We start from the raw sequence: 67,370 nt of genomic DNA on the forward strand, positions 1-67,370 counted from the left end.
TTGTAGAGATGAGGTCTCGCTGCCCAGGCGGGTCTCAAACCCACGGGGTCAGGCAATCCATTCACCTCAGCTTCCCAAAGGCGCGGGATTACAGGCTGAGCCACCGAGCCCAACTGGGTGTCTTTTTTATAGAGTGATTTGTGTTCTTCTGGATATATTCCCAGTAGGGGGATTGTGGGGTCATATGGGAGGTTGACATTTAAAGCCTTTAGGAATTGCCACACTGCTTTCCACAGAGGTTGCACTAGTTTTCACTCCCACCAACAGTATAGAAGTATTCCCTTTTCTCCACACCCTCTCCAGCAGGTATTATTCTTTGAGTTGTTGATAATTGCCATTCTGACTGGAGTTAGGTAGTATCTCAGTGTATACCCTCAAATTTTGCCATTTATTTTCATAGTGCAAAAACTTTGCAAAATGAGCAGACAGTACCTGTCATTTCTCACTTCTGAAGTATTTTGTGTGGGTGACACATGGAATCCATTAAAATTGCATTATCAGTTAAGAAACATGCAAGAACGATTAGCTATCAATCTGGTGGAAAAGGGTGTATTGACAACAGAGAAACAGAACTCTCTACTTTTGGACATGATGACACATCTCTTCACCAACAACAATATGAAGCAGTGCCTCCCCAATAAAGTCCAGAAAGCTGTTCTTGACAAATAGATGAATGACCCTCACTGCTTGGACAAGTGCCTGCTGGCCCTCATGTATTGTGCTCATGCCTCGGATGTCCTGGAGAATGTGTTTGCTCCTCTTCTGGATGAGCAGTATGAGTTAGCCAACAAGAGAGTCCAGCAGCTCCTCAACATAGACCCTGAAGTGAAATCTCTGAAGGCCAACGCCAACAACGTTCTGTGGGTGATGGCAGCATTCACCAAGTAACTCTGCCCAGAATGAAGCAATTTCCTTTCTCTAATGGAAATTGGTAATTTTTCTTCTGACTTTTGGTTTTCTGCAATTTGTATTTTCCCACACTAGAATTGGCTTTTGTTTTACAAAATGGTGGGTGACGTTTTCTTTTTTGTAAGTATGCAGGATTCTGTTGGTTAGAGAGGTCTACTTCTTTCTGTTTTTAACAAGTTTTTCTGCCATGTTAGCATTAGATTCCTTGTTGCCGTTCTCATTGCTCCCTGTTTGGGTTTTCTGGTCTACTTTGGCTTTCAGAGTACCTCCAGTCTCCACACGTGCACAGCTTTTGGATGACCTCACTTTGAGTTTTCCCACATGTGCACGGACATCTAGTATTCTGCCCACAATTCAGACAGAGGTCACAAAAAGGCCTTCACCTCACCCTAGGAGATGTCGGCATCTACTAGGACATTTTATTCATAGACCTCAGTTGAGACGTATACTTAGCAAAATCATTTTTAAATTAAAATAGTACGGTAAATACTTAATATAAAATGCCCCTTGGATTTTGCTTCCTATGTAATTCTGTTGTATTATTATAGTTGTTATGATTTAAACTCTTAAATCATAAAAGTCCAGTTGTTTCACAAAGCCAGTTTGGGATGGGCTGCATTCCAGTTATGTTGTACATAGTTTGGATTATATATAAATTGCCCCTTCTGGTTACCCGTGCTCTGTATTAGTATATTGCAAGATTTAATTCACTATACACCCAATGCTCTACACCTGCTTCAGTCATTATCATTTGATAGCAAAACATCACCTCTCATTATTGAAGTAGAGAGAAGAGCTGTGTGTCCAGCTGGTCCTAGGATTTTTTGAGTTGTGCCATTCATGGTTCTCTTTACCTATGCATCTCTTTTTTGGATTTTTTTTTCGGGGAGTGTTAATATTTGTATAATTCCTACAGGGAAAGGTCTTGTAACAAGTACCAGTCTTGAATACAGTGTTTTTCTTTTTCTGTCCACAAGTAAATTAATATTTGCTCAGAAATGTAATTTATCTACTCACATTTCCTTGGGAGAAAAATATTTTTCAGTCCCAGCAGATATTGCATGTAAACTGGTAGCAAGTCATGACTACAACTCGGATGATTAAGAATTTTGTAACAGAAGGCTAAGCTGTGTTTTAAATTCTTATATACAATTATGATAATTAGCATTATAAGATTATAAACACTTGTCTTTTAAGGATTATTTTGACTATTTCTTTATCATGCTTATCATACCACCATTGGTTTCATAAGTAAATACTCTACATTGAACAAATTAATATGAATTAATCATAATTCGTATTAATAGTGGGGCTTTCAGGTGTGCAGAACTTTTTTTTGGTTAACATTCAGTGCAAAAATACTAGATGGTGTATAACTCTAGAGTTGAATTTGAAGGGATTCCCTAATATGTATACTATCTTTTTATCTGAAGTAATAAATAAACTATGATCTTGAAAGTACCTGTATCAGAGCAAGCATGTCATTTTTACTTGTGTGTTCTCATTGTGCTTTCCAATGAAGTTTCGCTAAGTTATAGCATGGTAATATTTTAATGCAGGAGGTGGTAACTTTTTTCTTTTTAAAGGGCCAGTTAGTAGCTATTTTAGGCTTTGTATGTTGGTGTTCATTGCAACTACTCAACTTTATTGAATGAGAGGTGACAGGCAATTCATATTCAGTGCTAGGCTGTCTCCCAATTAAAGTTTATTTACAAAAACAGGCAGTTAACCATGGCTGTATGCCAGCCTTTGTTGCTGTTGTTGTTGTTGGTTTAAATTGGAGTCTCACTCTGTCTCCCAGGTTGGAGTGCAGTGGCCAAGTGACATGCTCACGGCCACTGCAGCCTCAACCTTCTGGGCTCAGACGATCCTTCCACCTCAACCTTCCAAGTAGCTGGAACCACAGGCATGCACGACCATGCCTGGCTAATTTTTTGATTTATTATAGAGACGAGGTTTCACCATGTTGCTCAAGCCGCTCTCATATCCCTGAGCTCAGACAATCCTCTCACCTCTGTCTCCCAAAGTGTTGGGACTACAGGAATGAGCCACCATGCCTGACTCAGCCCCTTGTTTTAATGCATTGAAAAAGATCAATTGTCTAGCTATTGAAATATCCTCCAAAATTGGCACCACTGGTAATAATTGTAGAAATGTTTATTTAAATTTTTTCCTATGTAGTGGATACTAGAAACTGATACCAATGTACTAGAATTTCTTATCAGGTGAAAATGTACACTTTTTCCACCTGAAAAGAATTTAGAAGTTAAGGAATAGATGTTTTGGAGGTCTTCTTCACTCCACAGTAGCAGTAGTATTCCCAAGCAAGCGAATAAAGACCTTGCCAGAACTTCTGTCAGTGTTTGATTCAGAGCAAAGTGCACACTAAGCTCTACCTGGGTATCATCCAGCTTAAATACATGTTTCTATGTTCAGAGAAGAGGATAGGTGATGAAACTGGGGAATGGTAGTGGTGGTGGTGTTGTCTAGAACTCTTTGCCTGAAGAATGTGGCTGCTTAGTATTCTCTAAAGCAGACATTTTTTGACACTATAGAGATAATGATTCTCTGTGGTAGGAGCAGTATTTCCACAAGTTTATGCTACCTTAGTTAAAGCTTTCGGAACCAAGAATCAGGCAGTGCATGTGTATATGATGATAAAACTTATCTAAGTATCTAGTGTGCAAAGAATTAATAGTTGCCATTTCTTTTGTGGCTTTTTCATATGTTGTTTAATTAATGACCGTTTCTTAAAATAACCTGATTTGGTATAGTGCACAAACAGACGCTAACTAAGTGCATGCCCTGTGCATAGGTAAGTATTTTATGTCTCATTCTGACCTCTCCAACTTCAACTTACTATCTTCATGTAGTGCAGACAGGCTTGGAAAATGTGGTTTTCCCAGTCTCATTAGCTAGTAACTGTCTGAGCATTTAACCCAAAGTGATTGACTAGAGTGGTGGCATTCAGCAACAATGGATCCCTACTTATTTGGGCACTAGAAGAGGGTTTCATTTCCCTGACAGAACAGAATAGCAGGCATGCAAAACAATCTCATGGGAGTACAAAATGAAAAGATCAAAAGACACCCTTACTTGATTCTGAATCTTGCTCTAACTTAGTAAATTATCTATTGGGATGGAAAAGTTGACCAATTCTACTGACCGTGTCAAGTGGTCAAGAAAGACCCTGGCCTACTGAAATAAGATTGAGCAGTGGTCTCTGACTTCTTCCACCACTCAACACTTCCCGTTGTTTGGGAACAGAAAGGGACAATACTCTTTTTACGGCAAGTGAACCCTTGAATTTGGTCATCTCCCACAAGAAAGTGAAAGGCGCTAGCTGGTGTTTAGTAGAGTGGCAGTATAGGACCAATAAGTGGTGACACTTAGACAAGTGACAAGGGTCCATGAGGGCCAGTTGTGACTACTCTTGGCCCAACTGCCTGGAAAACACTAGCCATGAGTTTATGTAAGGTACTTATGAAGTTTGTTTAATTTCCAACACGACAGTTTCTCTATCTTTTGTTGACTTATTAAATATTGTCAGGTAACACTCCTCCTTGTCTTTAAGTTTACCAATTCTACTGACCGTGTCAAGTGGCCAAGAAAGACCCTGGCCTACTGAAATAAGATTGAGCAACGGTCTCTGACTTCTTCCACCACTCAACACTTCCCATTGTTTGGGAACAGAAAGGGACAATACTCTTTTTACGGCAAGTGAACCCTTGAATTTGGTCATTTCCCACAATAAAGTGAAAGGTGCTGAGGTTATTTCCAATTCATCACAGCCCACTGGGTCCCAGGATGAGATGACTGGCTCTGGTAGATTCTGCACAAATGTCATATGTTCTTTCATAGCACCAGTCAAATGGTGGGATTAATGTTCTTAACCCTGCAGGCTATCCTTCAAAAGGCTACAGATGGGAACATGCTTTAATTCAATTGACAGCCACATTATCTCAGCCCAGTGTGAGCATTTTATGATAGAACAGTGGTGTCCTGACTCTCCTGAGCATCATTATACAGTGATGTGCATTTTGCCTTTTGCACATAGGTTGTGGAGAGCTTTTAGGATAAGTACACATTACTTTTTGGAATGGCTTCATAGTATAGTTTAGTTAAATCTCCTGTTAGTGGATATTTGAATTATTTTCTTATTTTTCGTTGTTACACACAATATTATTATATACATTTTTATATGTGCTTTATATTTCTCAGACTTCTGTAGGAGGAATTAATAGAAATGGATTTGCTCAAATACTGTACCTTGAAAATGTGAAGAATAAAGCCAAATTACTTCTAAGATTTATGTAAACTTATACATTCACCAATAATGTGAATGTTGGTTTTCCTATACCATAGCCAAAACTATATAGGGTGTCATCAATCCTGGCCTATTTTAATTGTTGAAGGATTATCTCTATTGGTAATTTGTATTTTTTTCTGTGAGTAACCAGTTTATGTTCTTTATCCATTTTTCTAATAGGCATTGAATGTACCACTTACCCCTGTATCCATAATGCAATTGGTTTTCCTAGTCTTTGAAGCTGGTAAATGGTAAGTTTCTCCTTTACTTTCTTTAACATTCAGAAAAGTGTAAGGTGCAGTACCCAGGCATGCAAATGTTATGTTATTTGTTCTAAAAAGATATGCCTCATGGTTACAATTGAGATATGTGAGAGTGTGTGTGTGTGTGTTTGTGTGTGTGTACTATATTTAAGATTTTGTAGGGTATGATCAGATTAATAAATGAAAAAATCAAATGTACAGGTTATGAATGTATACATATATATATACAAGCATTTCATTAAACATTTTTATTATTAAAATACAAATGGAAAGTCACATAAACAAATGTATACAACAATGAATTATTTGAAGTCAGATAGGCTTATAGCCACCTCCCAGGTCAGGAGCTAGAGCCTTGCCTGCCACACAGAGGCTGTTCAAGACTTCCTCCCAGTAATCTTCCCAAGAGGAAGCGCATCTTGACCTAGTGTTCATCTTTAATATTTTATTCCTTTTACTCTTTTTTATTGATATATGTTTTAAGTCTCTTTTACTCTATACCTTCTTCCTCCATCTCTTTTGCTTCCCTTTCCAAAACATTTGTTGATGAACTTGGATTATCTATCAAGAGTTTGGGAAGTTTGGGTTGTGCTGATCGCATCCTCATGGGGAAATTTACCATATTTCTCTGGCGTCCATATTGTATTTCCCAAGGATTGGAAAATGGCTCTAGAGGCTTGATGGATTCTAGTTTGTTGATGTAGGCAAAACTGCTCATTAGGTGGTGGTGAATACTTCACCAGGGGGCTCCTCATGCCTCATTTTCTCTCCTTTGTGATGTTAGTACCTTGCTGTTCGATTCTTAGATTCTGTGCATTGGGGCTGTGGGTGGTGATATTTTAGTTCTTATTTTGTCTTTGCTACCTAGAATATTTTTATAAAGAGAAACTTGACCTTATCCACATTACCTTTTAGTATAGTTTGTAGACGAAAGGTAGGATAAATTCAGTCTATTTACCAATTTTCAAAACAGACTTGCTTCCCTGGCACCCTTCAAAGATGACTGATAAGTTATTTTAAAGTATAGTGAACTTATGGAAGCATCTTGTTTATTTTTAATAGACAAATAGTATATTTGTGAGATACAAAGTGATGCTTTAATCTATGTATACCTTATAAAAAGATCCACTTAAGCTAATTAACCTATTGATCACCTCAACGACTTGTTTTGTTGTGGTGAGAACCACAGATATCTATTTTTAAGGCAATTTTGGAATATGCAGTATATCCCAGTCTGGGCAATATAGTGAGGCCTCGTCTCCACAGAAAATTTTAAAAAGAGGCCAGGCATGGTAGCACACACCTATAGTGCCTGCTACTTGGATCTTTTTTTTTTCCTTTGAATCAGAGTCTCATTCTGTTCCTGTGACTGGAGTGCGGTGGCATCATCATAGCTCAGGTGATCCTTCTGTTTCAACCTCCTGAGTAACTTGGACTACAGGCACTTGCCACCATGACCAGCTAACTTTTAATCTTTTTTTTTAGTAGAGGAGAAGTCTCACTATGTTACCCAGACAGGTCTCAAACTCCTGGGCTCAAGGGATGCTCCAGTGCTGGCCTTCCAAGTACAGGGATGACAAGTGTGATGTACCAGGTCTGGCTTATACTTTTTTGTTTTGTTTTGTTTTGTTTTGCAGGAAAAGGTGCTACCCAAGAGATATGTATTAATGTTCTGTTGTATTTACATTTTAATAAAGCTAACCAAGGTGAATTACCACTGGGGCAGAAAGTACATCATTCTACATTTATAACCCATTGGTTTCTGCTAACACATTGGAAAAGCAATAGTACAGTATGTTAGGGATCATCTGAAAAGTTCCAAGCTACATCTTTCTTTGCTTCTAAGTACCAAATCCTCTTCCTACTCTCAGCCCTTGGCCTAATCATCAGAAGACATAAGAAAAACAAAGAAGAAATTCTAATCATACAAAAAGTGCCAAGAATTTCATTTTTGTAATTAAGCTGTGTTTGTATCCTAATCCTTTTTATTTCATACAGTGCCAACAGCTTTTAGAATTCCTTAGTTACACGTGATGGAACAGTAAGGTCCTGCAAAATTTTGAATACAGAGTGTTAAAAATTATGTTTATTTGCCATTAAGTACGTATTTTTGACCATACCTTACATGCATTTTGTACTATGGTGTTGCTTTTATGTGTTCACACAGTGCACATGAGTACATGTCTAGATTAAATTTAACAGCAAATATGGATGATATGCAGAAATGCAGTCATAACAGAGGTTTTAAGTATGTAGAAAACCCCTTCAAAATAGCCAGCATTATATACGTTACAATAAAGGACTGAATTCCAAATTCATTTAGTGATGGCGGATGAATCAAGCAAGAGTGCCTCCTACTGACTACAGTGATATGGTTCATGCTACTTAAAATGCTTACAAACAATAGATAAGCCATTAGGAATACATCACAGACTTGACTGCAAGAGCTTTTTCAAACATTAACCACTGATGATGCAATGATGACAGAATTCTGCGTTAACTGTCAACATTTCACACTTAGGAACAGCTAGAGAGAAAGGATCTCTCATGGGTACTTTACTTTTTTAAAGCAGGCGATTATTCCTCTGTGTTCCGCATCTTGATTCACTTCCTGCAGTATTCTCTTGCTCTTGAGAGAGAATTCATAAATGCAGGGAGGCCTTTGGCAGAAAACATCTGTAGTAAAGAAAGACAATTCTGATACTGGGGACATTTGAGAACGTTTCTGGCATCTTCCGGACTTTTTCATCATTGATAAATCCTCCCTGAAACAGGAGAAAGCCTCAAACCAGGAACACCCACCAGAGCTAGTACTGACCATCAAGTATCTGGGAAATAGTCAGAAAATCTGACAATCAGGATCCAATTAATTCGAGAGAGACTACATCCTGAGATGGTCAAACACCTTCCTGCAGCTGAGGTGGACAGGCAGAAAGGCAGGAAAATCCCATGCGGTGAAGGAGGCATGCCATGAACACGTGAACATGGAAATCACCTCCTTTCCTCTCCTCAGCTGAACAGCATCATCAGAATCATCAGGACCCACAAAATCCTCATCTCTTCCAGGAGCCAAAGGGCTAGGAGCTTCAGCCATTCGTCTCTGATGAGAGGTCTCATCTTAACTGGGTGGTCCCATTGTAAGATGAGGGTTTTGGAAATTGGACTCATGCTTGAAGTAAAAATCTGCTGCCCCCTCTTCGGTGATGGTGCTGGAAAGTGGGAGACGTCCCGTGCAGCTGCTTCAGTTCCCCATACTGTTCTTCATGCTGGAACTGAAGGGATCAGCTGCCCCAGGCCAGCCCGACCGCCCTCAGCGCCCTGAATGCCAAGGCCAGGGTGCAGCTGCAGCAGGGAGGGAACAAGGGCCGGCTAAGGGCGCACGCTAAACACTGGGTCGCCGAAGGCCGGGAAGGCCAGCCAGGGAGGAGACTGGTTCAGGTCTCTATGGCAGTTGCCGCTTGCGGAGACACTCTCCTCTGAATGGAAGAGCCGCTACCACTGAAGCTCTGATGTGGCCTCAAGAGAGGAGGCGGGACAAGCCGACGACGCCACGCCCCGACCGGCCTGTGCATCAATCTGCAGTTGGCAAAGCTTTGTTTATTCTCCGTTTCAGGACAATTAAAATATCTCCTTTTAATTCTTTCGTGTGTTTCGATTTTCTTCCTTGGGGACTCCTATGTGTATGTCTTCTGTATTTGTTAATTTCGCGAGAGTTCTTTTCTCTATTTCTTACTGATCAACAGTTCCTCCTTTCTATTGTCTCTCTCTCTTAAGGCATTATTGTGTTTATTTACTGGGCGTGATCTTTGTAGCTTACTCTTCTTTTCTGAAATTATTTTAAATTCTTTCCTCAGTTTGAACACCTAATTTTGAGGTACTGTTTGTGTTCTCATTGGTTTTGCGGACACATCTTTCTAGGATCCTATTGTTGTCTGTAGGGATGGTTTTTACTCCTCATGCATTTTTTCTTATAGTAACTTTGGAATTTAACCGAGATTATCTTCTGTTATTCATTTTTACACAAAATTAAACTTTCCTGTTCTATAATAAGAGAGACTTGGATCAGGGTAGCTTAGCTGCATTCTCTGGCCTCTCCCTCTCCTCTCTGGAGCACTGTGGAGAATTATAGTAGCTCACTAGGCTCCTGAGCTCTGATCTGCACCTTTCACCTGCTTTTATCTGAACTCTCCTTTTTTTTTTGAGTTGGAGTCTCACTCTGTTGCCCAGGCTGGAGTATAGTGTTGCACTCACGGCCATTGCAGCCTTGACCTGCTGGGCTCAGGCAATCCTTCTGCTTCAGTCTTCCAGGCAGCTAGAACTCCAGATGCGTGCCACCATGGCTAATTTCTTGATTTATTGGCGCGTCAAGGTCTCACCATGTTTCCCAAGCTGGTCTGGAACCACTAGGCTCAGGCATTCCCCTTGGCTCAGTCTCCCAAAGTGCTGGGATTACAGGCGTAAGCCACCACGTCTGGCCTGAACCTTCCTCTTGATTCCTGCTGTTCTTGTTCTTCTCAGTTAGGGCCCCATTTCCCATAGTTTCTCCACAGTGTGAGGTTTGAGAGTTCATAACCTGCATCAGCCTTTTCCTCCTTCATCACAGACACCACACACCTGCACCCTAAGAGAGGGTGCTAACTCTCTGGGTCTGGCTGCTGCTGTCCTCGGAGCTGTCCTGTGCTTATAGTGGGGTGATGGGGCCATCACAGGCCCTGTGGCTGCCTTCTGCATTGACAATGTTCCAAATTCTTTTTGGTTGGTGGCTTCTTCCCAACCATTTGCATATTTGGGAATTTGTGGGGGTGCCTTATCTAGTTTTGTAATGCATGTAAACCATGCTTTTTTCTTTCTTAATAGCTGCATGTATGCATTTTGTAGGTGCCGTTGAGGAAGACACAGGGAGAGTATGAAACTGCCAGAGCTCCTACTATTGATATTATCTAATATTTTATTTAATATTTCTTATAATTGCTGTGCAATATATTATAAAACTTGAATATAATATATTTTATAAATTGATTATCTTAATGAATTCCATGTTTACCATGAACTCTGTGAGAGACCAATTGTCATATCCACTGCTTTGTACCAGCATTGAGTCAGCTTCCTGAACTCAGTTTATTTTCTTTATTTCATCTTGTTAATTTTTCAGAGGAAATCTGTTGCTTGACACAAGATTGACTCCTTCAGGGTCTGCTACTGATGGCCTCATCAGCAATGTCCCTTTACGGGATGTGATTTCTCCACTCAACTTTCATGTCACACAAATCAGGGGAAAGCTCTATGATTGTCATCTGAGGGATGTGTACATTGTCTTGAAATCTGAGACTGGGCATTTAAAAGACAGCTTCATTAATTGATTCTATTGGGATGGAAGAAAATAATCTAGAAACTCACGTGTTTTATTTGTTCTTCCTCTCGTTTTTTTTTTCTTTTTTCCCCTTCTTTCCTCCTTCCCTTCACCACCTCAGGCCCCAGGTAAAGAGAGAATTGGGTCACCTAAACTTTAAACAGGTCAGGTGCAGTGACTCATGCCTATAATCCCAGCATTTGGGGAGGCTGAGGCAAGAGGATTGCCTGAGCCCAGGAGTTTGAGCCCAGGCAACTTAGCGAGACCTCATCTCTACAATAAATCAAGAAAAATTATCCAGGTGTGTTGGTGCATGCTTCTAATTCCAGCTACGTGGAAGGCTGAGGTGGAAGGACCACCTGAATCCAGTAGATCAAGGCTGCCGTGGCTGTGAGCACGCTACTGTACTCCATCCTGGGCAACAGAGTGTGAGACTCTGACTCAAAATAATGATAGCAAACAAACAAACAAAAAACCAGAAACTTTCTCTAGACAAGATTGATAGAATCTTTGATTTGAAGTTTTAGCCAAGTGAAAGGTTCTTTTAAGAAAGCCCCTTTGGACTTAGTCTCATATATATGTTCTTTGAAAGTGTTTCCAGTGAAACTGGACCTTATAAATTTTGTGCTGGGAAATTTAAAGAACCACCTTTTCAGTTCTTCTCAAGAAACTGTTGAAATTGTTGAGAGATCTGCTTACACATCTTACCTTTTCTTTCCTGTAAGTCATATCTGGGTTTCATTTCCTTTTGCTCAAAGCCAAAGTACCTTGTGGTCCCCTTCAGGGAAGCAGAGAGGGAGGAAAAATCAATAAGTCTCATCTTGACACACTCAACAGGCCAAAAGAGCTAGTTCCATAGACTGTAGGGCCTCTTTTTAGAAGGAAATCGCTGGAGCGAGTCAGGATGTGAAGTGCTAACAGCAGAAAAACCCATTTGTGGAGTGTTGCTCTCTCTTGTCAAAGCAGTGTCCTGGGTTTCTCCTAGAGCTACAATGGACTGGTTAAACATCTGGTGAATTGTGTGTCCCAACCCCTGAACAAGGACTGCTGCTATCAGGGGTGGGAGGCACGTGCATGCATGCAACTTACTTATGTAGCAAATCATCACAGTATCCCACAACTCTAAAATTAGATAAAAATAAATAAAATTTTAGATAGATTATAGTGGGAAAAATAAGATGAAACTGCAATTTCATTAGAAAAGGAGTGTGGTTTGCCCCCACCCTGGGAAGCTAGGACAGTTTAAGATGCCCTATAACCTATGAGAAGCATTTGTGAATCTAAATGCAACAGTGCCATGATAGAAATCTTTCTTGTGTCTTTTCTCCTAAGAGATTGAAGAAGATCCTCTGGTCAAATTTTTTGTGTCTCCCTCCTTTCAGATTGTACTCTTCTTGGTGTATAGCTCAAGAAAGAACTTTTTCTGAATGTTTGCTTTTCCAGGCAGCCCACGGCTTTGATTTTGTTTCTGGATGTTTTCAGTTTGCTCTAAATAGGAGGGTTCCAAGTCTAGTGTGTGCTGGCTGCCAGCTATTTCCTGCTTAGAACATCGGGTAACACAGTGAGTTCCAAATATTATAAAACACATTTGTGACTTAAAAACCCACAGCTTGTACCTCTGAAGCCTGGTAGTGCAAAAGTGGAGGTGCTGGCTGTTTCTGCTGAGAGTGTGTTCTCCTAGAGTTGGGTTTCTCAGTCTACAGAGACCTTCTCTTGACATTTAGAAAACATCATAATGTTGGCTATCTAATGACATTGTCATATGTTGAAATAATATTTAAACAGTTCAGCTTTTGCCTCAGAAAAGTGGAAAAGACCCTTTTGAAGGAGACAGAAGAACCAAAAGGGAGGGTAGTCATCCAAATTCTCGTGATAATTGGAGGAAAGAGAAGAGGAAGTCCTGAGTGGGTCAGTGCAAGATGGATGCCCAACAGACAGGGTGTCTCCTCACATATGACATGCATCTGATTTATTCAGCAGTTGATTGCACCAGTGTGAGCAGCCACATGTTTTACAAAACATTCAAAGGTCAGCTGATCTGGCAGCCCAGTTGGTTTGGGCAGCCTCCCAGACTCCACTTTGAGATCTTCAGCAATTCCAGGCCCTTTGAGACCCTCTGGAGTTCGGGTCAGGCCAGAAGGCATGCAATTGATATAGGTGGCGGAAGTCAGACCCTGGCCAGATGCACACGAATGTTAGTCTGTGTTGTGGGAAACATCTGCCTCATCGCCCTCAGGCAGAAAGTATGGCTGGCAATTAGTCATACTCTGTACTTACTGTCTACACTAGCTTGATTCTCCAACCCAGCACCTGTGCACATGTGCACACACATTCCCGTCTTTTTTCAGTGCAATTACTTGTGTCCACTGTAACCTCAAAGCACCTCTTTGCTTCAAGGGGCCAGCAGAGGTTCGGGCTCTAAGGCACATTTGTTCCACCTTTCTAGATCTTGAGATTTAGAATCTATTTCTGACTCTTTACCTTCCCCAGTGAACTTGACTTTTTCCAGACTTAGCCAAGGTTCTTTTTTTTTTTGAGTTGGAGTCTCACTCTGTCGCCCAGACTGGAGTGCAGTGGCCGCTCCCGGCCACCGCAGCCTCGACCTGCTGAGCTCCAGCGATCCTTCCGCCTCAGCCTTCCAAGTAGCCAGAATTACAGGCACGCGCTAGCATGCCTGGCTAAGCCAAGGTTCTTTTTGCCTCATTCTTACCACAGAATCGGTTTTGACCACTCTCCTTTGTGAGGTCACCTTTCAGAGCTTCCAAACTTCACAGTTGCAGAAGACAAGTTTAGCTAGTGGGACTGTGATTACCCAGCACATTTCTGATGGGGGAAGAAGGTAACATTAATTGGTATTTACTGTGTGCTGGTAGGAATCCAGCCAGCCAGCTCAATGATCCCATTTAATCCAGCCAACACGCCCATAGGTAGATGAGCCTCAGGCACAGTCTCTGATGTTATGTGTGTTTTGCCCAAGGGCCCTAGGGGCAGCTGAGACCTGAGCAAAGAAAATCTTTGCTCACACAGTTGATTTTAACATGAACTTTGATAAAGTTCTTTAGGTATCAAGAAATTCTCAAGCAGAAGAACCTCGTGTTGTTGGTTTTTCCCTCTACCAGCCAACAGATCAAAAGGAAATCTTTCCTATCTATCCAGATTAGCTTGAGTGCTGTCAATTTTTTTCCTTCCATTTTTTTTCTTTTTCTTTTCTTTTCTTTTTTTTTTTTTTGAGTCCAGGTCTCACTCTATCACCTAGACTGGAGTGAGGTGTCTTGATCCCAACTCACCACAGCCTTGAACTCCTGGGCTCAAGTGATCCTCTCACCTCAGTCTCCTGAGTAGCTGGGAATACAGATGAGTGCCACCATATCCAGCCAATTTTTTTGTAGAGACAGGGTCTCACTATATTGCCCAGGGTGCTCTCAAACTCCTTGCTTCAAGTGATCTGCCTGCCTTGGCCTCTCAAAGTGTTGGTATTATAGGCGTGAGCCACTGCACCTGCCTACTGTCCATTTCTCATTGATTTCTTTGACAACTGTTACTTCCTGTCATTTCCTTGATCATCTGTCATCTACTTTGGTGTTCTCATCAAATTGCCTTCTCTCACAGTGGGCTTTCCAGGAAGCAGATACCAAGTCAGAGTTAAAAGAGTGAAATGTTTGTTGGGATAACACCTGTGGAAGGAAGAGGCAGGACATAGGACTGGGAAGGAGGAGTGGTGTGCCGTGATACAGGCCTGACAAAGTGTCAGCCCAATGACAGCTCTGGAGTGAGAAGGTCAGGGTAGAGAAGGTCAGGCCTGGTTTTCCCATCTTCCCCAACCATTGGCCGTAAATCACTCCAGAAGTACTTGACCTTGACATGAAATCACTCCAGAAGAGCGTGGCCTTAACCCTGATGAAGCTCATAGCTGGAGGTCATGAGCAAACCACACCAGCCACCCGATGGACAGCAAGTTTTTACTTGAAGGAGGATCTGAGTGGTGCCTGTGTCATGGCATAGCGAAGGTATTTGCCAGCCCCTACCTTATTCTGACTTCTGTCAGCTCCTCTACCCTGATAACACTTTATCTTCCACAAGATTCTGCAGGAACTATGAAGACAGTCTTAAGCTACTTCTTGCTTACAGGTGTATGCAGACTACAGATAACCAAGAAGAACAGCTCCCTGTAAAGGAAGAGGTCTCCAGCACACGGTACTGCTTGAGAAGGGCTGGTCTGGAGTGGGGACATCGTGGGGGACACAGAAAGGGAGCCAAGGTGACTGATCACCAGGGTGCCCTTAAGATGAGAGGACAAGCTTGGAAGGAGGGCATGTACTGTGTCTGCCATTTGCTTGCCCTTGGCTGGACTGGCAGCCAAGTTGGTTTCTTAGTCCCCTAATTCTAGGTAATCTGAGCTAGTGTTGTCTCCATTTTTCTAGAATGCTTGGGAACTCACTCAAGCTTATAACTGAGAGATAGAATGGGGCAGTTTGCTGCTTCCCCCCACGCTCTGAGAAACCACTTCACCTCCTCCCTGCCATGTGAGCCTACCTGAAAATACTTCTTGTTTTCCCTAAGGTCTTCTTTCATGGGTGCAGGGCATATTTTGGGTGTTACCATATCACTAAAGTATAATCCTTTATGATGTGGATGTGGGGAGAGTCCTGGTTGAATATTTTGAAGTTGTAACCCTTTGTCTGTATCCAAACCTGTTCATCATGAGCAACATTAAGAGGAGTCTTTGTAAGCAGTGAATCTCAAGGTCATTGTCAGGTTTGTTTGGAATCAGACTGTGGAGAGTTAAATCCCAGTTCTACTCTTACCAGCTCTGTGACCTTGGGCAAGTTTATCTTTCTAAGGCTCAGTTTTCTCATCTCTGAATGACAGATCATAAATTCCACCTTGATAGAGTTGTTTTAGATTGAAATGAGGTGTTATATATGTGCAGTTAATGTAGTATACAGCATATATAGAGAAGGTCAAAAAATTTACACACATTTTTTAAAATTTCATTTTATTTTTTATATTGACATATAATAATTGTGCATATTTATGGGGTAGAGAGTGATGTTTCCATACATATACGATATAGTGTAATTAGAATACCCATAATTTCAAATATTTATCATTTCTTTGTATGAGAAACATTCAGTATCCCCTTTTTAGCTATTTGAAGCTATATAGTTTATTATAATTAACCATACACATCCTACAGTGGTATAGAACACTGGAGCTAATTCCTCCTTTCTAGCTGTAACGTTTTATCATTTAACAAATCTGTCAATATTCCTCTCCCCCCCATCCTTCCTGGTCTCTAGTATCATCTCTTCTACTTTTTACTTCTATGAGATCAACTTTTATTTTTTATAATCAATACTTTTTATTATGATATTGTGGGGTACAGTTAAGGGTTAGGTATACAAATATACTTCGTTCAGGCACCCTTGTTGATAAGAGGTGTCTCTCCGTCCCAGACAGATATTTACTACCATTAGTCACATCTCCCTTCCCCTCCCCCCCCATAGTTTCCCACCCAGTCATTTTCTTATGGTAATACGCTGGATGATCAAGGTCCACTATATGAGTGATAGCATGTGATACTCTGATCTTTGTTTCTGTGAGAGGTTACTCAGTATTATAGACTCTAGTTCCATCCAGGTTGCTGCGAAATTCATGATTTTGTTCTTTTTTATGGCTGCATAGTATTCCATCGTGTATATGTACCACATTTTTTTAAATCCAGTCCTCTTTTGATGGACAGCATGGTTGGATCCAGGTTCTTGCTATTGCAAACAATGCTGCGATAAACATTTGTGTGCAGGTATCTTTTTGATAGAGTGATTTGAGTTCTTCAGGGTATATTTCCAGTAGGGGGGTTGCAGGGTCATTTGGGAGGTTGATATTTAGAGCTTTTAGGAATCGCCACACTGCTTTCCACAGAGGTTGCACTAGTTTACACTCCCACCAACAGTATAGAAGAGTTCCCTTTTCGCCACACCCTCTTCAGCAACTGTTATTTTTTGAGTGATTGATAACTCCATTATGACTGAAGTTAGGTGGTATCTCAGTGTGGCTTTGATTTGCATCTCCCTGATGATTAGTGAGGTTGAGCATTTTTTCATGTATCTGTTGGCTACTAGGATATCTTCCTTTGTGAAGTGTCTGTTCATATCTTTTGCCCATTTTATAATGGGGTTGTTTGTTTTTTTCTTTTCAGCACGTTTAAGTTCCTTGTAAATCCAAGGTGTTAAACCTTTGTCAGATCTGGAGTTGGCAAATACTTTTTCCCAGTCTGTAGGCTGTCTCCCTGCTTTCTTGATGGTTTCTTTGGCTTTGCAGAAGCTTGTCAGTTTAATGAGGTCCCACTTGTCTGTCTTATCTCTTATGGCCTGTGGGTTTTGGGTTTTTCTCAGGAATTGGATGCCAGTTCCAATTTCCACGACAGTATGTCTATCATTTTCTGAGGTTCTTATGGTTTGAGGTTTTACATTTAGGTCTCTGATCCATTTGGAGCTAATTTTTCTGTATGGGGATAGATAGGGATCTTGTTTCAATCTCCTGCATGGGGTCAGCCAGTTTTCCCAGCACCATTTACTGAATAGGTTCTCCTCTCCCCAGTGGTAGGTGGTGGAGGCTTTCTCAAAGATAAGTTGGTTGAGAAATTGAGGTTTCACTTTTAAAATGTCAATTCTATTCCATTGATCTATATGCCTGTTCCTATTCCAATACCAAGTTGTTTTGATGATTGTAGCTTTATAGTAAAGTTTGAAGTCTGGTAATGTGATACTGCCTGCTTTGTTTTTTTTTGCTGAGGATTATTCTGGCTATTCTTGGTCATTTGTGTTTCCATATGAATTCCTGTGTTGTTTTTCCTATGTCTGAGAAGAATGTTGCTGGTAATTTAAGGGGTATTGCATTGAATCTGTAGATTGCCTTAGGTAAGATGAACATCTTCACAATGCTGATTCTTCCAATTCATAAGCATGGGATATTTTCCACTTGTTTGTACCATCTTTGATTTCTTTGAGCAGAGTTTTGTAGCTTTCATTGTAAAGGACTTTCACATCTCTGGTTAGGAAGATGACAAGGTATTTCATTTTTTTTGTGGCTATTGTGAATGGAATTGTGATTTTTATTTGGGTTTCTGTTTGTTTATTATTGGTATAAAGAAATGTGATTGTCTTTTGCACATTTATTTTATATCTTGAGACTTTGCCAACGGCCTTTATCGGTGTAAGGAGGTTTTTGACAGATTCTCTTGCATTTTCAAGGTACACAATCATGTCATCTGCAAAGAGAGATAACTTGTCTTCCCCTTTTCCTATTTGGATACCCCTGATTGCCTTCTTTTCTCTGATTGCTCTAGCCAGGAATTCCAATACTATATTGAACAGGAGGGGTGAGAGTGGCATTCTTGTCTTGTTCCAGTTTCCAGGGGAAATGGTTCCAATTTATGTCAATTTACAAATATGCTGGCTGTGGGTTTCTCATAGATGGTTTTACTATTTTGAGGTATGTTCCCCGTATGCCTAGATGTTCAAGGGTTTTTGTCAAGTAGGGGTGCTGGATTTTATCAAAAGCTTTTTCTGCATCTAATAATATAATCGTGTGGTTTTTGCTTTGAGATCTGTTTATGTATTTAATTACATTTATGGTTTACAAATGTTGAACTAGCCTTGCATCCTAGGGATGAAACCTACTTGGTCATGATTGCAGGGAGCCAGCCTCTGCAGAAATTTAGGGGGTCCCTTGGGAGATGTGTTGGTGTCGGCAATTATTCTGAAGAGATAAAGGGAAAGAAAAAAAGGGGGGAGAAAGAAAGAGACTGGACTCTGTCTAGTGCAGAAGCCGATTCTGAAGGATAGATATTAAAAGAAAGAAAGAGAAAGAAAGAAAATGGACAACTGTTCAATGGATTGAGCAGAAACCGTTTATTGGAAGGTACAGCAGGTATTTATCCCCAAATTTTACACAGTCTTACAAGTCTTTCACGTGAACACAAAGCCAGGTGGGTGAGGGGCATCCCCCACCCAACAGGTGTTTCCTCAGGCATGAGGAAGGACAATCCCAATGAAATCACAAGACATTTACATGAACACAAAGCCAGGTGGATGAGGGGCATCCCCTACCCACCAGGTGTTTCCTCAAGCATGAGGAAGGGCAATCCTAAAATTATCTCACTGCTCCTCATGCTTGTTTAATGTTCCTCAAAAGCAATACAACAATTTCTAACATCATAATATTCCAATGATCAATAACTTTTAAAACTTATGCATACACAACACCTAATGATTAACTTAAATCTTAATTCCTTTCTATTTTACACTAATTCTACCTACACTATAGAAACTCTTAATTATAACCCAACCCAGTTCCTAAGGAATGTGACCCACTCAAAAGATCACGCTCGGCCATTCTAGGAACAATTGATTATAATGTCTTAACAAAATGGCTTTCTAAAATCCTATATAGCTATTTTAATTTCTATAAAAGTTTCCAATTCCTAATCCTAACATATAAAGCTGATCATCAGCAATAAAGCTTCTAAAACTAAAACCCAAATATAAACTGTAAATTGTATTAAAGCCAAAACTGCAAATGTAGAAAATGGAAACAATGAAATTTCTAAAGTTAGCTGTATCCTTATTAAACTTCAAAATACCATATTTGATCATGTCTGAACTAACATAATTCACTGATGTAGTATAACCTATTCTACAATACTTTCTATGAATAAAATAAATTAAATTTCTATAATAAGTAGAAAAAACCCTTTACTAACTGTAGCTAAAAACCAGTTTAAAATAAAGCAGCCTAGTCCAAAGTACGTGCTGGGCCCTTAGGAATGTGGCTCAGCCCAAAGTTCGTGCTGGGCCTTTAGGAATGTGTCCCAGTCCAAAGTTCGTGCTGGGCCGTTTCTAGTAACTCTAGATAATTATCTATATTATTAAGGTTAAAACAGCACTTTATATGTGTATACTAATTCTACAAATATAATTTTAAATCTTAAAAGAAGCTTGTACCATATTAAAGGTTCCCATATGTGACCTGAGTTTGAATTATGTTAAGTTTAAAGTCAAAACTGCAGTCTGTGAGAAACAGGAACAATGGACTCCTAAAGTAAGCCATGCCTGTCGTACTCTCAGAACTTCATGCTTAGATCATCAAAGTCCCTGCTAGTGAGACGTGCCAAACAGCAAAGAAGGGAAGAGGGAATGGGCCATCAGCTCCTGAACTCATCCGAGTGGTCTCAGGGTCCGCAGCCTGCCTGGATCCCTAACGTTCAGGCAGGCCTCCATGGCTGGCTCCCAACGCATGATGGATGATTTTTGAGATGTGTTATTGAATCTGGTTTGCTAGGATCTTGTCAAGAATTTTAGCATCTATGTTCATCAAAGATATTGGCCCGTAGTTCTCTTTCTTTGTTGGGTCTTTACCTGGCTTGGGTATCAATGTGATGTTAGCTTCGTAAAAGGATTTGGAGATAGTTCCATCTTTCTCAATCTACTGAAATACCTTCAGTAGGATTGTAATCAGCTCCTCCTTAAATGTCTTGTAGAATTCTGCTAGAAAGCCATCTGGTCCAGGGCTCTTTTTTGTAGGTAGTTTTTTTTTATTATGTAATCAATTTCCTTGATTGTTATGGGTCTATTTAGGGTCTCAATTTCTTCTTGTTCCAACCTAGGCAGGTTGAGTGATGACAGAAACTCCTCCATTTCCTTGAGGTTGTCAAGTTTGTTTCCATACAAGTGTACATATTAGCTTCTAACGATCTTTTTATTTCTTCAGGGTCAGATGTGACTTCATCGTTTAGGTTTCTGATTGTGCTTATTTGGGTTTTTTCTCTCTTTTTCTTGGTCAGTCTAGCTAGGGGACCATCGATCTTGTTTATCCTTTGGAAGAACCAGCTCTTTGTTTCACTGATTTTTTTGTATTGTCTTTTTGTCTTCTATGTCCTGGATTTGGGCTTTTATTTTGGTGATCTGGATTCTTCTGCTGAAATTAGGGTTTTTGTGATCTTGCTTTTCTAGCTTTCTTAGATGGCTTGTTAGGCTGTTAATTTGTGATCCTTCCATTTTCTCATGTGCATTTGTAGGGATATAAATTCCCCTCTTACTACAGCTTTCATGGTGTCCCAGAGATTTTGGTAAGATGTTTCTTCATTTTCATTTGTTTCCAGGTATCATTTGATCTCTGTTTTGATTTCATCATTAACCCAGGAGTTGTTTAGCATCGTGCTGTTTAGTGTCCATGTCTTTGTGGGTTTTGGGGGGACCTTGTTGGTGTTAATGTTTATTTTTATTCCTCTGTGATATGGGAAGGTGCATGGTAGAATTTCGGTCCTTTTAAATTTGCATATGCTTTATTTATGGCCAATTATGTGGTCGATCTTAGAATACGTTCCATGTGGTGATGAGTAGAATGTGTATTCTGTGGTCTTTGGATGGAGTGTTCTGGGTATCAATTAAGTCCATTTGGTCAAGAGTCACATTGAGGTTCCAGATCTCATTGCTGATTTTTTGTCATGATGATCTGTCTAGGGTTGTGAGTGGGGTATTAAAGTCCACAGTTATGATGGTGTTAGGGTCAATATCTTTCTTTAGTTTTCCTGGAAGTTGCTTTATGAAAGTTGGCACACCTATGTTGGGTGCATATGTGTTTAGGATAGATATTTTTTGTTGATGGAGTGAACCTTTATCATTATGTAGTGGCCCTCTGTATCTTTTTTAATTTTTTGATAGCTTAAATGGTATTTTGTCTAAAATTAGGATCGCGACTCTTCCTTTATTTTGTGTTTCATTCACCTGAAAATTTGTGTCCCATCCTCTTACTTTGAGTCTGTGCATGTCCTTTCCAGCGAGATGGTTCTCTTGAAGGCAGAATATTGTTGCCTGATGATATTTTATCCACTTTGCCATTCTATGTCTTTTCAGTGGTACATTTAGTCCATTCACATCTGGCTAATTATTGAAATGTGAGAGTTCATCCCTATCATAGAGTTCTTAAGAGATGTTGTTGTTCTTCCACTTGGTTTTTTGTCTTTCTTTTGGTTTTGGGGTTGGTTCATGTGTATTTATTCTTTTTCCTGTACTATTGTGAAGAATGTTGTTCTTTTTTCCTTTTCTTCTGTGTTTAGTACTTTCTTAAGTGTTTCATGTAGAGGTGGTTTGGCTGCAGCGTAAGTTCTTAGGGATTGGATATCTGGGAAAGATTTTAATTCTCCCTCGCTGATGATGCTTAACTTGGCTGGGTAGATTATTCTTCGTTGAAATTGTTTATCTTTTAGGACTTTAAAGATAGGGCTCCAAGCCCTCCTAGCCTGCAGGGTTTCTGTAGATAAATCTGCTACTATTCTCATTGGTCTTCCATGGTAGGTGATCTGGCCTTTTTCTCTTGCTGCCTTTAAGATATTTTCTTTTATGTCTACTTTGTTTAGGTGAATTACTATGTGTCTAGGAGTTGGTCTTCTTATCTGTTGTCTTGCAGGGGTTCTCTGAATCTCTTGTGTTTGAATTTTTGCATAACAGATTAGATAAGGAAGGTTTTCTTGAATGATCTCCAGTGTGGTCTCTGTCTCTCTTTCTGCCTCAAGAAGGCCAATTACTGTTAGGTTCGGTCTCTTGAAGTAATCACTCATCTCTTGAAGGTTTTGTTCTCCGTTTTGAGCTTGTTTTCTGTGTTTTTAAGAGTTTGGGTTAGTTCTATATTTTGGTCCGCAAGCTCTGAAATTTTTTCTTCTGCTTGGGTAATTCTGCTTTCCATGCTTATCAGTTTGTTATTTATTTCATTCACAGTATTCCTTATTACTGTTATCTCAGATATCAGCTCCTTCCTAGTTTCTTCTTGTCTCTTCTCAATTCTTTTTCATCTCTCCATTAATGTCTTGATATCTAGGTTTGTAGTTTGGGACCAGTCATTCTTGGGGCTCTTCATTGTTTGCATTCCGAAGTCAGTTTTCTCAGTATCTGCCTTCCCAGGGGTCTGGGAGAGACCCATATTCTTCTTTTGGTTTTTCTTCATGTGTGTAGATTTTTCTCTCTCTCCCCCTTTCCCTCCCCTTCTTTAATTCTGTTTTTCTGGGAAGGTGGGGTTACTTTTGTTTCAGTTGTGCAATCTCCTGTTCTTCCTTTTGAGGGTCGTCTGGGTTTGTTCACTTTTGAGGTTGGAGTGTGGGCTGCAGGCTCTACTTATTGCAGTTCTGACGTTTAATTGAGGGGGAGGCTGTGATTCAGAATCTATATGCTGATTACAGCATCCACCCACAGGTGTATGAGCACTGGAACCTATTTGCCACTGCCTTACAATCTGTCTGTGCAGCGGTATGTAGGTTTGGTCCCTGGATCAAAAGGAGGAACAAAAGAGGAAAATAATGGAGGAAGGGGGGTTCGATAGGAAGTTAGAAATAGAGGAGAGTGAGAGGGAAAGCAGACATACATACCAACTAACAGGTGAAAAAGAGACACAAGGCCGAAGAGAAGTGAAAAAAACATGTGAGCAAAATTCCCTAAAGGATACTGGTAGCTACACAGAGACAGACCAATAAAATCATGAAACAGATAGTGTAAGCCAGAAAGTGAGCAAAACAAACAGTCAAAATGATAAAATCAAAAGTCAAAATAAGAGATCAGACTAGCTCTGGAATCTTTCCTGAGTGTCTAAAGTCTCTTCAGCTCTGATCTCCAGCCTCTCCCCTTTGTTTCCCTTGCAAACAGCTAGAATTACTGGCAGCTTGGGTTTTTTTTTTTGGTTTGGTTTTTTTTCATTTTTTGTTTGTTTTTTAGCCTGCTGCCTGGGAGGTTTGTGACGTTGCCTTTGTCTGATTCAGCAGGGGAGGGCCTTTGTCTCCTGTTTAGTGATGTTACCTTAGGAATTGAAGTGGAAGCTGCTGATAGGTGGGTTGGACAATGCAAATCTCTGCCTGGAGAATGGCCAAGGTGGCAGCTTCACTTTCGTGAATCTTTTCTCTCCACTCGTCTGAGTCCCTGTGTTATCCACTGTGATGGACTGTGCTGGAGTGGGAGGCACCGGGGATCAGCTGCACAGCTGGGCACTGGGTCCGGGGTGCTACCAGCAGGCTGGGGTGGAGGAGGGGGTTGGGAGTTCCCTCCTCTGGAGCTGAGAGCCTCCGATCAGGACCTCCTTAAGATATGCTGTTCCCTTACACAAGCATGGGATCACGTGCTGAGTGCCTCAGCCAGGGTGGGCCCAGAGCTCCAGAGCTCCACAGCTCCAAAGGGCAGGTGGTGTGTGGCGAGAGTGGTCCTGGGTCCCTCACAGGGTACTTCAGCCAGAAATGGGTCCGGTATCTCTGAGAGGCGGATGCCCAGAGCCTCCCTGGGTGACCAGCAGCTTGGTGCTGAGTGCTTGGTGAAACAATGTAGCCAGGGAGGGAGCCGGTACCGGGAGTCCCGCACAAGCAGGAGTCACATATAGTGGAGCAGCAGCAGCCAGGGACAGAGGAGTGAGGGAAGAAAAGTAAGAGTCTTTTGGGGAACTCATATTCGGAGAATCTCACAAATCCACCTATGCTATCATCATCTTACCGGAACTCCCCCTCACACACATTTTAAGAATTGAAAAAACGCAATAGATTATGGGACTTGTATTAAAATTAAAAGATGAAATACGAGAGTCACGTTTGACTTCTGCAATTGCAAGAAGTGCAGAGTGGTTACCATCAGCATCCCAACACTTCCAATTACGGCCAACTAAAAGTCATACATAGGTAACACTGGTTAAAATCTGTATACAGTTTTTGGAATCCCCAGTAGTTACAACTTAATTGACATTGGTACCCTTCTCCATGTGTATTTTAAAACGCACATTAAGTTTTGGAACTTCAGATATAAACACACCATTAAAAGCAAGCTTTGCATTTTCAACATTTGTGCTTGTGTATCCAGTGATTTAGGGTTTCCTTAATGCTTCACTACAGTTACTTTTTAAATCCTAGTAGATAAATACAAATGCCTCTGCATGTTGCTATCTGATCATTATTGAGAACCAGAGGGCTCAGAGAGATCAAACCCCGTCACAGTTACAAGTGTCAACAGACACATGAAGATAGCACTTATCAGAAGCCAAGGTTTAGAAGTCACTCCATCAATGTCTGTAAAGACATGGGTTGTTTGTTTTTCTAGACCAAGGTTCTGGTGATTTAGCTGACTTGTATAAAAGTTCTCTAAAGCAGGAGAAGAGTCCTTAAGGATCATAACGATGAACAAATAATGGGGGGGAAAGTCCAAATTCAGCTTCTAAGGAGCATGCCTTGCTCATGCAGGAAGGTTACAAAATTCAGCAAGTCAATCTGCATGAACCTCAATAGATTATGGGACTTGTCCAACCCAGCCATGCCTGCCAGAGACCTCTTAGAAGAAAGAAAAAAGGAAATCAGATTTTGAAAAATCCTCATGATACTGGATAGGAGAGATTCAGAAGAACCATGCATTACATTAGCCAGAACATGTTGATGGGGATCATCATTTCTCAGTTTCTTAAGTACCTCTTCTCTGCTGACTTCAAAATTGTGAGAGAAATTCAGAAAAGAAGCCCACTATTTTGATGGAAGCTGTTTTGACATAAGTGAAACCAGGCTTGATTCAAGGTAGAGGCAGGCTCTGGCCAAGACAGTGGAATGGACCTTGGAAGTACTGAGGCTAGCTGGGGAAATTATTTCAAGATACAGCTGGATTCTCTTGAAAAGAGAGTAAAATGGATGGTATAGATGTGCTGTCAGTGTGGGAATTAGTGTGTGAGAAGCATTGAGTGTTTTCTGAGGTGCACGGACACTGGAAGTCTCCCTTCTTTGAGGGTCTCTGAGTAAGAAAGACGGTATGGCCACCTTTTGAAAGATGCACTGGATAGGTTAGAGGATTACTGCACATTGTGAAATATCAGATTTGTTTGCTTTTGTGGTAGGCAGGCAGAAAGGTAGAATGTGTATTACCAGTTCTCATATCTTCCAGTGCTTTCACTATGGAGGAGTATGGACGATATGGTAGTGGCAATACACACTTCAGTCATTCGGTCATCTTTGACACATTTTTAGGGTGTGTTGGACTTGAGGTTAGAAAATAAATTGAAAGTAATCTCTGGGACATGCTCTGCCATCAGTTAGCCATTAGCGTTGATAGTAGCCTCTTCTGAGGCAAGGCCCAGGGTAACACTGTACACAGAGAAAGCACAATAGTTGCTATAGACAGGGTACCTGGAAGGACTGCAGAGCTGGACCTCAGGCAAGTGGTCAGTCAGCAAAGCAGGATGTGCTGTTTTTTCTGGCCAGACTCCAGCTCTTAGGGACAATCTGTAGTTAAGACCCCTGTGATATGAAATAAGCATTTTGGGCTGGTCCATAGAACAGAGCATGGGGGAAAGTTGGAAGCTTGTTAGCACACCAGGCAGGTAAAGGAAGTATAGAAAAGACTTGAGCACAAATACAGACAGAAAATAAAAAATGAAATGCAGTTGATGTGAATGCCTGGTAATATGAATATTAATACACACACACACACACACACACACACACACACACACACACACACACATACACACACGTATATATATATACTCTTGTTACAGACTGAATGTTCTGTCCACCCCAAATTCACGTGTTGAAACCAAATCATGTTTGTAGGTGAAGTTCTGGAGAGGTGAATAGGTCATGAGGGTGGAGCCCACATGAATGGGATCAATGTCCTTCTAAAATAAGCCCCAGAGAACTCCTTTGCCTCATTTTTCACATGAGGATAAAGCAAGAAAGCACCATGTATGAACTGGGAAGCAGGCCCTACCTAGACATTGAATATGCTAGTGCCTTGATCTTGGACTTCCAACTTCCAGAACTGTAAGAAAAAGTTTCTGTTGTTTATAAACCACCCATCTCATGGTAATTTGTTATAGCTCAGGTGATCCTTCTATCTCAGCTTCCTGAGTAGCTGGGCTACAGGCTTGGGCCACCACACCAGGACACCAGGCTAATTTTTAAATTTTCATAGGTGGGGATATCACTGCATTGCTTGGGCTGACCATCTTAATTTTAAATGGTCTTTCAGATTTCTCTATACACAGCCAATGCTAACGTATCATCAAAAAACAATATTTTTCACAACTCCTTCAACAATGTCTTGCATCTGAATTGCTAGATTCAACCGAGCATGGTGGCTCACTCCTATAATCCCAGCACTTTGGGAGGCTGAAGTGAGAGGATTACTTGAGCCCAGGAGTTCAAGACATCCTAGGCAATAACATAGCAAGACCTCATCTCTAAAAAAAAAAAAAAAAAAAAAAACTGCCAGTACATACGGGAAAACTTGAGTGTGCTTATACCCCAACAAAATTTGAACTAGAAAGTCCACCTAAATAGATTTATCTTTAGGAGATTTTACCATCAATATGCTGACACCTGCCACATTTTTTTCGCCATACCAGTTCTCTACTCCTAAAGATATCCAGCGGCTCACACAACAACCACATGTGCTTCTCAAACTCAGGATAATCAAAATTTAATTCCAGAACAGATCTATGCATTTAGAATAGTCAGATAATACTAACCCAGCAAAACTGTACAACCTCAGGTGATGGCAACTTCATTGTTCTAACTGTACATGCCAAACACACAGACACCATCTGTTTAAGTTCATTGTAGTTGCTATAACAAAAAACTCCATAGATTTGGTAGTTTATAAGAATAGAAACTTATTTCTCACAATTCTGGAGTCTGGGAAGTTCACGATTAAGACTCCAGCAAGTTTAGTGTCTAGTAAGGGTATTGTTTCTGCTTTCAAGATAGTGCCTTTTTGCTGCCTCTTCCAGAAGTACTGAGTGCTGTGCCCTAACATGGTGAGAGGGTTCAAAAGGCAGAAATAAAGACCTAGCTAGTTCCTCACCCTATTATAAGGTTATTAACTCCATTCATGAGGGCTCTGTCTTCATGAGTTAATCCCATCCTGAAACCCCTTTTCCTAAATATTATCACATTAGGGTTTCAGTTCCAACATACAGAATTTGGGCGGACACATGTTCAAACTTTAGCACCATCTTTATCACAACCCATATTCAATAAAGAGCAAAGCCCATTGAGTCTACCTTCTAAATTGTTCACTGTTCTGGTCATTTCTCACTATTTTCATTGCCACTCTACTGTGAGTCATCTTATCTCTCACTGGAATTCCTGTAGGAGGTCTTCAATCTGGTCTCCTTGCCTCTACCTCTGCCCAACCACGATCTATTCTCAACACTGAAATGCAGGGAACATTTGAAACCTAACACACATCACCTTACTCCTATGCTCAAATTCAGCAGCTCCCCATTTTGCATTAGTCTTTACATTAGCCCACAAGTCCTTGCATAATCTGATCACTGTTACATGTGTCACCTCCTCTCCTATCACCCTCCTCCTTGCTCACTCCTCTTCAGACACAAAAGTCTCCTCGCTGTTCCTCCAACACATCAGGAGTCTCCAGTTTATCACTTTTTCCCTGCCTGTTCCCTCTGTCTGGAACACTCTTCTCCCAGGCAAGCATCATGGCCAACTCTTTGACCTCTTTAAGTCTTTTCTCAATATATACTTACCCAAGGAGCTACCCTAACCACAGAATTGGGCATTTCACCCCAAATTTCCCAGCCTTTGGCAAGGCAGAGCCTCTTTATCCTGTTCAGTGTTTTCTGGTGTGAAAGGGGGCTTTTAAAAAAACATCTACAATGTCAAAAATTAGGCTAAATATGCACTCAGCCTTTGCACAGTTAATCATGTACTCAGCCTTTGCACAGTTAAGTTTCCCTTCATGGAAACTGGCAAAGCACTTGCTGGCTAGGTTAAACTGTCTAACAGCTTTGTTTTTTCGCTTCTGTGAACCACGCTTGCATTGCTTGAAAGTTACCTAGGCCTCCAGGATGTTGCGGTTTAGCCCATTTGAAAAGTCCCAGTGTGGTTTAGCCTTTCTTAAGCAAGTCCCTACAGCTAATCAAGGCCTCTTGCTGTGGGACTGTTATGTTCAGCAGGCAAGTGGCCACAGGCCCGGCTCTTGGCTTAATAAAAACCTCTCCTTTTTATAACTTAAACTTCTGGTGTTGAAGTCTGTGAATTAAGCGCTCGGACCCTATTTCACTGGTTTTCACAGCAAGTCTCACTTTCTAAACTGATTTGTAGCTGGATGCTTATTTTAATAGATGTATTGTTTGTCTGATCATGATTCAGGCAATTTCTTACCATTTCCACTGCCATCTCTCACTGGAGATCCTATAGGTGGAGGCTGGGATCCAAGATCAAAGCACCAGCAGATTTGGTGTCTAGTTAAGGGTATGGTATGGTCTCTGCTTTTAAGATAGCGCCATGTTGCCCTGGCTATATTGTGTGTTCCACAAAGACAGAAATCTTTGTTTTGTTCACTTCTGTGCCATCAGATGCCTACAACAGTGCCTTGCATACAGTATATTTAATAACTATTTTAATGTGTGAAAGACTGAACTAGTAAATGTGTAATGAGCAAGTAGCAATTCATTAAATGGGAAAAATATCATTATGTCATGAAAAAAAGTGAAATGAGTTCCCATGCACTATTTCTGATGTTCCTCAATTCCCTGATGAGGCGAGACTGACTCATTCAGATATAGCAAAGTCTGACCTGATCAGCACTCCTGTGGTCCCTCCAACGCACCCCCACCAGGAAAGTATGACCAACATCATTTATATGAGATGGCAAAGCTGTGTGACTGGAGTTCTAATTTGATTGTGTGGGCTTCATGTTGGTCTCATATTGTTAGAGAAGTACTGATCTACTCATAGTAACTTAATACAGAAATGCAATCATTTGCAATTAGATGCTTAGATATTCTCTTTTTAGGGCCCGTTATCTCTGCAGTATTATGAGATCAATTCTCATCATTGATCAAGCATTTTCCACTTCATTTAGCTACTGCATTTCTGTTTCCAACAGGCATTTTGGGTGCTTTAAAAAGTTTTTCTTGATTCATGCAGAAATGAAGTGTGTGAAAACCTTTGAGGAAACTATCACCGCACGCTTACTGCTGTACGATAGAAGGGGCCCTGGGAAGCTTTCTTAGAGTTGATATGTGTGATGCAACCTAGTGTAGAGACACTTTGCTGTAAGGGTTGAGAATTTAAGTTCACATCTCTAAGTTTGAGATGTGAACCTTTCAAGATACATATGAAAATCAGTGATACTCTGTTGCATAGAAATAAAAATCATTCTTTCCACTGAAAGAAAATTTAGCTGCTCGAATCCATCATTTTCCTTATTTCTCCCCACTTCCACCTCTCTACATATGGAAGATCCAAGCAGGAAGTAGAAAAAGAATCAACTCTGATTCAGCACAGAAGGAAGATTGTAGCCAATGGGTCAATGAGTGCCAGTGATGGAGTTTAACCAGAGAAAGGGAAGAGGATGACACTTCATGCTCACGGATACAAATAGAGCTGTTGCCTTGGAGGCTGATGCCCTGAATTTCATCACAGTGTTGTGCAGTCACGTGTGAAATATCTATCTCCTTTCTTAGTCCTTTCAGGATAATTCTACCTCTGTTTGATTCTGCCTTAAGGAAAATAAAATTTTCGTTATTGGTTTGGCTTACGATGCACATTGTTTTAGGTTTCTTAGTCATTTGTGTCAAAAGTAAAATATCAGTGTACTGCTTTCATAGGTTTAATGTTTTGGAAAAGATCAATTATAAACTGACTTATTCTGTGCTGTATAAAATTAACTATGATTTGCCGGGTGTGGGGGCTAAAGCCTGTAGTCCCAGTACTTTGGGAAGCCGAATTGGGAAGATTGCTTGAGCCCAGAAGTCTGAGAAGAGCTTGGGCAGTAGAGTGAGACCTAGTCTCGACAAAAAAGTCAAAAAAAAAAATTAGCCAGGCATGATGGCTTGTGTCCATAGTTCCTGCTACTCAGGAGGCTAAGGCGGGAGACTGACTTTAGCCCAGGAGTTCTAGGCTGTGGTGAACTGTGATTGTGCCACTGCTGGTATACGTGACAAAGTGAGACCCTTTTCCAAAAGAAAAAAAAAACTATGATTTTACTAGTCAGCTACCAAGTTAGCCCATCACAGTTTTATGGATTTCAGCAGACTACAGACTCCAGAATTAGAGACGACATATGTTCATTACTCCCAGAAATAACAGTAGGAGAGTACCAACATATTTGTACCTATTCCCTAATCCCCAGTTCCCTCTGGGTACTGTGGACTTCAGTCCTGGCATATAGGTAGGTATATATGATTTAAACTTCACTACTAAACTATGTGGTGGTAGCAAGATTTTGTAGTTGACTATTTGAATTGGATTTGAATGACTAATACTGTGTCATAGGTCAGAAAAAAATCTGAAATAGTTACCCTACTTAATTCGTCACTCACAACTTGTGTCTCCCAATTTGAATTTTATGACAAAATAATTAAATATAAGCTCTTTATAATAAAAAACACAAGTTCATTTATTCATATTCCCAACTGTAAATTATAGATAAGGGAAAGGAGGGAGGAGATGCTGAGCCTTGGCTCTTCTGCTGAATAGGGAAGATAACAGGTAACAGAAAGTCACTTTCTCCATCTGCTCCTTCAACCAGCAGTGGGAATGCACCATTCAGGTCACATCTATTCCTAAGTCTAGACCTTGGTCTATTCAAAACATCATGTACCTAAGCCTCATCTTCCTCCATCTAAACAGAGCTTACTCTTTCCCTTACTAGCAAAGAAGTTGATTGATTATCATCAGGAAAGGCCTTATGAGCACACCTAGGATATCAGTTGTTCTTGTCAGTATGGTATTCAGTCAAAAAAAAATCCATCCTCAGAGTCCCCTAAAGACAACTAGACTCTTTCTGGGAAAGATTGTGAAATCTGAGAAGTGTGCTTAAAGTTCAAGGTAGCCAGGAGACAATACCTGAGTGTCCTTGGCAACCTGGGTCCCAATGTCTCTTATGAAACTGTCCAAACTTTTCTCCATGTTTCCCAGACAAGACTTACCATATAATTAATCTGTATATACTCTACACTTCCTCAACCCTGCTGTTCTTGGGGAACCAATAGATTTACAGCCTCAGAGGGTTCTCTGAGCTAATTAGGCTTAGCAGGTTTGCAAAAGACCACAAACAGTTTTTCAGTTTCCCATTATTTCTTTTTTTTTTTTAGTTGGAGTCTCACTCTGTCACCCAGACTGGAGTGCAGTGGCCACTCCCAGCCACCACAGCCTCAACCTGCTGGCCTCCGGCAATCCTTCCGCCTCAGCCTTCCACGGAGCTGGAATTACAGGCGTGTGCTACCACGCCCGGCTAATTTTTTGATTTATTATAGAGATGAGGTCTCGCCTGCCCAGATGGGTCTCGAACCTGCAGGCTCAGGCAATCCACTCACCTCAGCCTCCCAAAGGTGCGGGATTACAGGCTGAGCCACTGAGCCCGGCTTCCTATTACTTCTCCCGGAAGAAAAATTCATGGGCAATAACAAGTTATCTCTGTATGTCTTGTGTGTTAGGCAAGACAGCCATTAGCAGTTAGTGCTGTATTATAGAATTCAGACCATGTCGTGAAAACTCATCTGCAAACATCCTCTTGCAGTCAATGTCTACTCTCCTGTTGTCTACACTGGGGATCTCTGATGAAATAGGAGTGTCTGCTTTGGTGAGAAATCTGAATTTCAAGATTACTTTATGTGTTCTTTGAGTTATACCATATTTTTTGGCACTGTGGTACAGGCCAGTGCCTAGTGGTGGTGATTCAAGTTACGAGGAATTGCAGACTCATATGCCTCCTCCCCGAGGTTCAACTTGGCAGCACTTCTGTGAGCTCACACTGTGCCAGGCATAAATATTCGATGACTGAATGTCCAAGATGATTTATAGAGGCACCTGGAAATTGTTCCTTCCAAAGATTTGACAAAACCATCAAAATATCAAAAATATACAACTGCCTCAAGACCTTTTTGGATAGAATTGGGGCTGACACAAATGATGCGTGCCTTTGGCATTCTGATACCCTCCTTGTTTGCCCCTCTGCTATCTGCTGTTTCCCTTTCTTTCTTGGTCATCAAACTCCAGGCAACTTTTCCAAACACCAGCCTCACCTGTCAACCCCTTCAGAGACTTCCCACCTTTGGAGATCCCAGACTCAAGAATTATGACAAAGAACCAAGGAATTATTCAAAACTCTTTTTGGATGAACTATCTTTTTCATGGAGGGGAGGAGGAAGTAATGTGTTAAAAAAAAATCCAAGAGAAGTAAAAACCTGCAACAGATTTCAGAGGGAAGGGATTAGGTTAGAAATCATTTCTGGATATGCTAGGCTTTTCATTTACCTTAAGGTCATCCTGGGAAGGTCAAACTCAAATTTTAATTGAGTTATTAACTTTACATGCCAGAGGATAATCTCCAATGCGGGGGGAAAATTTTTTAAATTTTGTGTGAATAATAAATATTTGTATACCTAACCCTGAATTGTACCCCAAATCTTAAAAATAAAAAATTTATTAGTTAAAAGTAAATAAATAATTAAATAAATAAATTCAAGGGCTATGAAAAGATATTTGTACGTGAAGGAGAAGCTACTGAAAGACTTATTCGTGTTTATAAAGAGGAAGGTTTTTCTTTTCCTAGATCCCACGATTGTGTTTCATATCTCTTTTCTAAAATACTTTGAAGTTTAATTTAAAGATTTTACTGCTGGATAGGAATCCCACTGTGCAAAAAGTGGATTTGGATATATGAATTAGCCATAAGGTATTGGAAGAGTTAGGAAAATTATTTTAATACAATTTAAATGAAGGTGGGACAGAAATGTGGTAGTATCACATTTAAGGTGATTTTAAAAATTTAAGAAAATTACCCTCTGCCTAAAAGTTCTTCTCATCAGCTTCTAGAGAATCAATAATTCATTCATTACACTTTGTCTTCAGGATGAACTTAGAAGATTCAGTGTCCAGGAAGGAATAAGATAACCTGCCATGATGGTCCTTTAAGGTCTTATTTATGGCTAGGAAACCAGGAAAGGAAAGGGAGCTAGTGCTGAACCCAAGATAAACTCCTCGTGGCTTTGTCATTTTGCCAAGTGTTGACCTTGCAGAAGAAGCAAAACACTGTCTCAGTCACAGGCACTTTCCAAGTTTCTTGGATCTTCTGTGATAGGATGGAGGGAAAAGATATTTAAGGTCTTGATCAGAATTGATGGGCCAGCCTTTTGGGTACTAAAAAGAGGGTCTCTGCATACAAACCATCCAGTTTTTCAAAGTTTTGCTATAAAAGGGAAATTTCCAAAACCAACGCTGAATGTTTCTTTGCCAGGTTGACAGTAAATGTTTGGGAGGCCTAGGACAACTTGGACATAAAAATGAATGTTCCATTGCTAAAGGTTTATGTGTGGTCCTGAGCACTGCATCAGTACTGTTGAAATGGCTTACCCATCTTATTGCCAGAACTCTTCCTGGGAATCTAGCATCCACAGTATTAGAACATGAAAGCAACTGAGAGATGATGCACTTTACAGATGAGGAAACTAAAGCCCAAAGTTGATAAGGACTTAAAGATCAGAATTGCACAGAGGATGTAGCAAGGGCTTTGGAATAAGGTAGACTTGGATCTCCCACTTAGTAGCTATGTGGATTGGACAAATTAATTAATATTTGTGAGCTGTTATCTCTTCTTCTGTTAAGAGAGTTCTTAGTAAAGTAGTGTCTATAATATAGTGTCGATTCAAAGAATCAACTCATAACCTATCCAGTGTTATTTGCTGGCTTTTGAATAAGACATAATTCACATAACATAGAATTCACCATTTTAAAGGGTGCCTTTTAGTCAATTTTAGTAATTGTGTTGTGCTGTCAGCACGATTTAATTTCAGAACATTTCCTTCAACCCTAAAAATCCTGTACCTTTTAGTAAGTAGTCCAATTCACCTCTCCCCAACCCCTGACAACCACTGATCATTCTGTCTCTCTGGATTTGCCTCTTCTGGGCCTGTCATAGAATAGAATTTACTATATGTGATCTTGTGGTCTGGCCTCTTCACTTTGCATAATATTTCCAAGTTTCGCCCATGTTGTAGCCTATAATTCATTCTTTATATTGCCAATAATACTCTGTTATATGAATGTATCAAAATTTGTTTATACATTTATCAGTTAATGGATTTGTGTAATTATCATTGTGTTACATGGTTGGGCCAAAGCCAGAATGAAGTTTGGTTGTCCAACTCTGTATCTGGCCCTGTTTGTACTATCCTAAATCATTTTTCAAAACATCTGAGCATATGTATGTTTGTACGTATTTTGTTCTTGTTGTTGTTGTTGTTTCACTCTGTCCACAAGGCTGGAATACAGGGGCTGGAATACAGGGGCTGGAATTGCTATTCCAAGGCCAAGAAAATTACAGTTCATGGCAAAATTGACCTCCAAGGCTCAGACCAACTTTATAATCCACCCCAAGTATCTGAAACTACAGGTATATACCACAATATTAGGCTATTTTTTAAAAAATCAAAGTTTTGATGTGTTGTACAGATGGGTCTTGAATCCCTGGGCTCAAGCAATCCACCCACCTTATCATCCCAAAGTGCTGGAATTGTAAGTGTGAGCCACCTGAATTTAGTAGTGTTTTGCTCAAAATCAACCCTACAACCTGGCTACATCCTCTTAGGATTTTCTACCTTTCCATGAATTTTCCTAGTATAAAAAATATAGAGAATTCAAATAAATGAAATCTAGTCATTGTAGAAAGCTGTGCTGAGAGCCAGGTTTCTATATCCCTTTGTAAGGTCTTCAAGCCACCTCATCCTATGTTAATTCCTAGAACAACCTGGGGTCTGTATGACAACTTTTATGTTCCTGTTTTGGGGTATGTAATTTTGCCATCAAGATATGTAACCTAGGATCAATGAACATTTCTATTAAGTTGTGTTGATGTGGGAGATGCTTATTTTTGTTCACGTTACTCTATGGGAAAAAATTCAGAATTATTATTCTCTCATTTTGTTAGACAGTCCCTGTCATTGTGTTAACATTTGATCATGAGGAATGGTGGAATAAAAGCCTTTGGCCCATAATTCAGAACTTTTCAAACATAGCTGGTCAACTTTCCTTCTCTCTCTCCTTGCAAACGACCTAAGTGAAAACTTATTAACAGATGAGAGGATGACTTTTAAGACCTGGCCTCCTTCCCACATAATGACTACTCCAGTGCTCAAGTCTGACTTTCTGAGTGTCAAGATAACACAAGGACACCCTAATGTCTGTTGCCCTGAAGTCCTCATTTCTTTAGGGGTTTCTTTGCCCCTACCCCAGGTGCTCTTTTTTTGTGGGGATATGAAGACCCAAGCAGGTCTGATTGGTGGAGGTTTGTTATTGAAACCTGTTGCTTGGAAACCGGGGATGAGCAGAATGTGGCAAGATTGCAGTTGGTGAAGCCATTTCCCTGGACTCATCAGACAGTTGTTGTGTCTCTTGAATTTGGGCAGCATGAGTAGAAGACGGTCCTGCCCTGGCTGTTTTCTTGACTTTCGGTAAGTGTTTTCTTTGCTAAAGCTGTGATGATCTGGTCCTTAATGCCACTTATTACTCATTTCATTGGATGGTCTCTTTTCATGTTATTCTTTAAGATCTGGAGCTATTATCATGTGTCATACTTCACATACGTTATCTTTTTTTCTTTTTTTGAGACCTGTTTTCACTCTGTCTTCCAGGATGGAGTGCAGTGACACGATCGTGTCTCACGGCCCCTCAAACTCTTGGTTAAAGCAATCTACCGGCCTCGGCCTCCCGAGTCGCTGGGACAACAGGCACACACCCCACTTCTGGCTGATTCTTCTATTTTTTGTAGAGAGTGGGGTCTCATTTTGCTGCCCAGGCTGGTTTCAAACTCTTGGCCTCAAGTGACCCTCCTACCTTGGCCTCCAAAAGCGCCTGGATTACATGCTTGAGCCACCATGCTCGGTCTACATGATCTTCTCTCTGTTATTTCCTGCTTCAAAATATTTGGCAGCCCTCAAAGCTACAAAAAAGCAGTTGACCCTGACTCTGCTCTTCTCCATACTGAGCATCCCTTATTCCACCAACTGCTCCTGGTTGACAGTTTCCAACAACCTTGGTCCTGGCCACCTTGTCTGTGTGTTTTCCACTTTATCAGTGTTCCTCTTAATTTGATGCTCAACTGGAAAGGACAATCCATATGTGTTATGACAGCAAGCCAGGACTGTCCCAAATAAGTGAGACTGACACTCATTCAATGTAGCATGCATTTTCCAGAACCTAGTCGGTTGCCTTTTAAAGTCAGCCAGCACCCGCACCCTCTCAATCAGTGAGGAGGCAGAGCCTCCTGTGGTGGTGCCCTGGATGATTTGATCGTAAGATCAGGACCTTGCATTTCCCCCAATCCATTTTATCCATCCTGGGACTTGCAGTTTTATCCCATCTGAATTGTGTGTATGGGAGATGGGAGGCTAGCGATTCTCTTCTTCCTCTTCTTTTTTTACTTTGAGTTTGGATCTCACTTTGTCGCCCAGGCTGGAGTGCAGTGGTTCCTTTCTGGCTCATCTTGCTAAGCTCAGGTGACCCTTCCACCTCATCCCCCTAGTAGCCGGACTACAGGTGTATGCCACCATGCCTGGCATTTATTTATTTATTTATTTAGTAAAGATGAAGTCTTGATCTGATGCCTATGTCAGATTCAAACTCCCAGCCTCAAGCAGTCCTCTCATCTGGGCTTCTGGGAAATACAGGTGTCAGCCACTGCACATCCATGGCACAACCACAGCTAGTCTCACAATTCTAATGCAAGAAATTTGTTGAACGAGTAGGAAAGGGTTTTATTTTTTAATATGCTAGCACTCGTATATTAGCATTAGTTCTGTTTCTAGAAAGACTCTTAACTCCGCATACTATAACAATTAAATCACTAATTTCTAATTCATGGGCATTTTCATGAGCTTGGGAGTTTGGGCATGATTTTTAGCACCAATAATAATACAGATTAAATTGAGTGTTGAGCCTCTTAAGGAGCTTAGTACCTCAATCCATCAGCCAGACTTTTAGTCCCATGGGTCTCGAGTGGGCCCTTGAGCGCTTACATCCTTGTGCCAATCAGGAAGGGTATGTGAGGTTCTAAATGGTCCCTCTGTCTGTTTCAGTTACCTAGCTCAGTGCTGGAATGGCAGCTTCATTTACCGAATTATGCTGTGCCGCTTTCAGCGCAAAGCCCCTTCCACTTATAATGGTAACAGTAGCAACAGCTCTGAACCAGGGGAGATACCGACCTTGGAGTTAGGGGACCGAATTGCAAAAAAGGGGAAAAGAATAGGAAAGTTGAAGTTCATCTCCAAGCCTTCTGCCAGCAAGGCCACCAAAGAATCCAAGGTGGCCAGTGAGCTCAGCACTGAGCCGGAGAAGGGCCCCAACCGTGAAGTTGCAAATGGGCAAGACTTTCAAGTGAAAAATGGCATAGATTCTCTCAAGGAGGTGACTGGATCCCACCAAGAAAGGTCAAAAGTGGACAGAGTGACAGAGCACAGACTTCCAAAGACAGAAACTCCTCTGACCACAAGCAATGACAAATGCCACTTCTCAAAAGCTGGGAAGATCGACTTTCAATCGAGTAACTGCCTGGTACAGGTAAGATTTGGTTTGATTATAGAACCTGAATTTTTAACAAATATTGTTTGAGGTTGATTTACAGTTTTAAAAATGCATCTAAGATGACCTTACATTTGGGAAGCCAATAAATTCACTAAGATCAATGACCACAGAACAACCACAAAAACACTCCAGTCATTTCATCCCACGTGAATAAAGAGCAGGTCAAGTGATCTTAAGTGGAAAATTTAACCATTTTGTGGCAATCTTTGAGTCACCTGAGACCCAGATCAAGTACTTAGGTGCATCACCATTCAGCACTGTGGTCACCAGTGCAATTGCTGTTCCAAGACCAAGAATTCCTGGTGGTTATTGACAGCACAAACATCCTAGGTTCAGTATTACACAGGAAGGGAATTCAACAAGCATGAGGGCATTTGCTTCTTGATACCAGTTTAAAGTCAATTGCCTTTTCATGGGACCATGTTATTGCATGAGTGCATTTGGGGGACATTTAGAAGAGTCCCAGAATTCGCCAATACTATGAAATCCAGCTGGGATGGTCAAGGCTGGTCTTACCATACCTGCTTTGTCTTTTGGTATATTCTGAGTGGTGATGGTTGAGCTTCTAGTCTCGATGGTTTCTACCTTTATAAGCAACATTCTCTCAGGGGAGAGTTACATTTCTCTAAGGACAAAATGTTCATTCCAAGAATCCTCTTGGAAGATATTATGATGAGCTCCAAGTAGAGCAATCACTTCCTACGTAGGCACTGTTTGGTTTCTCTTCTGACCAGTTGACACTCTCTAGTGATGAAAGAGAAAGTTGGAAAGGTGGAAAATAAGCATGGAAATTTCAAGTTCAGCATTGCACATCAGACATGCCGCCCTAGGAGTGAATGTCATTTCTTGTCAGGTCAGAATGGACCACACATCTTCTCATGCAAGAGTATTTTTAGCACCATTTTTAACCTCAAAATTCTCTTTAAAAGATACATTTCTCCAGCATCCATAGAGTTGTCAAAAATTAAATCTTCACAGCTTTCTTCCACATCCTAGAGACATCCACCTTGGAACAAAGAGACCTCTATACAAGGATGCTTAGATTCTAGGGTTAGAGAGGATTATAAATTTTACTGCAGCTTAGATGAGCCTAAGGTCATGCTAAAATGAAATTTTCACAAAAGCAGAATTTAGCTGTTTAACTCTTATGCCTTTGGGAGAAAAAAAATTCATTCCATTTGATTAATGTGAGATTAAACATGGCAGTGTTGTTCTTTTTCTGCTTTCTTAATGATTTAGTATATCTGCAAGAACTCATAAATTTTGGAAAAAGCTTATATAATCATAGACAATTTTAGTTTGTTGAGTATATCTTTTTCATAAACTGTTATTTGTCTAAGGAAATAGTACATGAAAATAAATCCTCAGTCTCTTTCTTTCTAATCTGTTCTTCCTTAACAGAGCAATAGGAAACTTATTTTATTTTTAAAAAATAGCTTTTTAATTTTATGTCTATAAAATATAAGCATAGAATGATACATATACAATCAGATCCGTTATTAAAATTAAAAAGATAGATTCACTCTCTAAAGCATAAGACTCTCCAAGGACATAGACTAACTATTTTAGACATGAGTTCAGCATTTGTTATGACCATTCTAGCAAAGATATTTACTCACCCAATATGACAACATTTGCAAGTATGTATATGCATATATGTTTATTTTTGTAATGCTACATGTTTAAAAGGAATATAACCAACTGCAGTCACATAACAGAAATACTACTATTAGCCAGGTAGGTGAGTATATTCTCAACTGTCATGTGGACTTCTGTGAGGACTTCTGTGGTCTTACCTTAGTAATCGCAATCCACCCTTACTGTACCAGATCTTTTCCTATACCTTTTTCGTAAGTGGTTCATCACACCTCATTTAGGCTGTCCAAGATTTGAATCTACAGGAAAGAAGGAAAACTCAGAAGGAAAGTCACACTCAGGACATCATGCAGGTGGCCTCTGGTGTTTCCATCAATGAGAGGCAGCATGAAAACATTCTTCTCCAGCAAGCCCCTAAGGTCACTGGGTGAACTCACATTGACCTACGTGGTAACATCTCTTAAGACCTTGCTTGAGCCTTCACGTCTCTCTTGAGTCCCTGAGTTTTATACCAACTGCCTGCAGGATGTCTCCATCTTGAATAATTTATATCATGCCTAAACCCAGTGCATCACCAAATCCACTCCAGCATTGCAGGTCTCCTCTGGGAAGCCTATGTGACATTGCTACCACCTGTTCCACTGTTAGATATCTCCTCTTTGCGGTCCTGCAGGAGATGCTGCTTGTCTTCACTGACACACGAGCCCCACATAGTCTAACTACCATCTGGCTTAAGCAAATCACAATAAGTGTATGACAGTGTCAGATGGTGACAAGTACCATAAATGAAATAGATGGTGAAATGAAAGTTAGGTAGAAGCCTGGTTGATATTGGGTGTCAGTGAAGGAAGACCTTAGGAAGGAGGCAATGTTTGAACTGAGGACAACGTGTCAGGAAAAGGCAGCCCTGTAAAATCGGAGTGAAAAATGCTCCCAGGGATGAGCCTGCAAAGTCGGTTGCACTCAGGCAAGCATGATAGAATGTTCAAGAGCAAAGAGATCAAGCACTAGGAAATAATTCTGCTGGTGTGGACAGGGCTGGATTGCAAAGGTTCGTGTATGCCATCAGGGAGTTAGGACAGCTGGTGACCCTTCACATCGGAAGAGCAAAGTGTGTGACTATCTCACACTCCAATGCCTGCGGGAAAGAATGCCAGGGAATCCACTGGAATCCATACAAAGGACATTCAAGTTAGCCCTCCTCCAATGGGCAGTTGTCTGAGGGCCTAAACTGAGTATATCATGAAGATGATTTTTAAATACTCACCCTGGGGGTTCAATGAAGAATAATGGATTTCCAGAGGTAAGAATATACAGGGAGGCAAGATCGGAGGCTGTTGTGGTAACCCATGCTAAAGATGCTGGTGGCCTAGACAAGGGTGAAGTAGGGGACAGATAAGCAGATGTTGATGGAAGTGGGATCTATTTTGGAGGTAAAGTCAACAGATCTTGCTGATAGTTCAGATGTGAGAGATGAAATTGGATTAATCAAAGACAGCCCATGGGCTGTTGCCTTGTGTATAATCTTTAGGATGAGTGAGTGACAGTGCTATTCCCACTGAGATTGGAAAGCCAGGAGCAGGGAAGTCTACTTTGGTTTTACTGAAGTCTGTATTAGATGCCTAAGTGGAATTGTAAGGAAGCAGTTTAAGATATCCTTTGTATTGTTATCTTGAAGTTGGCCTGTTGGTTGGGAGCCGGTATCAGCTTTAGCCATACAAGCATCAGACACTGATTTTACGTTTTACTGAACATTGCCTTAACTAGAGCAGCTAATTTTAATACTGAAGTTGTATGACTCAAACTGATAACATCTGTTCCATCTATTAATATCTTTCTTTATATTTCTCTGACACAGGTGGAATCGCCTTGTAGACTTATTCGGCCGTCCGTCATTTCTGTCATTGGATTATACCATCAAAAAGGCAAGGTGAGCTCTTTTCTGTGGACTGTTCTTCTCTTCATGTTTAAGTGGATACTACTTGTTTTTCAATTTTTTGTTTTTATTATTCTTTGTTTCTACATGAAATAAGAAGTTACAGGTATAAGGAGGGCTAACTTGAGTGTCCTTTGTATGGATTCGAGTGGATTCACTAGCAGTTTTCCTGTAGGCCTTGGAGTGTGAGATAGTCACATTCCTAGCTCTTCCGATGTGAGTGGTCACCAGCACCTGGCTGCTAGGGCAGAATTGAGGGTGGAGTGAATGACCCCCAACTTTTAGCTCTGTTGAAAGAAAAACAGAACCTGCTGTTTCAGGGAGTACTCCCAATTGTCTTTCTGAGTGAATTTCATGTCATGACCATTAACGCACAGGGAATGATATGAATAACATTACATTATACAAATATAACAACAGAAAAACTGAAACAAAAGAAGAAAAGAAATATAGTGTCTGCATAGTGGGAAATGACTCTCATGAACTATTTACTTGATCCATATGAGACTGCCATTTTTGGAGGTCAAGGATTGTTTCCATATATATTGCCACCTAAATTTTTCTTCATTTATTTGCATTGCTATTGCAACGCAAATAGTTCTGAAGCAGGAATTGGAGAAGAAAGGTAAACTGGGATTTGGAGCTAATTGATTAGTTTAACTCTAAGCTTTTGGGGACAGTAGTTTCAGCTAAATGCTATGACAGAAAGGATGCACTCAGGTAAGTAAATAGTGCAATAGGAAGTACACCTTCAGTTAAATACTGCAGTGTCAACTGGAACTCCCATCTATTTGAATATAGAGACTTGGCTTTACCATTACTGGAGGGCGAGACTGCATTTGTGGACCCAGGGGGATTTTTGTCAAGACCATATTCCCACATGGATTAGCGGCAGAGGATGGAAGACTCAAAGAAGGTAGGAGAAAGACTCTCGGTTATCCCAAATGACAGGGACCTTTAATTCTACAAGAAGCTGCCTCTTCACAAGATGGAAAGAAAATAGAACGTTAGCTAGGGCCACAGACTGACCTAAGCTTAAACCCTTGTCCTCACATAGTTGATATAACCTGAGTTTCACTTTCCTAGGAACAGATGCTTGGAATATTAATGACTACTTTGAAGACTGACTGTGAGGATTACATGAGATAAAAATAAGATAATTACATAGGATAATATGTGAATAGTAGCTGAAATTTTTAGTGGGGTTTTTAAGTGTCTATTTTGTCTGCTTGGTCCTTAATCATGTTACTTGTCTTAAAATTTCTAGTAAGTTTCCAGCCCATTCTATCCTCAGGCCAGGTATGGAAACAGAATTCCTGATCATTGGGAAGATGATCATCAGGAGGGTGGTCATCAGGAAGACACAGTTCATATCTTGCAGTTGAAACTAATAATCACAGAATTTGTTTCCTAAATTTGCATTGTCTGTAGTAGCTACCATTTTGCCACATACAAATATACAAGACAAGTGCTTTTGAATACAAGTTAAAGTAATATTGAAGTCCCAAGTTTAACTTTGCAAATAAATTTTTTTAATGCTTAAACACAGCTTATAATTTTTCATGCTTTAAGCATTTACAACATTTCCACATATTTAAATCATTTCATTAACTGCATTACAACTCTTGTCCAGTAAGCATTGTGAGCAAAGTGGCACTCAGAAATGTTAAGTAACATGTCCCATCCTTAGTAAATAGCATAAGTAAATTTTAATTTTTTTAGGTGGATAATATGGTTTATTTGCAAAGTAAATTAGAGAAAGAAAGAGACACAGAGAGAGGTTCATCTACCAAAGTAGGGAAGGGGGACCAAAGCTAAGAACACATGGCAACCACAGCTCAAGGAACACATGGCCTGGTCAGTGCTTAACAAAACAATGGCCAGACCAGATTTCTGAACCAAGCCTGAGTCACTGCTCCACCTTACTACTGTTGCCGTGTTTAAAAACAAAATCATTGATTCAGAACTCATTCTTCCTTCTTGAACACATCATGATACTTGAAAAAATACAATTTAAATAAATCAATGTTTCCTTTATGTACCAACATAGTAATTACTTTTAATTCAAAGAATCTTAAATATATATTTGCATATCTATATATTTAAAATATGTATTAGGATTAAGATTATTTACTTTTATAAGGTAAAATTACCAACAAGTTCTGAACATATTTTAAATAACATTCACCAAAACATGAATCCTGATGTTTTTCTTCTCATTAATGTTTCCTTCATGAAATTACTAATTCTGAATATTTTTGGTTACCATCAAAAATGCTATAAGTGTTCAGTTCTAATGACCGATATATTGATGCTGTTATACTTTTTTTTAAGACAATAAGAATGAATTGACTATTTTTTAAGCATAACAACCAATGGAAGTCTCTATGCTAATGGTAAGACATGACCAGATTTAATACTTATATGGCAGAATGTTTATCTGTCTTTTAGCGGAAGTGTTAACTACTAGGTGGTATTCATGTGGCATTTCAGAAGAATGTAAAATACTAGCAGAGCATTTCCATAATGGATATTCCATGTGTTTACTTGATTGAAATCATTCTCCAAGACTGGCAAATGGAGCAAGATGGAAAAAAATACATTGTTAAGAAAGGTTAATAGCACTTGACTCTCTAAAAAACAGTCTCTTCATGTGTGTGCATTTACACAAAATATGTCATTGAATGAATTTTCAACTTGTTGAGTGATATGCCTTTTAAAAACTTTGTATACATTTTAGGAATGCAGCAGTCATTTGCTATTTGCTCCTTTGCCCATGTGGAAACTACCCCAAAATAAAAATATCCTCACCACACTAAGTAATTGGTTATTTCAGGTGATTTTTTAACAGAGGTCCCTTCACTTATTTTACAACTTTTGTAATTGCATTAAAGAGAAGGCATGAGCAGTCATCTACAGGATTCCTTTAATCATACATAGAGTGTGCTCCTGGGATGGCTATCTATAAGAGGTGGAAATCTGCGCTCTTACACTGTTTTGCACTTTGTTATAGGTGTATGACGCTCTCTTTCATACTGTACTGTTGTGCAGAGTTCGTGTGTTCTTCTCTCTGGGGCATCTTTATAGTATTTTTGATGAATTGTTATTCCAAAAAACCGTGCAGTTCACAAGAGTATAAACCAGAAACGAGCTCTGAGAAGTCAACAGGATGTCTAAGTTCGTTCGTAGTTCCAGCAGACACTATCGACAACTTGAAAAATGACCTGACTGCACCTTGTAGGGGCTAAAGATGATAGTCTAGCAGGTAGTGATGCGGGGGAGGTAAGGTATCCTGTGCATTCACTTGCCTCACGATTGGACATGACCCCGCTTTCATCTCTGAGATGGAAGCCTGTAGTAACTTGCCAGCTTCATGACAGTACCTGAAACCACATCCATAAGACCAGACATCTAGGCTATTTCAGAAGGTCGGGCTGCCATTTCTCAGCTATCTCAGCAGGTGTTTTTGTCGTTATCATTCAAACTATTTCCCATACACTGGAGTGATTCTCTGGGCTTGGGACGCTTGGATTTCTGAAAATGCAGGAGTGGCTTCTCAAATGTTGTATGTGTTCATGCTTCGTTGCCAGTGGACTTAAGCTTCCCAGCAATGACTGTGAGGAACATTTGGAGCTCGGTTCTTGCAATTCAATTTCTAAACAGAGGACATCTGTTGTCACACTTGGCAATGGTTAAAAAATAAGATTTTGATGCTTCCCAGAGTTGTTTTAATTGAAGACTAAAATGTAGAATTACTGTCAAAGAATTTGCATTGTCATGAATTGTCCCATTTAGCTAACCTAATTAAGTGGATTGGAACAATCAAAGTCATTTTAGAGAAGTAAAGCGGGGACCACTGTCCCGTTGTAGCACAGAAGGAGCAGTAAGAGTCCAGGGCATTAAAGGTGAAAGTTAATGTAATTCTCACATTTGATCACTAGGGGATGAAATCCTTTCTATAAACGAAACACCAATAAAGGGCTTGACTTTTCAAGAAGCCATTCAGACCTTGAAGGTAACATTCTGATGGATCTCCTTTACCCTATTTGTTTTTGGCTTTTATTTCCTTCTGGCTTGGGTTGGGCAAGATTTTCTGACCCTTTGATTTAAGGACTGTCTGAGTGTTTAGCCTACCTTCTCCCTTGTTTTCCAGCAAAACCGGAGAGGATTGTTTGTCTTAACCGTCAGCACAGAGTTGCTGAGCCCTGAACTCACAACCTCCTCAATAGCCACACACATGAACAGATCCAACTCCCTGAACTTCCTCAACAGTGGGGGAGCCTCTCTGGGAGGCTCTGATGAAGGTAGTTCTTCATTCCCAGGTCGGAAGACTCCTGGACCTAAGGACAGAATTGTCATGGAAGTAACACTCCACAAAGGTGATACAAACTGTTCCTCACTTTTCGTTGTATTTCTTGAATCACAATATGGAATCTGTTTCGAGGGTTACCTATGAATTTTTTTGGAACACTTTCCTATCAACAGCAGGTGATGTTCTCTACATGGATATTGGGATCAAAAGGAGAGATTTAGTCACTTTAGTCAAAGTGAGGAGAAGTCACCAATAGGAAAGATCACCCACGCTCTTCCCAGATGAATGACTGTATCGTAGGCTTATTTTTTAAAAAAATCCCTGACAAGCTGAAGTCTAGGACTATTATAAATGTTAGAGAGCAAAAGATACGAGTTAAGAATTAAGTTTACAGCAGAAACTGCAACCATTTGTGATCATCAAACCTTACTGCATTTCATCTTTGCTTGCATTTCCTCCCCACCTACTGTAGAAATCTGATGAAAAATAGCTAAGAGATGGGTTGTAAAATCAAGAGGCAAAAAAAGGCTTACTGTTGTAGATCCAGAATAAAAATGTTACTTACACTCTGCCTATTTCCAAAAACAGTTTTGTGGAGGTAGGTTAGACTAAGCAGAGAGCAGATCATTGAATCATTCCCATGTCCAGGGTTGGCGCCAGTCTAGCCATGAACTCATTTCCTGAGCCAAATGGCAACTTTACTCCAGAGAAGTGGGATTTGCTTTCTGAGGCTGGACCAAAAATAAAAGGGTATTTGTCAGAATATATATGATCCAGTTTCAAATCAGTAATACCTCTTCTTCTGGTTTCTGTGTAATTTTTTGTTTTGTTTTCTTGGAATGATGCCTCTCATAGAGCCAAGAATTGGATTAGGCATTGGCTCCTGCTGCTTGGCTCTAGAAAACAGCCCTCCAGGCATCTACATTCACAGTCTTGCCCCAGGATCAGTGGCCAAGTTGAGGAGCAACCTGAGGTTTGTTGTATATCTGATAGTGTGAGACTCTGGTGTGTTCAGGGTGATATGTGCTCTATTATGATCCACTGAGGGATGATAAAACTTGGAATTATTTCCATTCATACAGCCAAGACTCCATTCAATAGCATCTCCAAAAATGGAAATGCTAATCGAAATGAAATGTGGTTGAATTAGAGAACTACAGATCTTGGCTTGTGTTCTATCTGGACAAGATACACTCAGCTGTATATGGATATTGATGGTCACCTCAACATTTTCTTTCATTTTAGATTAATATATGTAAGATTCACATGAAAAACTGGGAGTGCTCATCATAATTCAGAATCACTGGACACAAGGGTCCTAAAATCATGCCCTTGAATGGAAGGCCTTTTCTTATTAAGTTCTCTTGAATATTTTCAGTTGCCTTCCTTCCTTTCTTGAATGGTGATGTCTAGGTGCCTATTGTCTGAATTCAGTGTCTGATTTTTAATCCAGATAGTTGAGCTGCAGCATGGATGTTCTGTTTATTCAGGAGTTGTCAAGGTGTTCTATTTAATAGCAACTGCAGTGGGTCGGTGACCACCTAAATGTCACAATAATGTACCCATATTGCACAAAGTACTTTGTCCAAACAGTATCACCTGTCCTACCTATAAGCTTCTAAGTCCTTTAGTGGTTGAGGCTTTGTCAAAAAAGGATGTGCTGAGGTTGCCATTTGGGACTCTGTTAATATATTACTGCTAATATATTACATTTTTTGGTAATCATCAGAGTGAATTTTCATATAAAAATTTAACGAATCAATCAAAATATACTTTTAGAACCCAAGGGGAAAAAGAGTCTTTTAATGACATCCCAAGATGATGTTTCTTTCTTGAGTGGTTCTATATGTCTGGAGCCTGACAAATGAACATTCTTCAGACTCCCTAGAAAGAGTGTTTGTTCACTCCTACTGAGTTCTCTCATTACAATTGCACACCAAAATGGACAGCTTGTCTCCAATTTCTTATGTTTTCACACTTGAAAAGTTTTAACAAATTATTGGGTAATCTTTGAGATACAGGTATTTCCTTCTTAAATTATAACACCATAATCATTTCAAGATGGTAGGAAGACAGCAACTGACAGTGGTGAGATGCTATATCGCATGGTGATTGAGAATCAGACAGAACTGAGTTATTTAAGCAGTGTACGACATCTGGGCGACCTCTCTGAGCCTATGGCCTTATCTACAACATGAGAATAATTAGACCTATTCAAAACATTTTTATATGGAATACCTTGTGTAGTTCTGGCATACAGTATGTGCCCAAGAAATGATAGCCTTTGTTATCCTACTTTTAAATTTTATTTGACTTTACTACTTCTGAAAATGCCAGCACATGATATAATGGCCTTTGTCAATGTAAAATCTCATGTGCTTCTATGAATGTGTTGCTTTATATTATGTAAGACAAGATGAGAAATATGCTTCTTTAAAGTATTCAGAAAGATTTTGTATGTAAACTTCTCCAAGAAGCGAAGCCTTTTTTGATCGTGTAGGAATCCTGCTGCTAACACTGAGTGTGAATTCTGTCGCCCTTCCTAGCCGTGGAGATCAAATCCTGGAAGTGAACTCGATCAATGTCCACTATGCCGTTTTAAGCAAGGTCCATACCATCTTGAGCCAGTGCCCTCCAGGACAGGTTCGCCTCGTCATCGGCCGGCACCCTAATCCAAAGGTAAAATATTTCTTCCTGTTCTAAGCATGGGAAGATACTATACATCCCTACACACTCTTTGGTGAGAAGGTCACCCAGCCTCTGGCTGGTGTGTATGGGAAATGAATCTTTGATCTGGACTTCATCTTTGCACTCTCAGATAATCGTATTTGAAAATTTGACAGTGTTATTTGGCACAATTGAAATTTTGTCTGCTGGCAGGTAGAAATACCAAGCTCTTAATACTGGCTGTTTGACCTCTGGCTAGACAATTAACTCCGCATTTCTGCTCCAAGAGAGTCTAAGCGCTTTGGGTTAGGTAATCTCTATGACCTTTTCAGTTTCAAGGTAAGAAAGCTTTTCTTGCCAGCTGGGGTACAGTGGCTCACACCTGTAATCCCAGCACTTTGGGAGGCCAAGGCGGAAGGACTGTGCGAGACAAGCCAAGGAAACTTAGTAGGACCTTATCTCAATGAAGAAGTAAAAATGTTAGCCAGGCGTGGTGGTGTGCACATCTGTAGTCCTATGTAATTGAGTGCTGAGGTAGGAAGATCTTTTGAGCCCAGAATGTTGAGGCTGTGGTGAGCTGTGTTCATGACACTACACTCCAGCAGGGGTAGCAGAGTCAGACCTCCAACTCAACACCCCCCCCACACAAAAAACAGAAAACTACAGTTTTTTTCCCCCCACATATTAGGAATTATCTCTTTTTTAAGTTTAATGCTAAGTAATTTTTGAAATAGGTTCAGTGAATTTAAAGTTTTCTTCAAGTAAGGAATGAGAGTGTGTCAATATTGAAATGGTACAAAATAAATGTTTTATAGTATTTGGAAGGATGGCTATTTAGAATTTAACATAGATTCACTTAAATTAGTGACTGTGTTTGCATTTTTATAGAATTTCTGGAGTGCAAGGTTTTTAAGATAACTCTAAAGGAAAAATAAATATCTTCAAATTTGAAGAGGGATATTTCCTTCCAGATTTTCAGTTAATTGTTTGTTAGGTCATAAATAATTTTTTATCTTATCTAATGACTATCTGACACAATTTAAATAAATGAGAATAAGATGAATTCTGGTTTGGTGTACCAATTGCCTATTTGCCAAAATCACTTATGGATTTTGCTTCCATAAAGTTGGAGGGGGATAAAGACCAGCATTTCAAATAAACTATCATGGAGAAGTTATTTGCTAAGTTTATTAAAAATTATGGAGGATCCAGTTTTCTTGTCTAAGAGACTAAATTTTTAAATCTATGCTAGGATCTTTTCCCTTAAGTACTCACACAAATGTTCTCAAATCTTCCTCAACATCATAAATAAATATTGAAATTCTCCCAACCAAGACATTTAGCTTATGTTCACATCTTGCAATGTTGGTTTTGCTTGTTTTGCTAAAGACACGTTCTGAATGTGGGAGTTCTTTCTTGGCTTTTCTAACGTGGCAGGCTCCATGGGAGAGAAAAGAAACCACATGGCATCCTGAGACAATGGGACATCCCAAACCACTGCAGCTCATCCCATTTTCTGGTTACGTAAATATCCATAGAGTCTTCTGTGGAGAATAAACCCAGAAATCATCTTTTCTTACTGGCACATTCTACACTGTAGGGAAGGAAGATCCTTCAAGTCTAATGTTAGCAGCCTACCATAGGTACCACCACATGAACCTGGTACTGAACAAAGAGGCAGAGCATCTGTGAGGAGGCACTGCAGGGAAATAGGGTTAAGTATGGAGATTGCAGAGCAGTCAGCCTACCAAGCATCAAGAAAGTGGGACAGAGGGCCTAGGAATTGTTTAGGAAACTATCAAACAGATCTTAATTGAAGGTTTGGATTGGCCTGGTTTCTTCCAAAATATCAGTATCGTGAAAGACAAAAGCAAGCTCTGGAACTGTTTCAGATTAAAGGAGACTAAACACCCGGGACAACTCAATTCTGGTTGCCAAAGCCATTTATTTTTTGAAGCATTACTGAGCAAAGAAGTTGGCTTATGGCAGTCTACCTCAGGTGCACAAAAGAAGTTCTTGAATCCAGAAGTTGAATCAATTACCTTACTGTGCACACCAATTGTTTCAGTCAATATTTTTGGTAACCACCCAAGACATCGTTCATGAAGACAGCAGTATGTGAGTTTGCATTCTGGAGGACGGTCCTTATCACAGGCTGTCATCAAATTTCAGTGAACTAGCTCTGACCTAAGGACACACTTTAAGTGCCACTTCAAAAGGAGTATTGGCACAGTTGACCAAATTGGAAGATGGCAAATGTATATTAAATAGCCATCAATGTTAAATTTCCCAAATTGAATAATATTATCATGGCTATTAAACAGGATGTCTTTATTTTTTTTAGAGATGCATGCTAAAATAGTTACTGGTGAATTGTCATTATATCTGCAACTTGATGTAGCAAAACACTTTAACTCGTCTTGTGTGTGTGTGTTTGCGTGTGTGTGTAGAGAGAGAAGATGTATGTAAATGTGACAAAATGAAAAAATTAAGGAATCTAGGTGAAGAATATGCTATTCTTGTATATTTTTACATGTTTTATGTAGGTTTAAAATTCTTTAAATTTTAAAAAAATATTAGATGTGAATATTCTAGAGCAGGGCAGCTATCAGTCACGTTTTTGGTCATCATAGAACCCAATGTTTTGCTTGATGAACTTGGCACCGATTGAAGGTCTTGTTATGTCTGCATTGTTAGAAACAATCCATAAGCCAGCTGTCCTGCTTACGTGCCCTGAGTTACTGCTTCAGAGGACGGTCATGATCTTTGACTCTGTGATTGCCCTTTTATCTGCACTCAACTCAGACTCTGGTCCTAGCTACTTTTATTGGGAGGAAATAAATAAACACGTCCATCTAATTCATGCTTTCTACTAAAAACAGGTTTCCGAGAAGGAAATGGATGAAGCAATAGCACGCAGCACTACCCAGGAGATCAAGGAGGCCAATTCTTCTGGCTTAGGTACTGTAATTGCACATCTTCATTCAACATTCAGAAGAGTTTCTCGTGAAATTCACTCGTGGAGCACTCTCCAGGGCAATATTATTTGATTCTTAGCCATTCTCAGGTTTTGCAAAAGTAAGTGCCAAAGATAATCTATACTTTCTCTTGGCTGCTACTTTTGATTTCTGTGATTATTTAATGTGCTTAGTTAAAGATTTAATAATGCATGATTCTGTTATGACTTCCAGACAATTTGCAAGAGAAATTTGGAAGCATTTTGTGTATTGATACATGTATTGACACATGGGTACTGATTACCAGTTAAAAGGAAGACATAGAGTTTTTGGCAGTCATGAAATATCCTAACTATTTGCACTGATAATTAATATATTTAAAAGAGTCATGGACATAATAGTCTCTTTATTCAACCAGTTCATTATTCTGACCTGCCTGAAGGCTGTGCTCACATAATTCCAGTCTTTATACTCAATTATTATATAAGAGTGTCTTAAGCCATGATCCTCCTATCAACCCAGTGGCCTTTGCTCACATGTCTTGATCCTCATATCCATGGTCTCTATTGCTCATGCCATGGAGTTTAAATCCTGAGACTTTGCATTCTTCAGTAAAAGCTAAAATAGTTATTCAATCCTCTCCTAGTTCTGTTTATTGTTTTCTTGTTAGGTGGGTTTTTTTTTTCATTCTTTAATCCTTTTATCAAATATCCCTGAGCACTTAGTACTTTCCAGGTATGGTACCCAGCACTGTTGACTCATACCAGTAAACATCTCATCCCATTTATTATTAAAAAATTGAGGAAGGGAGACGAGATACATCCCCTCTAATTAAACTTCACTGCATCTATAGAAATGGATGTGTGGCTACCAATAAATACTTTGAAAATTGAGAAGAATTTACTTCCACTGGGGTCATCAAGTAAGTAGTAGTATCTGTGAGGGCTTAAAGCATCAGCAGACTCTTGACAGGAGAGGAGAATTAGGATTGGGTACCAGGTAGACTGCATGTATGTCAGCACCTGTACACACATCCATCGGTGCCTGCCAATCAAAGGGAGTTTTGTTGAATATGCTTGGCACCACCCTTTCTTTAAAAACGCAAGCCTATTTGTGATATGAACTCCAATGTTTGACAATATAGTGAATTTTTCCAAGCAGGTTCCCCATCGAAGAGTGCCTCTTTTGCAAAAAGGGTGAGTCAAGATGCACTATTGCCTACCACTCTTAGTAGGACCACACACTGATTCCAGGAGCCTCCAGGTCAAACCTGAAGACCCAGTTTCTGTTTCTATCCATGAGTCGTTTTTGCTACTAAACAGCAGCATCACTTATTGAAGAACAAATGCACAGATGTGTGTTTTGTTTGTTGAATATTCATTCAGGAAAACACTAGAGCAACGCAATTAGAAAACTGATCTAGAGTTGGCAAAATAACTTTTCAAACTGCTTCACAATCAAGCAGCTCTTCTTGGTTCTGGCAACTTTAAGGAGACTGTGGAATCATCCTCAGCTAGGCTCACCTATGTCCCAATGGATCAGGGTGCATGATTCAGGCTCTCCTAGTTGTTTTTCCTCAGTTGGCCTGACAAGTTGTCTTGTAACTGCTCTCTTCTTTCCTATCACGTCCCCAAATCTTTTGCTAGGATAGCTGATCTGCTGCTGTGGCTTTTCTGATAATTGCCAAGTTATGGCCCCCAAACTCTTGGAAAACATTATGCGGCAGCAGCCACTTTGTTAGTCATCAATTGACATTGTAACCTTTACTATCTCAGCTGTTTGGAATGGTCATGGATTAGAACAAAGTGTTCTTGGAAAGGCAGGATGCAATTGCCCTTTAAAATCTGCTTCTGGTGTGTCTTCCTAGTCCTCTGTCATTTTCTTCTTCAAGAGGATTCCCCTGTTTCTGAATCTGATCTCTCCCCGTACTTCATCCACGATGTTCCTGGCCTCTTGTCAGACTTGATGGCAACTGACTCTGAGGACGAGGATTGCTCAGGAAGTGGCTGCAGCATATCACAGACAGCAGACTGCCTTCCTACACCTCTGGTATGCAAGAGAGTCCTGGAATGCCCTGTGCTTTGCATTCCAGTAAGCAGTGACAAATTTCCACCTCCATGCTGGAAGCCACATTGGCTCAACTATCCTGGTGTTATACCATGAAAAAAAATACTGGAAAATATGCCTCTGGTTGAGCAGGAGCCATCCTTATACACTAAAAACAGAGTTTACTTGTGGAAAACAGCCACTGTCAATGACTGGTCACTCAAGTATGCAGTAAATGGGTTGGCTCACACATTCTACACCCAGGGGTTAATAGTGACTAAAACAGACCCTCTCATTTCCTAGAAGTTCTAGACCTGCTGAGGAACATAATAGGACCTTGATGCTACCAAAAAAAATATCAAAGTATTAGCCTGGTTTGATGTCATACCCTGTAGTCCCAGTTACTCAGTATGCTGAGTGAGGTGGGAGGATCTCTTGAGCCCAAGTGGTTGAGGTTGGAGTGAGCCATGATCATATCACCACTCTTAAGTCTGGGAGGATTGGGGAAAAAATGATAGTTTTATGTGACAGATGTAGGTAGGCACATTTCTCAGACCCAGAACTTTCATGTGACTGGGTTTTTTCATTCCAACCTTAGACTCATAGTTCCTAAGAAAAATAGCTGTTCCTTCTTATACCAGTACCTGAGAAAACAGCTTGTTATTTTTTATGCCAGTTTATTTCTTCCTTTTGTAAGATGCTGTGTGTCAGAGGTGGAGAGATTGGCCAAGATTATGCAGAGCCTTATTAAGAGACACCTCCACAACAGAGTGAATTTGGCCCTCATCTCCTTGATAAGTTTGTTTCCCATTATCCTCTGAAACACAAATCTTTTTTCGCCCTGCCCCTCTGAGCATTCATGCTGTTTCTCCTGTCTCGGCTTTCCTTCCTTTGCTGCCTTCTTTTTTTTTAATTGGCATATAATAAGTGTACAGATTTTGGAGTTACAAATGTTGTTGTAATGCATGTGTATGTTGTGTAATGATCAAATTAGCTTATTTGTCACCTCAAATATTTATCATTTCCTTAAGGTGTGACCATTCAAAATCCTCACTTTCTGCTATTTGGAGAAATGCAATACCTTATTGTTGACTAGAGTCACCTACAGTGAAATAGAGCAGCAGAATTTATTCTTCCTGTTTAACTTTTTAAAGTTTGAGTCAGCATCTCACATTGTCACCCAGACTGGAGTGTAGTAGTACACTCACAGCCAGTGCAGCCTCCACCTGCTGGGCCCACGTGATCCTTCTGCCTCAGTCTTTCAAGCAGCTGGAAGTACAGGTGCACAGCACCATGCCCAGCAGATTTTTTGGTTTATTGTATAGACGGGGTCTTGCCAAGTTACCCAAGTTGGTCTCGAACCCCTGGGCTCAGGTAATCCTTTTGTCTCCGCCTCTCAAACTGCTGAGAGTCCAGCCATGAGCCAACATACCTGATGGAACTTTAATTTTGTACCCTTTGAACCACCTCTCCTAATCCTCTCCTCTCCTCCTCTTCCCGTCTTCTTGGAACCAACATTCCAATCTCTGCTTCTATGAGATCAACTTTGTTATATTTTGGATATGACTGACATCATGTGGTATTTGTCTCTGTGTGACTAGCAGATTTCATTGAGCATAATGTCTTCCAGGTTCACCCATGATCTCACAAATGACAGGGCTTCATTCTTTGTTGTGGCTGGGTAGTGTTCCATTGTGTGTATATACCACATGTTCTATATCCATTCATCCATTGATGGACACTTGGGTTGGTTCCATGTCTTGGCTATTGTTAATAGTGCTGCAGTAAACATGGAGGTACAGACAGCTCTTCGACATACTGACGTCATTTCCTCTTGTTGTATACCCAGTAGTGGGATTGCTGAATCCTATGGTAGTTCCATTTTGAATGTTTTTGCCAACCTCCATACTGTTTTCCATACTGGTTGTGCTAGTTTACATCCCAGCCACTGTATGTAGGGTTCCCTTCTCTCCACATCCTTGCCAACACATGGCATCCTTGATCTTGTCGATTATGGTCATTCTACCTGGAGTGGAATGGCATCTCTTGGTGGTTGTGATTTGCATATCTCGATGATTAGTGATGCTGAACATTCTTTATATACCTGTTGGCATTTGCATTTCTTCTTCTTCTTCTGTTTTTTTTTTTTTTGAGCTGCATTCTCACTCTTGTCGTCCAAGCTGGAGTGCAGTGGCATGCTCATGGCCACTGCAGTCTCAAACTGTTGGGTTTAGGTGATCTTTCCACCTGAACCCTCTAAGGAGCTGGAACTATACACACACATCACCATGCCTGAGAGCTAGTTTTTGTAATTTATTGTAGAGATGGGGTCTCACCAATTGCCCAGTCTAGACTCGAACTGCCAGGTTCAGGCAACCCTCTCGGCTCGGCCTCCCAAAGTGCTGGGAATACAGGCTGAGCCACACTGCCAGGCCTGCATATATTTTTTGACAAATATCTTTTAAGGTCTTTTGCCCAGTTTTAACTGGATCATTTCTTGGTTTTGGTTTGTTTGTTGTTGTTTTTGTTTGTTTGCTATAAAATTGTTTGAGTTCCATATATATTCAGGGTATTAAACTTTTATCAGATGTATACTTAGCAAAAATTTTCTCCCATTCTGTAGGATGCCTCTTCATTTTATTGTTTCCTTCTGTAAGATGCCTCTTCATTTTATTGCTCTGAAGAAAGAAGCTTTTAAGTTTGATGAAATCCCATTTATCTCTTTTTGCTTTTATTGACTGTGGTTTTGAAGTTTTATCCAAAAGTTTTTGCCTGGTCAAATGTTATAAAGTGCTTCCCTTATGTTTTCATCAAATAGCTTCATAGTTTCTGATCTTACATTTAAGTCTGTAATTCATTGTGAATTTTCTTTTGTATGTGGTGAGATATGTGGTGAGAAATGGGAATCCAGTTTCATTCTTCTGCATGTGGATCTCCAACTTTCTCAGTACAATTTATTGAAGAGACTTTTCTTTCTCCGGTGTGTGTTCTTGGTACCTTGGTGAAAAATCGGTTGCCATAGATGTATAGATTTATTTTTGGGCTCTCTATTCTGTTTCATTGGTCTATGTATCTGGTTTTATGTAAGTACTATACTATTTTTGCTTACTATAACTTTCTATTATAATTTGAAGTGAGGTAATGTGATGCTACTAACTTTGGTTTTATTTTGGGGGTTCTTTTTTCTGTTTCTTTTTTCTCTCTCTCTCCAGATTGCCTTGGCTATTCAGAGTCTTTTCTAGTTCCATACTAATTTAAAGATTGCTTTTGCTATTTCTATGAAGACTGTCATTGGAATGTTAATGGGGTTTCTTAGAATCTTTAGATCGCTTTGGGTAGTGCAAACATTTTTACAATATGAATTCTTTTGTTGTCTTCATCGCCTTCCTCCTCACCACACTCTGGCCAAACTATCCCTTGGAAACTCCACTCACGTCTCCACATTCTCGCCAAGTCCACAAAGACAATCTTGGCTTTCCGCTTTCCCTCTCTTCCAACATCATCAATTCAGAGCTAGAGATCGATGGAGACTTGTATCTTGGTGGAAATATTCTTTACGTTTGCCCCAGTTAGTCTCAGCTCCTTTGCTAAAAAGGAAGTCTCTTAAGTTCGGTGCTTGGACCATTTTAGACTGCATGATGTCCACAACTTCCCACAGCCTGAGGATAAACCACATGGGACTGAGGGAGATGTGAGATCTCCCCCCAAGCCACACCAAGCCAAGGGGTAAAACAGAACAACAGTCTGGCTCTTGCAGCTTTTTCTATAAAGAGTGGATTGCAGACTGAAACCCAAGGAAATGACTTCTGGGATTCCCCATCCATAAAAAAAATAAAGAGAGGAAAATGGGCAGGCCACACAAATGTTCATTTTATCAGCTAGTCTGAGTTATTTGAGAGCATCTAAAGCAGGTTAGTATTAGTTAGATGTGGGTACTCTCTAATTTAAGAGACAAAAGCAAAGACAAGAAGTTACACATTCAGGCTGCAGAATGTCTTCCTGTAAAAGAAAAAAATATGAAGGTGGTTTACAGTTTTGCAATTTCTCACAATTGAGAGATTTTTCTGTCTACTGTCCCTTTTATTTCCCCTACAATCTCACCTTTTACTTCCATTTTTCACACAGGGCTGGAGAGATCCCCCTATACTCTCCCTTCATCAAGGAAGAAGGGGGCCATTCATCCTGATCCCTGCACCACCTTGGAAGATGCAGGACAAGGCAGTCAGCCCGAGCACCCCAGCCAGCCACCCAGGCTCTCCGAGTCCAAGCTCATATTTTCTGATACACATGCCCAGGGGAGAAGAAAGCAGTTCATCCCGACTGCAGCAAAAGTCTGGTAGCTTCAGAAGACAGCTGGCCCAGCAGCACTGGTTCTCAAAACTTGCCTCTCTCAGTCTATGACCATATAACCCTTCATGCCTGATCTTGGAAGATAAGCATGGTCTGGCCTGCTTAGTACTTGGAGGAGAGAACTTGCCTCTCTCAGCCGATATTTGTTAGCAGTTAGAATTGAGCCTGCTTTCTCAAATTTATGAACCGTTTAAATTTTAGTTGTTGATTTCCTCTGCCCAAATTCTCTTTGTTGTGTTGTTAATTTGTTGTTCTATAGTTTGGATATTAATCCTTTGTTGATTAAACATGTTGATAGTATCCTCCCCGTATTAGTTGCTTGTTTTTATCTTGCTTGAGGCGGGGAGTGGGGACATTAGAGTTGAAATTGTTGATGGAGTCCAATTTACTTTAAAGTATATATGCCTTTTAGGAAACATCTTCCCATCCTAAGAACATGGGCATATATACCATGCAGAGATTTTTCTTGTTTAAGTTTTTAGTTTACTTGGCGTTTTCTGACCCCATGAAAGTGTCAACCATTATTAATTCTCCCCAGTGCAGTGGTGCTGCTGAACAAGCTGGAGTATCAAATCTGGAAACCCTGACAGGGTTCCTGCACTTCGAAGCCTGGAATATTATGATCTTTGTCTAAGAAGGACCTATGAAATTAGTAATTAGAAAGCACATGAAATCTTTATGAATTCTAACAAGAATCTCCTCCTCTCAGTTCCCTGCATTCTTACTTCAGCAAATCACAATGACTTCTTTAGACCACAGGTTCTTGAAACAACCAACACTGGCATAGACAAGGACTACAAAAATCCCCCCTTTGTATTCACACACGTTGCTGGACTCACTGCAAGTGCAGCAGTAATGAAGCTGAACTCTGGAAGCCTTCCAGCTGGAGTACCCAGGCAGAGAGGTTTCCTCTTGTTCAAGTGCTTGTCCCCTGGCTTCATGATTGTTCATTGGGATACAATACATGACATACCCTTCTTCATCTGAAACACTTCAGTGACCTTTGCATCCCTATCACCAGCTCTTCCAATGTACCCAATTCTAGTGATTAGGGAACCTACAAAGTCTGAGGGTGACATATATGTCACCACTAAATGGTTTTATCTAACTTTGTAGGTAAATGACATAGTACTTTTAGGCACATTCATGGAAGGAGGACCAGTAGGTTTGGTATACTACCCTAAAAGAGAATGAGACTTAAAAAATGAAGGAATTTTTTTTTTTGAGTTGGAGTCTCACTCTGTCACCCAGACTGGAGTGCAGTGGCCGCTCCCGGCCACCACAGCCTTGACCTGCTAGGATCCGGCGATCCTTCCGCCTCAGCCTTCCAAGTAACCAGAATTACAGGCATGCGCTACCAAGTCCGGCTGATTTTTTGATTTATTGTAGAGATGAGGTCTCGCTGCCCAGGCGGGTCTCGAACCTGCGGGTTCAGGTAATCCACTCACCTCAGCCTCCCAAAGGCGCGGGATTAAAGGTTGAGCCACCGAGCCCGGCTTCTTACTCTACTATGTTACAGTAATGGTCTAATTATTTCATTGCCTAGATTACTTAAGAAGGAAATATCTATCTATGAGTAATGAGAATAACATAACAAAGAGAGGGCCACTATGATATTATAGATCTGGACTTGAAAACTAGTTGCACTGCTTTTCTAATAGCCAATGGAGTTTTTAATATTAATGAAGTTTCTAAACTTAAATGGAGTTCTATTATTAAAATGAGGCTGCTGATCACTCATGAAGGTGTCTGGCAGAGTGCCTGCCACAAGAATTCACCAAGTAGGAGCTCTCATTATTATGGTGATTTGTGCCTATCCCTTATCTCAGTCCTGCCTCTACCACTTTTGGTATTCCTCCCCCAACCCACATGCACAAATCTCTTTGTGCTGAAGAATGAGAAGTGGAATCTGACACCAAAAGCGACTGGCTTCTTCCACCTGAACATCATTGTCCACCCTGACTTTCTGCTTCCCCCATGTCCTCAGTTTTTCCAGACTTTTAAAATGTCAACTTAGTTAAGTACTCTCTTTTGCACTTCATATTCATGGAATTTCTTCAAAATTAAAAAATACCTGCTGAAGCTCTGCTTCAGTTGCAAAATGACCGCATTATACAGAAAGGCAAACTCTTTCTATCGCCAATTCAATAGTAATCAAAGTACCAGTGCACAAACACATGGACCTTAAACTTGTTCTATCGTTTGTAAAATTCATTTAATTGTGTAGTACTAATTCTGTCACTAACTAACTATGTGATTTTGGTCAAGTTATTTCCTCTCACAGCTTCAGTTTATTAGTGTGAAAAAAGTACACTATCCTAAGTGGCTCAAGCTTGTGTCCTATAATATAATTTGGGAGCCTAAGTACTTTGTGTTTAAAATTACTCCACTTAGCCAGGCTCTGTGGCTCAGCCTGTAATCCCACGCTTTGGGAGACTGAGGTGAGTGGATTGCCTGAGCCCGCAGGTTCGAGACCCGCCTGGGCATCTTGGTGAGACCTCATCTCTACAATAAATCAAAAAAAAAAAAAATCAGCCAGGCATAGTAGCGCGTGACTGTAATCCCGGCTACTCGAAAGGCTGAGGCGGAAGTATCGCCAGAGCCCAGCAGATCAAGGCTGCAGTGGCCAGGAGCAGTCACTGTACTCCAGTCTGGGCAACAGAGTGAGACTCCAACTCAGTAAACAAACAAACAAACTAACTAACTAATAAATAAATAAATAGCATTACTCCACTTCCTCAATATCCCCTTTAAAAATCTGTTAAAGCATATTAGTTAAAGAGGATTAGGGAGATTGGGGATTTGTAGCATCTGTAACCTGACACTAAACCTACAAAGCAAGCTTATACCAGACTATCAGCGGAATTTCTAAAACTATAATACCGCGTTTATGGTAAGTTCCTGCTATGCCACTTTTGAATCAAAGCAACACAGCCAATAATGTGTTTAAGGCTTGAAGATCTACACTGAGATGCATTAAAATGGTAGAATTCAAGCTGAGAGAGAAATGTCTTGAGTACTCAAATAGAAACACGTTGTGCAAAATGTAGTCAATAAGAAAAAGAGCCAGATCAAACGTTCCTTAAGCATCTGGCCCCCTCTCCAATCTTTTTCTCTGATCTACTTTTAAAATAAACTTTCCTTTCTAATCTAAAAAAATAGAAAGGAAGAATAATATAGGCAGATACAGATTGCCTCCTAACCTATATTGTGGACTCCAAATACTATTTTCTCCTATAGAGAGTGAGGATTCCTTGAAAGTGCGGCCTTGCAGGGTAATACTCTGAAAACTGCCACAGCTCTCCTCCGGGAAAACAAAGTCAGCCAATAGAGGGTGCAGAGTTTCTGCTTCATGGCAGAGTCTAGTTTACCTGCATTTGTGTTTACAAGGTCGCTCTCCATATGGTAACCATGACTTTTGGAAAAGTAGCACCAGGGAACACATAGCTCCCTGAGGATTTTAGCAGCAGCCCCGCAGGTCACACGTGACCTGAAACAAGAGGTTAGTCAAAGGAAGCCTATTACCTGATAGAACATTATCATTTATAAAGCACAAAACATCTCATTTCAGATTGTGACATCAATAACTTCATTTTACAAAGAAGGGAACTGACATTTAGAGAAGTTGTGCTATGTCCTACAACCAATTTTTCTGGCCAGTGTCCTTCCTATGCAGCAATATGGTAAGTACAAAGTAATCCAAGTCTTTCATTATAATAAAATATATAAATATAGATTAATACCCTAAACTATAACAGTTATGTCATGAGGAATTCGAAATTACAAATGGAGCTTCATTAATATTAGCCTTGACTTTCAAAAATAAAATAGACTTTGCAATCAACTTATTCAGAAGCTATTAAATCAAGCATTTTGCTTTGACGTTGATTTATTTATTTATTCATTTAGAGTGAGGGTCTCAATCTGCCACCCAGGCTGGAGTAGTGGCACAGACCTGGCTCGCTGTAGTCTCAACCTCCTGGACTCAGGTGATCCTTCCACCTCAGCTTTCTGAGTAGCTGCAATTACAGACATGCACCACCATGCCCAATACTTTTTAAAATTTTTTTGTAGTGATTATACCTTGCTGTGTTGCCTATGTTGATCTGAAACTCCTGCGCTCAAGCAATCCTCCTGGCTCAGTCATCCTAAGTGCTGGGATTATAGGCCTGATCCACCAAGCATGGCCTATTTTGGCTTTTAAATTTATGTGTTACATGTGTATATGTATTACACATATATGACATGTATACAGTTTCTCAACTCCTCCTAAGGCAGAAAATCATCTTTCCTTGACACTCACATTCTAATTCTCACTTAAGAAAAGTACTGCTTTATACCACAATGAATGAATGACTCAAGTGGAAACTAAAATGAATGTAATTCCTTTCTTACACCAACTAACTTAGGAGAATCAACCAGGTTAAATACAAAAAAGTTCAAATAAATCTCTCCTCTTGAGTGCTGACTGGACCTAGTGACTTGCAACTTACTGAAACTAGAGAAAACATTGGGATGTTGCTTCCAAGATTAAATCACAGAATGATTGTGACTTCTGTCTTGCTGACTCTCTTACTTTTCCTGTCGGAGTCCTTGCTGGGGAAAAGCAAGTTGTCATATCGTGGAAGGGTGCACATGGCAAGGAACTGAGGGAGGTCTCTGGTTAGCAGCCAGCAAGTAACTGAAGTCCTCAATTCAGTTACACATGAGGAGCTGAATCCTGCATTATTGCATGAGTGAACTTGGAAAGGATCATCCACAGTCCTGGCAGGCATCTTGTTTGCAGCCTTCTGAGCAATTTGAAGTCAAAGGTACCTAGCAAAGCCCAGACCAGTTTTCTGACTAGAAGAACTCTAAAAAATAATATGTGCTATGTGAAACCATTAAATGTTGAGATAATCTGCTATACAGCAATAGATAACTAACACTTCTTGCCAGATCATTTCACAGATGAAGAAACTGAGGTCCATAGAGGTAAAGTGACCTGCCAAAGATGACTTAGCTATTAAGAAGACAAGACCAAAACTTAGTTCTTGGACTATCCAGTTATTTTTTATATACTCTGTATCGAGTACCTTTAATCACATATTCAGGAGGATATGACCTTGAAAATGGTAAGAAAAAAATGTCTTGCTTAGCTATATGAACAATCAAATGCTAATTCCTATTTAAAAGCTAATTTGTACACTAATAGCCAATATGAAGAATGTAAAACAGTGACCATATGTGATGTACATTACTATGGAAACAGTGATTTCAACTTCAATCAGCAGTTTGGTTTTTGTTATTTCCTTCAAAACCCACTGAGATGAAACATCAGCATGACAAGGAAAGAGCAAAGTGTTGAAAAGGGTGTTAAGAGAATGGTTTTTGTGCACTCTTCAGAGCTCACTAATTTTTTATGGAACTGGAAAGGGTAAAGATCAAAGAGTGGCCAAAGGAGCAAGGAATATAAACAGTCTCTGTTGGCCAACTCAAAAATACCAGCTCTTACAGTGGAGCTGAGCAGTTACTGAGCTTAGAAGTGAGAAGAGAGTCAGAACAAAATCTATATAATAGGAGAGTGAAAAGAAGCCAAAACTAGGTATACATTTGAGAGAGAAGCTATGAAAAATGATGGCAGGATTGAGTGAGGCACACAAAAAAGGACTAGACCCAAGATACAATATGCCCATTTGAGTTGGATATGAGAACTAAAATTTAAGAGAAATTGCCAAATTAATGTAGAAGGCATAACTACAAATAAATGCAAACGTGGTAGTGTGGGAAAAACTGTTGGGGTTAGTGGGGAGTGCGAAAATGCTCAACCAAAAAGTTAGGAAAGAATGCATGTTTATAAGTGGTTGGGGTTGGAAGTGGCACATAAACAGAAAAAGTGGAAGGTGCAAAACAAGACCTTAGAAAGAACGTGTCATGTCAGTTATTTAAAATACAAAGGTCAGATTGCATTTTAAGACATAAATTCAGTTAAAGTTTCTTATAAGTGGCACATCTAAAGCTCAAGCTTACAGAAATATTGAAAATAAAAGGGGAAAGCAAATATGTGAGAGGAATGCTGAGTTAAAGCTCGTAGAGCTATATTAATATCAAGACAAACATTTTGAAGCATGTTCCATCAAAAATACCAACTCTTACAGTGGAGCTGAGCAGTTACAAGAAGTGTAAAAACCCTACATGTTCAAGGATTTTTATCAAGAATGGGTGCTGAATTTTGTCAAAAGCATTTTCTGGGTCTGATGATACAATCGTTAGGTTTTTTGTTTTTACATCTGTTGATGTATTTAATTACGTTTATGGTCTTGTGAATGTTGAACCAGCCCTACATCCTGGGTGAATGATTTTTGAGATGTGTTGTTGGATCCTGTTTGCTAGGATCTTTTCAAGAATTTTGGCATCCATGTTCATCCAGGAGATTGGCCTGTAGTTTACTTTCTTTGTTAGATTTTTACCTGGTTTGGGTAACAATGTGATGTTTGCTTCATAAAATGATTTGGGGAGATTTCCCTCTTTCTCAATTGCCTGAATACTTTCAATAAGATTGATATCAGTTCTCCCTTGTATGTTTTATAGAATTCTGCAGGAAAGTAATCTGGTCCAGGGCTTTTCTTTTTTTTTTTTTTGGAGTTGTTTTCCTATCACATAGCCAATTTTCCTAGATTGTTATTGGTTTATTTAGGTTTTCAATTTCTTCTTGTTCAACCTGGGGAGGTTGTGTGATATCAGAAAGTCCTCCATTTCCTTTAGGTTTTCAAGTTTGTTTCCATACAAGTGTACATAATAGTCTCTGATAATCTTTTGCATTTCTTCAGGGCGAGTTGTGACTTGATCTTTTGCATTTCTGATTGTGTTTATGGACCTTTTCTCTCTTTTTCTTGGTCAGTCTAGCTAGAGGTCCATCAATCTTGTTTATCCTTTCAAGGAATCAGCTTTTGGTTTCTTTGATTTTTCTGTATTATATTTTGCTGTCTATGTCCTGAATTTGGGTTTTTATTTTGGTGATCTGAATTCTTCTGAAGTTAGGGTTTTTGTGGTCTTGCTTTTCCAGTTTCCTAGAATGATCTGTTAGGCTGCTAACTTGCCATCTATGAGAAACCCACAGTCAATATACTGCAAAACAGACAGAAATTGGAATGATTTCCCCTGAAATCTAGAACATGACAAGGAAGACCTCACTCACTTCTCATTTTAAACATTGTTTTGGAAGTGCTAATTAGAACACTAAGACAAGAGAAGAAGATCAGGGGTATCCAAATAGGAAAAGAGGAAGTCAAGTTATCCCTGTTTGCAGACAACATGATTCTATACCTTGAAAATCCAAGACAATCTGTCAAAAACCTTCTTTTTGGCAAAGTCTCAGGATAAAATATAAATGTGTGAAAGATAGTCATATTTCTATACACCAACAATAATCAAACAGAATCCCAAATAAAAAGCACAATCCCACTCACAATAACCACACAAAAAATGAAACACCTTGGCATCTTCCTAACCAAAGTACTGAAAGACCTTTACAATGAAAACTATAAAACACCACTCAAAGAAATCAAAGATGACACAAACAAGTGGAAAAATATTCCATGCTCATTGGATTGGAAGAATCAACATTGTTAAAATGTCGATCCTACCCAAGACATCTACAGATGTAATGCAATACCCAGTAAATTACCAGCAGCATTCTTCTCAGACTTGGAAATAACAATACAGGAATTCATAGGGAAACGTAAACAACCACAATTGGCCAAAGCAATTCTCAACAACAACAATAAAAGTGGGAAGTATCACACTAAACTTGATATAAGGCTACAATAATTAAAACACAATGGTACTGGTACAGGAACAGGCATATAGACCAATGGAACAGGATAGAGATTCCAGAAGCAAAGCCTCAATTTCTCAACCAACTCATCTTTGCCAAAGCATCCACCACAAACCACTGGGGAGAGGAGAACCTATTCAGTAAATGGTGCTGGGAATACTGGCTGACAACATACATGCAGAAGATTAAAACAAGACCCCTACCTATCACCATGCACAAAAAACAACTCTAAGTGGATCAGAGACCTAAACATAAAACCTCAAACTACAAGAACCTTATAAAATCCAAGTGATACCCTTATGGAAAGTGGAACTGGCAACCAATTCCTGATCAAAACCCCAAGTGCCCATATCATTAGAGATATAATAGACAAGTGGGTCTTCATAAACCTGACAAGCTTCTGCAAAACCAAAGAAATCATCAAAAGAACAGGGAGACAGCCCACAGACTGGGAAAAAATATTGGCCAATGTATATCTGACCAAGGCCTAGCATCTAGGATCTATAAGGAATACAAATGTTGCCGAAAAGAAAAAAACAAACAGCCCCATTGTAAAGTGGGCAAAATATATGAAGAGACATTTCCTAAAAGAAGACATATGTGCAGCCAACAGATACATGAAAAAATGCTCAGCCTTACCAGTCATCAAAGAAATGCAAATTAAAACTACACTGAGATACCACCTAACCATCATCAATAACTCAAAAAACAACTGATGCTGAAGAAGATGAGAGGAAATGGGAATACTTCTACACTGTTGGTGGGAGTATAAACTAGTATAACCCCTGTGGAAAACAGTTTGCTGATTCATAGAAGATCTAAAAATCGATGTGACCCCACAAACCCCCTACTGGGAGTATACCCATGAAAAAGATACTCTATGAAAAAGATACCTGCACATGCATGTTTATTGCAGCATTGTTCACAATATCAAAACCATGGAACCACCATGTTGTCCAAAGAAAATGGACTGGTGAAAAATAATGTGGTATATATACATGATGGAATATTACACAGCCATAAAGGAGGACAAAATTATGAACTTCGCATCAACTTGGATGGACTAGAGTCTATAATACTGAGTGATCTATCACAGAAACAAAGAACTATGTATCACGTTGTCACTCATAAGTGGATCTTGAACAACTACCATAATACTAGAAGTTAAAGATTGACAAATGTGGGAAACTGTGAAGGGGATGGGGGGCAGGGAGGTGGGATTGACAGCAGTCGAAATCTGCCTGGG

The 67,370-nt window shown here is 40.0% G+C and overlaps 1 protein-coding gene and 1 pseudogene across 1 annotated transcript; both read left to right on the plus strand.

The window, feature by feature from the left end:
• Positions 1 to 417: 417 nt before the first annotated feature.
• On the plus strand, positions 418 to 888 carry LOC103263966 (annotated as a pseudogene).
• A 37,094-nt stretch (positions 889 to 37,982) lies between these two features.
• On the plus strand, positions 37,983 to 58,359 carry LOC103263967 (PDZ domain-containing protein 2-like). The gene is made up of 12 exons (XM_008061630.2): positions 37,983 to 38,420; positions 40,322 to 40,467; positions 41,880 to 41,970; positions 42,778 to 42,892; positions 45,918 to 45,991; positions 46,130 to 46,355; positions 47,144 to 47,261; positions 48,835 to 48,967; positions 51,838 to 51,916; positions 53,074 to 53,108; positions 53,806 to 54,003; positions 58,084 to 58,359. Exons 1-12 carry the CDS (start codon positions 37,983 to 37,985, stop codon positions 58,357 to 58,359), a joined length of 1,929 nt encoding a protein of 642 aa, XP_008059821.2.
• The last annotated feature ends 9,011 nt before the right edge of the window (positions 58,360 to 67,370 follow it).

The sequence above is a fragment of the Carlito syrichta genome, unplaced genomic scaffold (assembly GCF_000164805.1).
Source record: "Carlito syrichta isolate Samal-C Ts95f unplaced genomic scaffold, Tarsius_syrichta-2.0.1 Scaffold305336, whole genome shotgun sequence".
Lineage (NCBI taxonomy): Eukaryota > Metazoa > Chordata > Mammalia > Primates > Tarsiidae > Carlito > Carlito syrichta.

Bases quoted from the DNA above. Each gene is read 5' to 3' on its own strand.
- LOC103263967 (XM_008061630.2), top strand. From the start codon at position 37,983: ATGCTGTGCCGCTTTCAGCGCAAAGCCCCTTCCACTTATAATGGTAAC. The intron at 38,421-40,321 runs GTAAGATTTGGT...CACCTCATTTAG, and splicing joins CGAGTAACTGCCTGGTACAG to GCTGTCCAAGATTTGAATCT. The intron at 45,992-46,129 runs GTAACATTCTGA...CTTGTTTTCCAG, and splicing joins AAGCCATTCAGACCTTGAAG to CAAAACCGGAGAGGATTGTT.